The sequence below is a fragment of the Theobroma cacao genome, chromosome 9 (genome assembly GCF_053813885.1).
Source record: "Theobroma cacao isolate CCN51 chromosome 9, ASM5381388v1, whole genome shotgun sequence".
Taxonomy (NCBI): Eukaryota; Viridiplantae; Streptophyta; class Magnoliopsida; order Malvales; family Malvaceae; genus Theobroma; species Theobroma cacao.
In genome coordinates this window covers 13367359-13439447 of record NC_142647.1, presented here as the reverse complement: position 1 = coordinate 13439447, position 72089 = coordinate 13367359, and the positions used below count along the sequence as shown (strand labels likewise).

Genomic DNA, 72089 nt, shown 5'->3' with positions numbered 1-72089 from the left:
TTCTTCTTTACAAATAGGACTAGTGCTCCCCAAAGAGAAGTGCTAAGGCGAATAAAACCCTTATCTACCAAATCTTGCAATTAGACTTTCAGTTCCTTTAACTCCATTAGAGCCATTCGATACGGAGGAATGGAAATAGATGCAGTACCCAGGAGTAGATTAATAAGGAACTCGAGCTCTCAGTTAGGAGGTAGTCTAGATAACTAATCAGGAAATACATCAAAAAATCTCACTTACTATTGGGACATCCTCTAACTTAGGTTCTCCCTTTCAAGTATCGATCACGTGTGCTAAATATGTTGGATACCCTTTCTGTACCAGTTTCAGAGCTTTGATGGTCGAGATTATACAGGACGATAATATTGGATGTTCCCTTGCAAATACAATCTCTGCTCCTTTAGAATTCTGAAGTACAACTTTTTTTCGAAAACAATCCACGTTCGCCCGATGTGTAGTTAACCAGTCCATACCTAATATTAAATCGAAATCTCAGATCTCTAGAGGAATTAAATCACCCCTAAATTCTTCCTCACCAACCATTACCCCACAGTCTCTATAACAAGTATTTCTAACTAGCTTCTCTCCTAAATGGTGTGAACTACAATTTCTTCCTCTAATGGTGACAGGTTTCTATAAGAAAATGATGCAAATGTCGTACTCACATAAGACCTATCAGAGCTAGAATCTATTAAGACATATGCATCTTTATCAAATAAAAACATAGTACCTATCACTGCACTAGGTCGAACCCATGCTTCATCCTCCATCACAGCAAAAACTCTTGTCGAAAAACGAGTCTGTGGTTTAAAGGGTGGATGTGCCGGGGCGTTACTCTCCACATCGGACCATATGGCTACTCCCTATCTCAATGGTAACCTAAAAGAATCTCTCTTCTGCATATCCGTGCGAGCTGGTGGAGATGGAGCAACTACAGTAGCTCGTCCGAACTGTGGGCAAGTACTCCTAATATGACCCAGCTGACCACAATGAAAACATCCTACGAGCTCCCTACACAGCCCAACATGATATTTCTCATAATTTTTGCATTTATTAGAACCTCCGAAACTCTTATCAAGAATAGTCATTGCAGATTTGCTGAATCTCGGAGGCCTCTGCTGCGATTGTGGAAATAGGGGTCGGAAAGATGCTACGGAAGCAGAGGTAGTACTCCCTGAAGCAGATGAGTCTTTGCCCCTTTTTGCTGGCTAACTAGAAGATATACTAGAATTCCTCCTTTTTGCAAACTCAGCCCGCATTCTCCTATTTTCATTCGTGAGCTTCTTAGCCCTTAAAGCCATCTGTACCACCTCTTTATGCGGCTCCCTACCTGTCATTCCGGAGCCCTTTCTCAAAATAACTGGTCTGATCCTGCTCAATTTTTACCAGATCCAGCACATATAACATCAGTTCGTTAAAACAAGCTTTGTACTCCTCTACTGTTAAGTTTCCCTATTTCAAACTCAAAAATTCTCTTTTCTTTTCCTTTTGATAAAAATGAGTATAATACTAACCGTCGAACTCTCGAAGAAAATTTGACTAGGTCGGAGGAGTAGTAAAACAAGACTTCACTAAGTTCCACCAAGTATGGGCCATCTTCTCAACCAATCTAGTGGCCACCATCAATTTCATATCATCCTCTAGTCTCATATCATTAAGTGTCTCCGATACCTGAATGATCCAATCCTTAGCTGCGGTTGCGTCCAGATCACCCTTAAAAGAAATGCAGCCAAGCTGTCTAGCTTCCTTAAGTTTCTTAAAAATGGATACATCAGGTGCTTGTGGTGGAACAGGAGGTGGTGGTGGTGGCACTGAAGGTGCGACTAGAGGAACTATAGGAGAAGCTTGACCAGCTTGAGCCCGGCCAACAATAGCAGCAAAAAAGGCTGCAAATGCCTGAGCTGCCTCGGAAGACATGGCAGGAATACCAGTAGGTGGTGGAGGATGTGAAGGAGTCTCAGTCTATTCGGCAGCAGGTGCTGCTCGAAAGGTAAATGCAGCTGATTCCCCTTCTACAGGATCTGGCTGACTATGTCTAGAATGGCCTCTTCCCCTCCCAATTGATCTAGAGAGAGGTGGGCGTCCACGTCGAGGAGGCATAATGATCTATAAGAAGAGACAAAACGAATTTAGACAACTTTAGGTTTTATATGCAATACATGCATTCAACTCAACCTAACCTAACTTAACTTGGGGTCACATTGACACTGTAATTTTTTAAAACAACTTTAAAACCAAAAGCTCTGATACCAATCGAAATGTCACATCCCGGTACTCTCCTCGAGCCCGTGACAACCGTCGCGATGTCTCGATAGACATTCATTACCCTGAATGCCAACCAAAACCTCGCAAGGCTTAATATCAGTTTTCGCACCTCCCCTGTGAGTAATAATTACTAAATATCATATTTTAAAAGATTATAAGCTATTTCCAAATCAAAACAATAATAAAAAAAATATTTTCGGTCTCACAAGGGTATTTTGGTCATTTTTTTCAAAAATTTTGAAACTTGTTGAAAATATAATATATAGGGGAAAATACACATTTCATAACTAAAAACAAGTTTTTATGTCTAAAACATTCATTTAGGGTGAAATTGTATCTAATAGAATAAAATAAAAATATTAAATGAAATATTCTATTTTCTTATAAAACAATATTTATCGAACTCTGCGTAAATAATTTTTGTAGCGTAAAAGCAAAATAAATCCATACATACAGTAACACAGATAACCAGAGTATGTAATTTAATTTACAATGACGTGAGGGCCCCCGAATGACCAAAGGTAACAAAGGCTGTGGACCTTCAATTTCTGAGGAGGCGAGTCCAATAATAACCCTCGACTTAATCAACTATTTACGGACTGTCCTAATCTTGGAATGAGTGGAAAGGAGGGTGGTGAGTTTATATAAACTCAGTGAGTAAACAAACATCATCTAAAATATCTAAAGTCGAGTAAATTGAGACAACTTAAAATAGTTCATCGTACTATGATTCATAACGTTTCAAACTCATTTCAACTAAATAAAATAATTTCATTTCACTCAAATAATCAACATGGCTTATGAATTTCTTAAAAATTTGGCTCGTACCAAAACTCATTCTCGGGGATACCTTGGCTGGGGCATCCAACCGAGTCCGTCAAGGTTGTTAAAGAAAAGTTCATATACGCATAAAACACATTTTTATGTTTAAAAGCATAGACGTTCCTTGGCGTTGGCTAAGTTCACCCTCACGTGGTGGTTTAGCGTGTAGTGAACTCTAAAGCTTTACCTTAAGAAATACCCTCCGCGCCTCTCGTACCGAGGTAAAATATAATCGAGTTTACCGTGCCTCTCTCTAATAGGCTGGTCCATAGAAACCAGCCACTGTAGTGACTAATCAATATCCCACCAAATCAATAAAAGTTTCAACAGCATGACATGGCAATTATATTACTACCCAGCTTGTTAAGGCAAAACAAACAGTTCATACAATTTCAACACAATTTCCAATTCAGCCATTCATGCCAATATCACCATAAGCCATTCAATTCAAACCATAAATTTACAACACAATCAAATAGTCTCCAATTACTCAATTTCTAAAATCATCATTCAATTTCAAAATGATTTATAAACTCATTTCATTTAATCACATTTTACTTATAAAACATAAGGATTTACCATTTAAACTCAAATTTCTATAAAATCACAAAAACTAATAAAAACTACTTTAGATAATTAAGACGATAATAAGGTTACTCACAATATCGAGAGTCGAAGTACTCCTAGTCTCGATCTTCGAGTACAATCTCCTTACCCTTATCGAAAGTTTCACCACCTAAACATAATGCACAACAAGCAATTTACTATATTTGTACTAAACCGTTATAAAACTAATTTAGGCTCTATATGAAAGCATGAAATGGGATGCAAAATGTTCAGATTATTATCTAAATATTGTGTTCTACGTAGGTTCAATTATGTATCGAAATAAAATGGTATTGGCCTAATTCGATCTATACACCGGTTATTTGACCAATACATCTAATTCAACTCCAATTAACTTGATTCCACTTCCAACACTCCAAGTCATCAATTACAAGTTAAATAATATGTAATATCACAAAAATCCATCATCAATATCTTCCTTGTAAAATTCGGCTATTGAAGGTTTAGTGTAGAACATGAAATTTTCATGCTTGATTTTTACACCTTACATCATAAAACAACTAAAAACACCTAAATAGCATGAAATTCATCAAAGTCCATTATCCAATTTCTCTCTTGAAAATTTCAGCCAAGGAGTGTGGGTGAAGGGCATGAAATTTCTTGCTTGTTTTTCATGCTAAACATCACCAAACAACTAAAAACACTAAGATACCTTGAAATCTAACCAAATAAATCATCAAATCTTCTCTCCCTAAATTCGGTCAGCAATGAATCCTTCATGAGATCTTGAATTTTAACCATGGTAATTGAAAAAGAATGCATAGGAAAGGTAAATCACAAGCTAGAATTAAGAAATTTTATCTTTACTTGCTTAATTCCTTGAAATCCAAAGAATTTTCTCTTGATTTTCTTCTCTAGGGTTTGTTCTATGCTTTTTCCCTTTAGTTCTTGCCTTGGCCGGCCAAGAGAAATGAGATGGGAGAGTTTTAGTTGTGTTTATAAAGGAAAATATAATAACATTAAAGCTTTACACTTGTCACCATGTGATTGGTCCATACATAAAACTTAATAATTAAGCATTTCTTCTCCACCACATAAAATCCCTCAATTATCCAAAGTATAAAATGAATTTCATGGGTTTGACAAGTGTCAAGGTGCTGTAAATCTCTAAAAATTCTAATTACGTCGTTGTGGACACGTGAAATGACCTTTTTGCCCTTATGTTCGAAAAATTATCGGAATTAAAATTTTTCACTTCTCAAGCTCAAATTATGTTCCAAATAGTCAAACTTGATCAAAATTTCATCCAGCATCCCAAATTTGCCCTCGAGTGGAAAAATGACCATTTTACCCCTACGTTATGAAAATTCTAATTTAACTCCAAATCAATCCCTGAACTCCAAATCATCATATTAAGTCATTCCAAGATTCAATAACTCTCAATTGCATCTTTAAATCTTTATTTGAACTAGTTCGAGGCTTAAATCAACTTAGTTGTACCACTAGATACACTACCGACTTTTGACGATTTTTTTGAGGTATTCAAGTATGCAAGCATGTTGTCAAATACATGAATGACATGGCAAGTATATTATAGAGTAGGGCTTGACATATATAAAGTATATATATTAAATGACATTACAAGTTAATTAATAATTATTGTTTCAAGAATTAATTTAATTAATAATATGGGTTCATCATTAATTACATGAAATTAAAAAAAAATAGCTAGGTTCCAAAACTATTATAATCTCACAACTGCTCTTTAGGTATATATATTATAAGTTTATATAAACAAAGATATATATTATAATTAATAATTTTATAAGTTATAATTTTTGTAATGTTTTAAGACAAAATAGAAAGTAAATATGTTTATATTTAAAGTATATATATATATGTAATTTTATTCCTTATAAATTAACACAATATAGAAAGTATATATATTAAAAGGCATTACAAGTTAATTAACAATCATAGTTTCATGAATTAATTTAATTAACAATATGGGTTTGTATTTAATTACATGAAATTAAAAAATATATAATCAGGTTCGGGTAATGGGTACCCAAGGGGTGGTACACGAACCCTACTTGAACCCTACACGAGTAGTGAAATTACTACCCGAACTCATTCCAAATCCAATTATAGAGTACCCTAAGCCTATATAATGCGGTTGGGTACATACGAGTACCCTATAACAAGGTACCCATTGCCATCCCTAATGAACATGCATTCTATTCCTCTTCACCTAGTGTTTTTCTTTTGGGTTCTGAAACTTTAACTACAGCTCTACATCCCCAAATCTTCAAATAACTAAGTTTTGATCTCATTTTCATCCATTGCTCATATGGGGTTATCTCAGTTTCCTTTTTAGGAACTCTATTTAATATGTGACAAGTTGTTAATAAAACTTATCCCTAAAAACCTTTTCCAAGACTTGAATATGATAATATAGCAATTACCATTTTAGTTAATACCCTATTTTTCCTTTTTACCACACCCTTATGTTGTGGTATGTAAGGTGTTGAAATTTGATGGACTATCCCAATTGAGATAAAATATCTTGGAATATAATATTCTCCACCTCTGTCTAATCTTCAGCACTTGATAAATGACTCATAATGTAATTCAACTTCTAATTTATAAATCTTAAATTTATCAAGCACTTCATCTTTAGAATGCAACAAATACACATAGCAATATCTAGAGAAATCATCATAGATGTGACTAAATATTTCTTTCTAGCTAATATAAGTGTACTATGCATATCACAAACATCATTATGTATTAGTTCAAGTAATTTACTATATCTTTTAACTTTAGGAAAAGGATTTCTTGTTATTTTTGTTAGCATGCATGTATTGCATTTATCAATATTTTGATTAAATTCTGGAATTAAGTCCATTTTATACATATCATCCTATTTTTTATAATTTGAATGGCCTAATCTATAATGTCATAAATAAGAAGATTCAATCATATAAGCAAAAACAACAGTCTTATTCTTATTAATATTAATAATATTTAGTTTGAACATTACTTCACACACGTAACCTTTCCCAACAAATATTCCCCCCTTAGATAGAATGAATTTATCTGCCTTAAATATAAGCTTGAAACCAAAATTATTTAATTGACTTCCACACACTTAATGTTTCCTAACTTCTGGAACATGGTATACATCTTTTAAAGTTAAAGATGTTAGAATGTTAACTCAAATGGAATAACTTTAAAAGGGGGTTGAATTGAAGGTTTAAAAACTTTTGTGAGTTTAATAGTCAAAAACCTTGCTTTAATGAAGAGTCTTTTTCTTTAAAAGCTTTTGCAAGAAGGAAAAATATTTTTCAAAGAATTTGCTTTACAAAAATAAATATAGATGAAGAGAGAATAGCTCAAAACACTTGGTTTATAAAGGTTCGACCTCATTGTCTATGTCCTTTCCTTTAGATCACTAAGGTGTTTAGAATCCACTATTTAAAATACTTTTTCAAGAATAAAGTATAACCCTCACAATAGTATTTTTAAGGGTTAGACTTAATCCCTCGATCTTTTCACTTGATTAAGGTATAACCATTCATAAATAATTCCTTTTGAGGGTTAAGGAAGAACCTTTGCAACTCAATACAAAGATGATGAAACGAAAGCTCAAATGCCTTTAGAAGGCTGATAACAATGGTGAGTACAAAGTAAGTACACTGAATATCAAAAGAAATAATGAAAGTCAAAGCACTAAGTGTGATACAATGATAGGCTACAAAGGTGAAAGAGAGAATTTGAGGATTTCAAGGTTGATTCTTTGTTCTTTTGTCAAAGAATGTTTTTTTATGCCTTCTTTTCTATTGAATCAAGTTGAAAACTTGTATTTATACTTAGGGAACCTTGGAAGCTATTTTATCTCTTTTGTAATCAAAATAGCTCTTATTTGTGTTTTTTTACACTTGTATGGCATGAGGTATCGATACTTCTCTCTAAGGTTTTAATACTTTCGGTACATAATGCTCTCTGTTTGAAATGTATCGATATTTTTTGTCTAGGTATTGATACTTCTGAAGTTGACTTTTGAACTTTGACATTTTTCCAACAAAGGTATCAGAACCTATGGGTTAGTATCGATACTTTGATGCATGTCATGAATGAGGTATCGATACTTTACCTTTAAGTATCGATACTGTGAAATCCTACCCTAAGAAGAGGATACGTTAAGAAACTCTTAGGTGAGCATATAGATTTCATATTTTGAGCATCAAACTTAGTTTTAACCTTCAAAAACAATTAATTGTCACCTTGTTTGGTTGTCACTGTTGAAGTAGAAATTTTTCTAAATTTGGAATGTGTCAAAATATGTGATTTTTATAAAACAATCTTTTGAAAATAAAAAATGACGAATAATAATTCCCTTGATATTTAGATAATCAAAAATGATTTTTTCATAATTTTTGGAGTACATTTGTTATGGTAAACGGGAGCCACAAATTAATTTTAGTTGAACTTTTTCGATTTTGTTCTTGAAATCAAAATTTTAATTTTAATTTTTTTAGAGTTTTATTTTTTTATATTTTTATTGATTCCAAATGGGAGTGTTTGCTTATTTACATTAAATATCTCAAGTAAATGGAGAGTAAAAAGGAATGAAGTAAAAATGAGAATGTAAATAAGTTTAGTAGTATTTTATAGACAATCTGTCTCAGAAACTACATTTTGTCTCAAATGTATCAATACATGTTTATATTGTATCGATACATTTAGCCCAAAAAGGGTTTTTGATGAACATGTATCGATATATGTTCATAATGTATTGATTACAATTTTTCTAGAACCAAAAGTATTGTTAGAAAGATAAGGTTAAAATAAAACTACCAAGAGAGGGAAGTGAATTGGTTGTTAAATAAAAGTTCTCCCTTTTTTAAAAAATCAGTTAAAATATGAAAAAATGAAATAGCAAAATAAAGTATTAGCTGAATGAGTATAGAGTAGAAAAATAAAAAGTACTCAGTAAGATTTTTATAGAGGTTCGGCCTACCAATGCCTACGTTGTCTCCTTTGATAGCACTAGGAGTTTGAATTCACTATCAGCTTGTCTTTTCAATAGGGTCATGCGTACCCTTTACAACATGCCTTTTCCAAGATTAAGTGTAACCTCTACAGCATGTCTTTTGCAAGATCAAGCGTAACCTCTACCAAGGCACTACTTTTTTCAAGTTCAAGCACAACCTTTACACAAGATGAAGCCTTTTAAAGGATTTGGCAAAACCCTTCTATCTTTTACATGGAGGTATGACCGATTCAACAGTGGATTTTAGTGAATCACCAACTTAAAACCTCTAGCAAAGTTGATAGAGAAGTTTAAGATCAGCAAGGTAAGAGCTTTTACAAATATATGGATGATCAAAGAAGGTTTCAGCTCAAGAAAGATTAGCTGAAGAATAAAAATGTGATCTTTAGACTTTTTTCTTGCTTAAAAGAGGGAACTTTCAACTCATAGCTTTTTCTGTTGTTTTTTCACTCTTTTTTTCTTCAATGATGATTTAAAATCTTTCATAATCCTTTTATTTTTTTTCTTTAATGTCCTCAAGATGAATAATTATAGTCTTTGTGATTTTCTGCCCATTGGAGTGAAATTTGAATAATTTTTTATACGTTCTAGCTAGCTTGCAAAATTCGATCACATCTATAGAATCAATTCTTTGTTGTTGAGTTGTTGGTTCTTTACAAAGTCTATAACTTTCTGTCTTTGGAGAATAGATTTTTCTATTTGACGGAATCGGCTTTTTTACAACTAAGTTCAAAGGTAAAAAAATCAATTCTTTTAGCTCAAGCTGTCAATTCTTCATGTGGTTTAACACCAAAATTTGAATTTAAGTTTGATTTTTGTCTCTCCACTTTTTTCCAATTGTGCCATGTCTTTCTTGGTCACCAAGTTTCAAGTTGTACTTTTGGTGCTTCAAGAATCAATATTTTCTCCATGTAGAATTGATCATTTCTTCTTCACTTTTCTTTTTCTGCATTCTATTTCTCCATAATCGATTCTTTGTCTCTGAGGTGTCAGATTTTCACAAATTTTGAAGCTTCTTCCTTTCAAGAACTGACTTCTTCTTTTCTCAGAATCAATATTTCACTATTGATCTTTGCTTGAAAATTGACTTCTTCTTTTCCAAAATTGATTCTTCCTATAATCAAAGAAATAGATTTTGATTTCTTTTCATTTAAGAATCAAGTCATTTCTTTTGAGATCTTGATTCTTAGGCTGTCACATTGAGTTTTGAAGACAAGAAATCTTTGAGAAAATAAATAATATTTCTTTAGGTTCAAAAGCATGATCCTTGATATTGAAAACATGTTCAAATAATCAAAGCATTTTAATATATCTTTCTTTTACATTTAGCTTTAACACTCCTTTGAGGATTTTCTTCATATTAAAAATATCTTTCATTCATTTTCAAAGCTCATTAAGTTTAATCAATTTTGTCATGTCAAAACAAGAATAAAGCTAACAATCTCCCATTTTTTGATATGACAAAATTAAGAGCTAAATTTGCTCATTGAAGAAAACTTCCTCTGAAAATATGCTCAAGATTTCAAAATGTTTTTCTTAAGTAAACCTCCCCTTGAATTTGTGCTTTTTCAAAAGATTTACAATTAAGTTTGAAAGCACTTTTGAAATCAATTTTAAAAATCCAACCATCATGAATGAAAAGTTAAACGCAAATTTACTCATAATATTTCTCCTCATTTTTGTTATATCAAAAAGGAATAGAAAATAGAGAGTGGGAACAATGGAAAGAAAAACTTATAGAGAAATAGAGTATTAGTAGCATAAGTTAAGTATAATTAGCAAATAACATTTAAGGATAAAACATGGAGACATTCACAACAAGTACATTTAATCAACCATCAACCAACACAGAGGAATATTAACACAGAGTAATATAATCAAAGGAGATATTTCATTAATTAAAAGAAGTACAAAAGACTATTTGCAATACAATCATATTAGCATAAAATAGAATTTATGCAAATGTTGTGCAATGCAACAAGTTAAAGCTTAAGTCAAGATTATGACCTTTTGAGTTGGTCGTATAGAATTTTTTGATTTTGGGACAATTTCTACTGATTTCTAGAGAGTGAAACCATTTTGTTTTAAAGCTTAATTAAATGTTTGCCAAGTTCAATGAAGGAAGTAGTACAATGATCAACCAACTGTTCGAATTTTTTAATGTAGTTCTCTTTTACTGCATCAACTTTTTGTTGATTTTGAGAAAAGGGGTGTTGATTCTTTTGTGCAGAGAATCGATTTTACTCTTAGATAACTTTTACTTGTAAATGGGCTAATTGGAACTTAAATAAATTTGAAATCAAAAAGCTTTCGGAGAAAGTTTTAGTCTTTTGATTCTTAAAAATATGCTTTTGGAAAGAGAAAGTTTCTTTAAAGAGAAACAAGATTGTGAAATTTCAACTTTTGAAGAGCTTTAAGATTGATAAATGAGAGTTTAAGCCTTAAATAATTTTTTGACTAAAGGTGCAAAAGTCGGTTCTGAGATGATAAGAATCAATTCTTTGTGCCCTAGTTTTTCAAGACTTTTGTGGTTCTTTTTGGGAATCGATTCTTGAAATTTAAAATGTCGATTCTTTGAATTACTAAAGCATTCTAGAAAACATTTTGTGTTTGAAGGATCGATTTTTTTAAAAATCAGAAGTCGATTCTTAAACCTTGTAAACTTGAAAAACAGAGATTCTTTTTTATCTAAATCAAATACAAGAAATTTTCTAAGTGGAATCAAGGTCAGTGCACATAGCTGTTGGTTTTGAATGATGCATGTCTATGAAAGGATGTGCAAATTTTATTACAGTAACTATTATGCAAACAAGATCATTTAAACATCACTCATTCAAATTATGAAATCAAGAAACTAATATTTATTTCAACATTAATCAACCAATCAAAAGGCAATCAAACAATCAATAAATCATTTTCTATATGCAAGTTATTCAGGGAATAGACATCCTCTGATTTTGCAGTAAGCTCAATCCATGCATTCTTGCCTTGATTTTTCCTACAAAACAGAGCCAAATTTTTATCTTGGTACTTAAGCTTTCTTACGTCCATGAGAGTTATTACATCCAAGTTTGTTTTTGCTAGGAACCTAAAAAATTTCCACAATTCTTCCTCATGTAGGTTTGGTTCCGTTTGGAACCCACACCTTTTTGAAAGTCTTTTCCTTAGGGGGTGTTTTTCTAAAAGGACAAAAATATATAGAATGTCCCTTCGTATGACAACAAACACAGACTTTGATGCACCATGCTTTTCATTTTCTTTTTCAAAGAAAGTTTTTATCTTTGTCTTGTCATATCCTAAGCCATTTTTATCAAAGCATGCTTTTTAAGTCTTAAGCATCTCATTAAGTTTCTGTGAGCTCATGTTCCATTTAGAATATGATTCAATTAATTGCTCATTTTTCTTTTTTAAGGCATTCACTTCTTTTTCTAAAATGTTTACTTTGTTTTCTAACTCAGACTTAATGTTAATCATGCAATCATTTTCTACCTTAAGCTTAGAGATTACCCTTTTGTATTTCAAATTCATATGTTTAAATTAAAATGCCAAGTCATCATATGCATATGCATCATCATTATAATCATAACAATAGGAAGCAATGTTTGAAGAACATAGCTTAGAGTCTTCAACTCCCACGAAGCACAAGTTTTGCAATTTCATCTTCTTGCTTATCTTGGGATTCATCATTATTGCTCCACGCAACTACCATAGCTTTTCTTTTAAAGTTTCTTTGATGATTTTTTTTTCAGTTATGGACATCATATTTATTGTGACCAGGCTTCTTACATTCATAACAATTAATATGATCATTTCCATAATCAACCTTTGGAATATCTCTTCTTAGATTTCTTCTATATTCTTCTTTTCTGAAAAGGTTTTTACTTCTTTGTTTTCTCCTCAAAAATCTATTGAACCTTATAGTCAATAGTGCTATCTCGTCATCATCCTTCTTTTCATTATCTCTCTACTTTACAACCTTGAGAGCAATGTCTTTTCGTTTTGATTCTCCTCTGATTATTTCATCTCTTTCTTTCTCATGCCTAAGAGTCATTTCATAAGTAAGAAAAGATCTTAGTAGCTCATCAAGCTTAAGTACATTTAGGTCTTTTTCTTCTTCAGTGGCAGTGACCTTAGGTTTCCATAACTTGGGTAAGCAGTGAATGATTTTTTATACCAGTTAAGCATTAGGAAATTCTCTTCATAGAGCCTTTAATCCTCCAATAATTTTGGCGAATCTTTCAAACATTTCTTTAATAGACTCTTTATCTTTCATTTTGAACACCTCCTAGCCAAGTATCAACATACTAATCTTTGACTCTTTTACTTGACTGGTGCCCTTACAAAAATTTTCTAAAGTATCCCAAATTTCTTTCGCTGTAGAGCACAAAGTTACCTTATTAAATTCATATTCACTAAGAGCACACAAAATAGCTATTACAGCTTTGTGATTTAGCTGCATCAACTTTTTGTCCTTATCATCCCATTCTGCTCATATTTTAAGATGTTTCACACTATCAACAGTTTTGGCAGGAATTTGAGGTCCATCAACAATAACATCCCAATGATCTAAATAAAAAAATTGTATGAAGTTCTCAAATCTCATTCTCCAGAATCGGTAATTCTTCCCTTTGAACAAAGTAGGCCGTATCATAGATTGTCTTTCACCAATGAAGCTTAAGGATGCCATGGCTGTTACTTTAAACTTTTTATTCAAGATCTCTTAAAGGTGGTTAAACTTGCAAAGACTTGAGAACTTGCTCTGATACCAATTGTTAGAAAGATAAACTCAAAGTAAAACTACCAAGAAGTGGGGTGAATTAGTTGTTAAATAAAAATTCTCCATTTTTTTGAAAATCAACTAAAATATGAAAGAATGAAATAGCAAAATAGAGTATATAAGCTAAATAAGTAAAGAACAAAAAAATAAAAACTACGCACCAAGATTTTTATAGAGGTTCAACCTTCCAATGCCTACGTCTCTCTCTTGATAGCATAAGGAGTTTGAATCCACTATCAACTTGCCTTTTCAACAGGGTCAGGCGCAACCTTTACGACATGCCTTTTGTAAGATCAAGCGTAACCTTTACAACATGCCTTTTATAAGATTAGGCATAACTTCTACCAAGACACTGCCTTTTTCATGTTCAAGTATAACCTTTACACAAGATAAAGCCTTTTAAAGGATCAAGCAAAACCCTTATGCCTTTTGTTTAGAGGTATAGCCAATACAGTAGTGGATTGTAGTGAATCACTAACTCAAAACCTCTAGAAAGGTAGATAAAGAAGTTTAAGATCAAAAAGGAGAGAGCTTTTACAATGATGTGGATGATCAAAGAAGGTTTAAGCTTGAGAAGGATAACTTGAAGAATCAAAATGTGATCTTTAGGTTCTTTGCTTGCTTAAATGTGGGAACTTTTTACTCATAGCTTTTTCTTTTTTTTTTTTTCACTTCTTTTTTCATCAAGGATGATTCAAAATCTTTCAAAATCCTCTTCTCTTTTTCCTTTAAAGTCCTTAAGATTGATATTTATAGCCTTTGTGATTTTTTACTCGTTGGAGTGAAATTTGAATCATTTCTTGTATGTTCTAGCTAACTTGCAAAATTCTATCACATCTATAGAATCGATTCTTTATTGTTGAGTTGTTGGTTCTTCACAAAGTCTGTAGCTTTTTGTCTCTATAGAATCGATTCTTCTATTTTGAGGAGTTAGTTATTCTACAATTAGGTTTAAAGGTGACACCTTCGTAATCTTGGAGAATTGATTCTTTTGCCTCAAGGTGTAGGTTTTTCATTGTAGCATAGTGCCAGAATTTAAATTTAAGCATAATTTTTGCCACTCCACTTTTGTCTAGTTATGCCATGTTTTTGTTGGTCATCAAGTTTCTAAGTTGTACTTTTGGTGTTACAAGAATCAACATCTTCTCCGTGTAGAATTGGTTCTTTCTTCTTTTCTTTACTTTTTCTGCATTCTGTCTCTCTAGAATTGAATTTTGGTCTTTGAGGTGTGGGCTCTTCACAAATCCTGAAGCTACTATGTTACAAGAACCTACTTCTTTTTTTCTCAGAATCAATTCTTGAGCTTTTATCTTTGCTTGAGAATTGACTTCTTCTTTTCTAGAATCGATTCTTCCTATAATTAAAAAAATAGATTTTGCTTTCTTTTCATTTAAAAAATCAAGTAATTTCTTTTGAGAACTTAATTTTTAGGTTGGCATACTGAATTTTGAAAACAAGAGATTTTTGAGAAAATAAAGAGATATTTTTTTAAGTCTAAGAGAATGAGCATTCATATTGAAAACATGTTCAAACAGTCAAAGCATTTCAATATATCTTTCTTTTTTTAAGTTCATCTTTAACAATTTTTTGAGGATTTCTTCATATTAAAAATATCTTTCATTCATTTCAAAGCTCATTAAATTCAATCAATTTTATCATGTCAATACAAGAATAAAGCTCACAAGTATTGATACCTTGCCAAATATATCGATACATAGCATTGATTTCTGAAAAATAAAAAAAAAAGGCAAAAGGGTATTTTCACACTTCAAAGTATAAATATAATCCATTCAACAAGGGTTTTTTATTCCCAACCATTTTCCGTCAGTTTTCTCTCAACTCTAAGCTCTCTCAACACATTTTTCCTCCTAAATCCTCATTTTGGAAGATAAAAGCTTGGATTTTAATTTTAGAAGCAAAGGTGTTGTTTTTTATACTTTTTGAATCTTTAAATCATGGATTTCTAGCTCTGGCAATGTCCTTTATTGTTCCAAATTTATTGGTTACATCAAACTAAAGGATTTAATGGGTTTTCCTCATTGATTAGAGCTCACCTAAGGTAAGAATGATGAGTTTATGGATTGCTAGTACATGGGTATTTGTAGAACAATGAACTAAAGCTAGAAAATTAGATTGAGTTGAATTCGAATAGATTCAAAAGAGCTTAGAATGCTTTGTACTTGATTCCTAGACTGATTATCGATCACAAAGATTATTGAATGTCTAGGAATGATCGAAACTCCAAGGAATTTGCCAGAGTATAGTTGTGCATGTTGATAGAGGTCGACTATTCAAGGTGAATGGATACACCATTTTCGAAACTATTTTAGTTTGTAAAGTGAAAGCATGTTTTGAATGATTTGGTGATGAATTTGTTCCTCCAAATCTATTTTAGCAATGTAAATAAGTTATGATTGAACCCAAGTTTTTGAAAGGCTTTTCAATGTATTATGTATATGTAAATATCCTATTATGTAATAGTTTTCAAAAATAAGGGACAAGTCCTTTCAAGTGTTTTATACCAATCCACCATTTCTATGAGATGTGAATGAAATGTTTGGAGCATGCTATGATTGCTATGATTATGTGATGATGAATTCCACATATTAGATGAGTTATGAATGGCTACATGTTGTATGTATCTTGATTTGTATGTGATGTCAATGCCACATACCACTTGAATAAGAATAGGCTTATAATGTAAATTATGTTAGCAAAATTCTTTCCACCTGCTAAAACTACAAAGATGTGTAATGACACCACCTCTTTTGTGCAATTTGATTTTGAATCATTGTATGAGGCTTAGGAGAGGTACAAGGATTTGTTAAGAACGTCTCCTCACCATGGGTTACCTAAGTGGGTGCAAGTTCAAACTTTTTATAATGGTTTGCTAGGACCAATTAGAACCACAATTGATGCTGCAGTTGGAGGTGCACTTATGAGTAAATCCATTGATGAGGCCTATAATTTGCTAAAAGAGATGACTTTAAGCAATTACCAATGCCTATTTGAAATATTGGGGGCAAGAAAAATCGCTAATATCCATGAGATTGATGCAATTAATGCTTTGACAGCACAATTGGCGTCTCTCACCAAGAAAATTGATAGTTTAAGTTTTAATGCAATTCAGAGCCTTTTTGTGACTTGTGATTTATGTGGGGAAAGACATTCCAGTGGCCATTGTCCTATTTACACTAAAACAGTGCATTATGTTTGAAATAGGTAGGCACAAAATAATCCTTTTTCCAACACATATAATGTGGGGTGGAGAAATCATCCTAATTCATCTAGGAACAACAACTAAGTATCTTCATCAGCTCTTAAGCCAAAATTTCCTCTGAGATTTCCACAACAACCTCAAGCTCCTAAGTTAGAGAAAAAGCCAACAATGGAAGAGATGTTAATGCAATACATGGTAAAGATTGATTCTCTCATTTAAAGTTATGCGGCATCACTCTAAAATCTTGAGACTTAAGTGGGTTAACTTGCCAGTGCCATCAATAACAAGCCTCGAAGAGCTTTACCGAGTGATACTGAACCTAATCCCAAAAAAGAAGGACAAGAGCATTGCAATGTACTCACACTCAAAAGTGGAAAAAAGCTAAGTGGTACAAATTTAAATTCTAAAAATTTGGTTAAACTTGCTGAAAAAGATATTAAAAAAATTGAGAAAGATGCTGAAAATATGTTGTGGTTGAAAATTTTAATGAAAAATTAAGTGTAGAAAATTTAAAATTTAAGCCTTCACAACCACCCCCACCAACTTTTTTAGAAACAAAAGCTTGGCAAACAATTCTAAAGATTTCTTGAGGTATTTAAAAAGCTGCACACTAATATTCCCTTTGCTAAAGTTTTAGAACAAACGCCAAATTATGTTAAATTTTTGAAAGACATTCTGATAAAAAAGAAGAAATTGGAACACTTTAAGACAGTTTCTTTTACTGAAGAGTGCAATGCTATAATCTGAAATAAGCTTCCACCAAAGCTTAAGGATCTAAGGAGTTTTTCTATTCCTTGCACTATTGGTAGGTTTAAAATTTCTAAAGCTTTATGTGATTTAGGTGTTAGTGTTTCAATAATGCCTTTGTCTATTGCTAGGAACCTTGGACTTAATAAGATACAACCTACTACAGCTTCTTTGCAATTAGCAAACAGAACAATCAGGTACCTTGTTGGGATTATAGAAGATGCCTTGGTTAAAGTTAGGAAGTTGTATATTCCAGTAGACTTCATTGTGCTTGAAACTGAAGATGATATTCAAATTCCTCTTATTTTAGGAAGACCATTCTTAGCTACAACTAGAGCAAGTATTGATGTGAAGAATGGCAAAATAACTTTCAAAGTTGGAGAGGAGAAAGTAGCATTTAATTTGTTCAATGCAACTAACTATCCCTATATAGATAGTTGTTATAAAGTGGATTTAGTTAATGAAGGTAAAAGTAAGTCTATTCCACCACCTTCAATAAAGCAAGTGCCTATTCTTAAGACAAAACCACCATCACCTTCTAGTTATCTTTATTTTGTGGTTGGACAGCAAGTAGTATTTTTTGATTCACAACTCCATCTTTTGCCATGAAATCTTAAACCACATTGGTGGAAAACCTTCAAGGTGGTAAAAGTTCATCCTTATGATGTTGTTGAGATTTATAGTGGGTTTACCCAAGCAATCAAGGTCAATAAAGAATGTCTTAAGCCTTGTAAAGTAGTGCAGAAATGGTTGCCATAGTCAAGCTAGTGACTCTAAAGAAGTGCTTTAAAGTGGCAACTCAAGCTTTCGAAACTCTTATTTTTTATTTTCAGTTATTTTTATTTTATTTATATTTTTACATTAATCTCTATATATTTATTTATTTATTTCAAAAAAAATCCTTCCACAAATGACAATGAGGAAGATGACGATAAGGAAGAGGAGGAAGACTGAAGCTTCTCTAGATTCATCCAATTACCAGGAGAGTATTATTTATCTTTATTTTTTTCTAACATTGAGGACAATATTTAGTTTAAGTTTTAGGGGGGCGGCCTTAATTTATTTTTCTGAAGATGGATATTCTATGGGAACTTAGGATTTTATTTCATTTGCATGCTTATTTAGACTTAGGATTTTATTTTATTTGCATGCTTATTCAGATTTTAAGTAATTAGGATTAGTTGATCATTTAATTTTTATGTTTGCTTGAATTTTTAGGAATCTAAAGTAGAATTATGCCATATTTTTTGATTATTTCCTTATCCAATGATAAGACCTTAATTGTCTTGTATCTTTAGCTCTTGCTAAATATGGATATTGTTTGGTTCATGCTAAATTCTTTTATTTAGCATCATTGTTAGGATGTGATTTTCACAATTTTGAGCATTTTATCTTTTGCTTTGAATTATTGTGAATATTTAGAAAAAGTTTATATTGGTATAAAATTTAGATTATGTCATGAATTTTAAAATTTGCTTGATTCTTTCTTAAGGCGAAATCTTAGGCAATACTTAGTTAGGAACATGATTTAGGCCATTTTTGAACCATTTGAGCCTTTCAAGATAATTGTGTTAAGTTTTATCCCTAGTATACCCCTTTGAGCCTAATTTCCCTTTTCTTTGTTTAACCACATAATAATAAGCCTAGCCTTAAAATAAAATTTCTAATTTTGCAACCTTCACTCCTAAGCATGTATTTTATTTTAGTATATACGTATTGAGCTAAATGCATATGATAGAAAAATGATGTTGATGTAAAAAAGTTCAAACTATTAAAAATCACCCTACTACTTATAATATAAAGAAATAAGTTTGAGGGTGTGAAATTGTGAAAAAAAAAGGAAAAAAAAAAGAAGAAAAAAAGTAGAATAAAGAGTTTAAGAAAATTTCAAAGAGAAGGAAAAAGAGTTAGAGAAAGAAAATAGAATGAATATATATGTCTTAGAATGATTATGTGCTTAGGGTGAATTGAGCCAATTTATTATCCTTTACTCTACCTTGACCCTAGCCATATATTGCAAGTTTAATAAAGACCTATTGATCCTTGACTTAGTATTAGTCTACATTAGTGGAGAGAGAGATGAAGGGTAAACTTATGGAGTTCTAATACTAATTTGAAATTTTGCATTGGCATAAACTTATTTGCATGGCATGATATCCTTGGTAAAAGATTCCACACACACACACGAAAATTCATTCGAGAATGTGCTTGCATTGGATTGAAACTTGAATGATGCCTATATTTTTCCTTAAGTTAGAGATTGATAGACATACTTTCGAGAAAATTATGGGAGATCATTGAAGTTGGTGCACTTTATCTCTAGTAGTTGCTTTATTTATTTTGTTTTCACCATTAAAATTGTTTTACTTAAGTTAGTTTCTTTTTTATGTTTTGCTTGAGGACTAGTAAAATCTTAAGTTTGGGGATGTGGTAACTCTATGATATAAAGTTATTTGGCCTTAATTTTGATAGTAAATTGACTTAGTTCTTGTAGTAATGCATAGAAATTAAGTAGGTTTTATTTAATTATTTTAAGTTAGTTAATTAGGTAAGTCAATCTAATCTTAGTTAATCTTGTATTTAAATTGATGGTTATGTGCCTAAGATAAGTTGTTATTGATTTATTTGTGCCTTTGCAGGTGTCTATTGAAGAAGGTCTTTTAATGGAAAAAAGAGAGAAATTTTAAGACGCAGATCTTCACTACATATGTCTCAGTATTTTGACCATAACTTTCTCTACAAAGCTCTAAATGAGATGATTCTTAGACCATTGGAAAGCTAAGCGAAAAATCTACAACTTTCATGTTTATTTGCCAGTTCGGCCTTTAAAGTGGTCAAAAACCTTGTCAAAGTTGAAGTATTGTAGCAGTCATTGAGAGAAAAATTAAATCATGATTTTTGTAAATTCAATGGTCGAGGCCGCAGCTCACGTAGTCTGGTGAGAAAATCCTTGTTAGAATTGACGTCTTTCTTCACTCAACTTGGCCCAACTTCAAAACCTTATTAAAACTACTTTTTAAAGGACTTTTGGAGGGACGAAAAACACAAGATTTAGAGCTAAGATTTAGCCACAAAATCATTGAAGAAAAGTCTCATTGGAGCTAAGAAGAAATTGAAGGATTCAAGAAGACTTGGAGATCAAAATTTCAACTTTTGGAGTTTCTTTATTCTTTATTTTCTTGGTTTGGTTTCAATTTTTAAACTTTATTTGATGATGATTCTTGACATTATGAAAAACTAATTTAGTTATCTAACATTATGATTGAACTAAATATTTAGTTTAAATTATTTATCTCTCTTTTGCTTATATTTTAATGGTTTTAAGTTGTTTATTTTATTCTGTTCTTAATGCTTTTAATTGCTTGATCACCAATTAGATTGAATTTGAAACCTAAGTTAAATCATGACGAAGGAAATTTAAGTTAGACCTTGAATAAAATAAAGTATGATCGAATGCACTTAATTGATTAAGTGGTTTGATTTGCATAAAGGGTAGACTTACACCTATAAGCCATACATAGCCAAGATTAAAGTATGAACTTAATGAATCTTTTTTCAATTTAATTTGCATAGACATATAGTAAGTTAATTGGGAGAGATATTTTTTTGAGAAACCCGATAGAGATTTGTAAATAAATTAGGATTTTAAGTTAGCTACTTAATCCATTGAAGTAAGTTAAAAGAAAGATACAATATTCAGATGAAGTATTAAAAGATATCATAATCTTAAGTCTAATAGTTGATTGAGTTTTTAAAACAAATTTGCTGATTAATTTTAGATTAGTTTTAGTTTTAGTTTGTTAGATTTAATTTTACTTTTTAATAATTTAAATTTGGTTGTTTGAATAAGATTAAGGTGTGTTAATTTTAGTAGTTAATAGTAAAATTAATTCAATTCTCTATGGGATTGACACTTTACTTTTCACTATATTTCTTATTTAACGATAAGTGCACTTGCATGGATAATTCGACAATGAAAATCAACTCAAAAAGGCCATCGTAAATTTCTCCAAAGTCAATGGGTTAGTGCCAGCTTATCTACCTCTACGTAAAGACTAATACCACTGATAAGCCATAACCTTAAGCTTAAAAGCAGCTAACTTCACTTAACGCACACTAGAACATCCCAAAGCAATGCAGAAGATTTTCTTTATCTCATCCAAGAAAATTTGAAGGTCCTCTATTATATCAGAACTAGAAAATGAGGGTGGTTTCATCTTAAGAAAATTTGGTAATGAAACCTCAATAGGCCCTCTAGTAGATTCAGGCTATTGTCAATCATCTAGACCCTGAGAGTTGTGCATAGCATGCGATGGCTATCGACCCTCGACTTGTCGCTGAAGGTCATCCAAACGAGTGGCCATCATTTTCATGACCCTATTAACCCCCTTACAAATTAGCTACCACATTTGTTAAGGTTGGCTCCCCAATGGGCACCTCATCTCTCACATTCTAATACTAAGCATCAATGGGCTTTTCCATGGGTGTCTCATCATTAACAGCCATAGGCAGCTCATCGCTAACAAATCTAGTGGTCATGACATGCCTAGCACGCCTTTTAATAGTGAAAGTTTGTGGTTTCGTAGACACATCAATAGGAGCACCCCACTCTACTGTGCCCCTAGTCGTAGCTCGTGTCGTAGATGGCATATTAACCTGGACAAGAGTAAACAATGAACTCAATAGGGTGAACAAAGAAGTAGATTATAAACAAATAAGGGAATCCATGTAGTCTCCCGTTTGCTGGTTGTGCTGTAGTTCACAAACAGAAAACAAGACACAACACAAAAACTCAACTCCGCTGACTCAAAACAAAATGCCTAGGGCTTAGACAAACTTATGGGCCTGATACCAACTTTGTCACAACCCAAATCCGAGGACCATGAATGGCTCAAGGGTATCGATGGGAGTAACCTTCTTAACCCATGCAAGCCTAAGATGAACAAATAAATCAAATACTCGGAATTACCTCATGCGACTCATCACCATAGAACCGTATATCAAACGTGCATGAACATATTATATCACATTGGAATATGTCATATTAGTCTGCACATGCTCAAAATGCAAAAACAATACATATCTAAACAACAAGTATGGGCTATTTTATGGCAAATATAATTGTAGCCATTCCATGGCATATCTCAAATACATGTCATTAATACAAGACATAAACATAGTCTTATCCATAATAGTCAAACATAGATGACCAAACCAAATAGGACCAGTGGAGTACAACTTAGAAACGAAAAGGCTAACACCTATTGAATGTCATATGCTCACTTACTTAAGACTAACTAAAGTATTGGCTCTTCTTAAGGAACAATGAGCTAAGCTACTACTGATCTGTAAAAACAAATGCATCTTAAATGTGTGAGTTATAAATAACAGCGTATATAAATACAAGGAAAGGGAACAAGCGAAACGAGAGAGTGTTTATCAAAGATACTTTTAAAAATTATACAAGTAATCCATTTCAAGCAATATCAGCGTTTGCCTTTCAACCATAACAAATATCCAAAGAGTTTGCGAATTGAATCTCGAGCAAAATCAAACATCTCGAGGTGCGAGTTATATGTGTCAAGTATGATCAATTATCCAAGAGATCTCAAATCATCATCTCGATAGATACAAACTCATTTAAAATGATTTTGTAAGGTTTTGTTGAAAACCCATTCATAAGACTTTGAAATGAGAATAATAGTTTGTAAAACATTCAAGTATCTCTAGGAAAACAATTTATACATATTGAGTTTAAAAGCTTTTGTAGGAGATTTTGAGGAAAACAAAGGTTTAGTTTCAACATTGAAATAATGTCAATACTTTTAGAAAACCCTTAAAGAGAACTATTGAATTTCAAAAATAACATAGTTCGTGCTAAATTGAATAAATCAAGTTTAAACACCAAAGTCAAGACAAATATCCAATCTAAAGATCAAGGTCAAGATGAATACCAAATCCAAATGCTAGAGTCAAAACAAATAGCAAACTCGAGCACCAATGTCGAAACAATTGCCAAATCCAAAGACTAGAGTCTAAACAAATACCGAATCCAAAGTTCAAAGTCAAAACAATATCAATTTCAAAGTATAAAATCGAAACAAAAATTGAATCCCAATTCCATAGTGTTAAATACCATTTCAAATAGACCGTGGAGCACTAGATAGCATGGACAATCAAATCAAAGTGTGCCATAGCTCCAAAGTGGTCAAATACATGGTAGTCATCTACCGTATATCAAAAGAGGTAGGATTGTATCAACCACCAAATGAAACCAAATCAAAGGGGTAAGATACCGTTAGTTACACAATCAAAGTTAAGCATTGTGCACAATGGTTAGTGGCTATTATCACTAGCTATAGGTCCATAACTCAAGTACACTCCACTAAAACATTTTTGTATTATGCTTCCAAATAAAAAGGTGAATTCATTCACCATCCAAAGATCAAAAGGTTTGAAACAAAATGAAGTCAAGTATCCAAAGTCCATTTCTAACCAATCATTAATCAAAGGAGTTTGAGACAAAACCAAAGATCAAAACAAAAACTCAATCAAGTCATCAATCATTGAAATAACCATAGACAAATATCAATTTTTAAGACATCAAACATTTGAAAGGCTTATTCCCATGCTCAAAACTAAATACATAATAACATATTTACATAGTATACATATATTTCATAAAATAAACTCGAAACCATTATCCACATCATAAAGTTCATCAAAATACATTTTACTGTTAGGGTTTAGAATAGGCATGCTTTATTATGTCAAAATAAATAAAAATGCCCTATCGACCCACTTCTCGAAACGTGGCTTTTCCTCTTAGCACCATTCGTCGAAAGCTCGACTTTTTCAACAACTCAAACTACTTCAATAACACCTAAAAATGATGTTAAATCATCAATATTCTCAAAAACCTATAACAATTTTGGAATATATTGAATATCCATTTTTAACTCTATTTAATCTTCACTTATTTCCAATAACTTCCATTAATCTTTCATCCAAACCTCTTACCCATTAAGTAAACAACTCACTTTACTTATATTTCCTCCTTGGTGAGCTTCTACTGAAGAGATCTAGCCAGATCTTGAAAACTTCGAAAAAGTTTCTAGTTTTTAAAGAAAGATATAAAATCAAAAAAACTAAATTTTAGGAGTAAAAATCCTTACCCTTAATACTTAGAATCCAAGGGTTGATAATGACATTTAGTGGGTCTTGAAGGGTGTGAAGTTTGAGAGAAAATAGGTGGAAGAACAAAAAGAAATGAAATAAAAGAGTGAGTCTCGAGTTTTAAGGCTTTTAAGCCTATTTAAGCTGTTCGGGCTCTAGGTCGACTACAAAGGGTCTAGGGTAGACCCTAAACCAAAATGCTTTCACTTCACCTATTTTTACTTTTCAGGGTTGACCCTTTATGATCTATGGTTGACTTTTTAGGTCTAAACTTGTAAAAATTATCCCTTTTAAGCCTGATTCCACCCCAATTCCTTTTGACAACCTCCATGATCTATAATTATGAATTCTCAAGGATGAAATCAAGGTTCTTTGGCTCGTCTTTACATTTCCTAAGCTCATCAAGTTAATTGTCCAATTTATCCAAGTAACAAAAACTACGAGAATCACAAACCCTGGCATTTTTGGATGGTATAGACAAGATCTATGTTGCTACAAGATGTCCTAGTACTAGAGTTGTGGAATTAGCTAGATTTTGATTGGAAGATGCATTTTTACGTAGGAGTAGACTAAGGGGTGCTGCTCCACTTACTTTGGATGAGTTCAGTATTGCATTTCTAAATCAATTTTTTCCCCTAGTGTACGACATGTTGAAGCCCAAGAGTTTGAGTCTTTGGTGTAGACTTTGAGGATGACAATGGCGGAGTATAATGTTAAGTTTACTTAGCTGGCTCGATATGCACCATATCTTGTCTCCATAGAAGTGATAAAGATTAGAAGATTTATGGATGGATTAGTGGAGCTTTTGTTTAAGGGAGTCGCTTCTTGAGAGTTTGACTCTAATGCCTTAACTGTGGACTATGCTCAAAGGATAAAGATGAAGACTGCTAAGACTAGAGAAACTTGAGATAAGTCTAAGAACGCCAAGATTGAGAGTTATAAAGATTCTAAGGGTAGTGGGGGATCCTCTTCCACAAGATAACTTTGAGATACTCAGTTTTTTCGTCAGGGAATAGTTCTGGTAGTGGTGATGATAAACATGACAAGAAGGATGGTAGGCCACCCAGATAGTATAGTTTAAGGCAGAATCGTCAATCCCCTTCATTGTGCTCTACTTGTAATAAGAGGCACTTAGGTCAATGTCGAAAAGGTACCATATCTTGTTATGGTTATGGTTTGCTTAGACATGTGATAAAAAACTGTTTTGAGGGTCGACAATTAGATAGACTTACTTAGCCAACTATAGCGCCTACTTTTATTGTCGCACAACCGATTAGAGAGGCTAGAAGAGCTAGGGGTAGGGTTGTTGTTAACACCACTCAAGGTAAAGCATCTGGATCTAAAGCTCAGGGTATAGCTAGTTGAAGGTAGGTCAGAGTTTATACATTGACCCCACAGGATGCATAGGCATCCAATTCAGTTGTCTCAAGTATTCTACCTATATATTCTATTAATACACGTGTGTTGTATGATCCTGGTGCCATGCATTCATTGGTTACCCCATACTTTGCATGTAAGTTGGGTATAAAGCACTCCAAGAAGGAGCAAGATTTAATAGTTTCCACACCCTTGAGAGAGGTGCTTGTGGTGAGGTATGAATATAGAGCTTGTGTGGTTCGAGTTAAGAAGGACACTCAAGTTAATTTAGTATTGATGGATATGCTAGAGTTTGGTGTGATTCTTGGGATAGATTGGTTACGGACCAATTATGCTAATGTGGATTGTCACCATAAAAGGGTAAAGTTTGAGTATCTTGGAGGAACGTCATTCTATATTCAGGGAAATTGTAGTATGGTGTCTGTCATGACCGCTAGTAGATTCATGAGACACAGATGCCTAGGGTTTTTCGCAATAGTTTTGGACACCCAGACGGATGTGGGTAACATGACAGATGTGCCAATTGTAAGAGAGTATGTTGATGTGTTTTTGTAAGAGTTACTTGGATTACCTCCAAAAGAGGAAATAGAGTTTTGTATTGACTTGGTGCAGGACACTAATCCAATATCTATCCCAACATACCGAATGGCACCAATAGAACTTTAAGAGCTTAAAGACCAATTAGAGGATTTGTTGGACAAGGGTTTCATATGCCTTAGTGTCTCACCATGGGGTGCACCAGTATTATTTGTGAACAAGAAAATGGATCAATGAGACTTTGTATCGACTATAGGTAGTTGAACAAAGCGACCATCAAGAACAACTACCCTCTCTCACATATTGATGACTTGTTCTATCAGTTACAAGGGACCAAGTGTTTTTCTCAAATTGATCTGCAATTAGGGTAACACCAGTTGAGGATTAGAAATGTCAACATACCCAAGACTACTTTTCGCATAAGGTATGGTCATTATGAGTTTTTAGTTATGTCATATGGTTTGACTAATGCCTCTTCAGCTTTTATATATATGATGAATAGAGTGTTGAAACCATACTTGGATAAGTTTGTGGTCATATTCATTAATGATATCTTAGTATACTCAAAGAGTCAAGAGGAACACGAGCAACACTTGAGGATTGTGCTACAGACTTTTAGGGAGCATCAATTGTATGCCAATTTCTCCAAATGTGAATTTTGATTGAAAAGTGTTGGCTTCTTAGGTCACATAGTATCTAAGGATGCTGTGATGGTAAACCCAAAAAAGATTGAGTCCGTGGAGAAATGGCCAAGGCCTACTTCAGTCATTGAGATATGGAGTTTCTTGAGGTTGGCTGAATATTATAGGAGGTTTGTTAAGAATTTTTCCAAGATCGTTGCTCCTATGACTAGGTTAACACAAAAAGATGTTAAGATCATATAGTTCAATGCATGTGAAGATTGCTTTGAGAAGCTCAAGTTTTGTCTTACCACAGCCCTGATGTTAAGTTTACCTTGCAATACAAGGGGTTACACAATTTATTGCGACGCATCATGAGTAAAACTTGGGTGTGTTTTGATGCAACATGGTAATGTGATTGCATATGCATCTAGACAGCTTAAGAAGCATGAGCAAAATTACCCTACACATGATTTGAAAATGGCAGCTATAGTTTTTGCCCAGAATATTTGGAGGCACTATCTGTATGGTGAGACTTGTGAGATTTATACGGATCATAAAAGTTTCAAGTACATCATTGAGCAAAAAGATCTCAACGTTAGGCAATGTTGATGGATGGAGTTGCTTAAGGATTATGACTGCACGATATTGTATCATCTTGGCAAAGCCAATGTGGTGGAGAATGCCTTAAGTCGAAATTCTATGGAGAGTTTAGCCCACATCTCAACTGAGAGAAGATCATTAGTGCAAAGTATGCATGAGTTAAGCGATATGGGCATTTGATTTGAGGTTGATGATACTGAGCCTTTGTTAGCCCATGTTAAAGTGAGATCAATGTTGATAGATCATATCAAGGAAGCCCAAGGCAATGATGATTTTGTGGCAAAAGCTTTAGAGAATCCTCATGGGATGAAGGGTTAGGTGTTCACCAAATGCACTGATGAATTACTTAGATATGGATCTAAAGTGTATGTCCCGGATATTGATGATTTGAGACAAGAGATTCTACAAGTGGCCCACGTGGTAGCTTATGTTGTTCATCAAAGCACCACCAAAATGTACCATGACTTAAGGGAGATGTACTAGTGGGAAAGTTTTAACAAAGCTGTGGTCGAGTATGTGGCCAAGTTTTTAGTGTGCCAAAAGGTTAAGGCAGAGCATCAAAGGCTTACCGGATTATTACAGCCTTTACATGTTCTAGAGTGGAAGTGGGAACATATCTATATGGATTTTGTGATTGTACTATCCCGAACGAGTAAAAGGTGTGACTTTATTCGGGTGATTGTAGATAGGTTTGACTAAGTCCACACATTTTCTATTAGTAAAGACCATTTATAGGACAACACAATATACTAGGCTATACATTGATGAGATAGTGTGATTGTATAAAGTCCTAGTTACTGTAATGTCAGATTGGGACACAAAATTTACAAGTGGATTTTGGGGGAAAGTTCAAGAGGTTTTAGGAACAAAGTTGAATTTCAGCACTACTTTCCACCCACAAGCAGATGGATAGTTTGGGAAGACTATTTAGACACTAGAGGATATGTTGAAAGCTTGTATCGTAGACTTTAGGGTTGTTTGGGACCAACACTTGCCATTAGTTGAGTTTGCTTATAATAACAGTTTTCAATCTAGTATTCAAATGGTGCCTTATTATGCTTTGTACGAGTGGAGATGTAGATAACCCGTATATTGGTTTGAGGTTGGTGAAAGGGAACTACTAGGATCAGAAATAGTTCAAGAGACCATCGATAAGAAACAGTTGATTAGAGAGAGAATATTATCGGCATAAAGTCATCAAAAGTCTTATGTCAACCATAGACGTCAAGAATTAGAGTTCGAGATTAGTGATCATGTATTCTTGAGGGTTTCGCCAACCAAGGATGTTATAAGGTTTGGCAAGAAAGGCAAGATGAGCCCAAGGTATATTGGGCCATTTAAGATTCTTAAAAGGGTTAGCGTGGTGGCTTATCGATTAGCACTTCCATTAGATCTTGCTAGTGTCCACTCGATATTTCATGTTTCGATACTACGAAAGTATCAACCAAATCCCTCCCACGTGATTCAGCATGAGTCTTTGTAGTTGAAAAATTATTTGAGCTATGAAAAGATACCAGTAGTTATTTTGGATAAGCAAATGAGGAAGTTATGCTCCAAGGAGGTAGCTTTGGTTAAGGTGCAATGGTGCAACCATTTAAGCAAGGAGGTAACTTGGGAAGCCAAGAATGACATGCACATGAAATACCCACATCTATTTAGCAAAAGTTAGTATGCTATTTAAATTCAAGGACTAATTTTCATAAAATGGTAGAATGTGAAATCCCACCTTTTATGTATGATGATAAGCTAGGAAATCCTTAGCTGAGCATATAGAATACATGTTTTGAATATCAAACTTAGTTTTAACCTTTAAAAAGAATTCATTGACACTTTGGTTACCTATTACTTTAGAAGTAAAAATTTTTTTAAGTCTGGAAAAGGTTAAAATACGTTATTTTTGTAAAATAATATTTTAAAAATAAAATATTGTGGTAATGATTCCCTTGGCATTTAAATGACCAAAAATGATTTTTTTCATAATTTTTATTATAATTTTTGGAGTACGTTTGCTATGGTAAATGAGAGCTACAAATTTAATTTCAATCAAATTTTTTCAATTTTGTTCTTGAAACCACAATTTAGATTTTGATTCTTTTAGATTTTGATTTTTTTTTATATTTTTATTGAATCCAAATGGGTGGTTGTTTACTTATTTACATTAAATATCTTAAATATATGGGAGTAAAAAGGAAAAAAGTAAAAATGAGAACATTTATTTAAATGTATTTAATGTAAAAAAATTGGATAAGTTTTATAGGTAATCTATCTCAGAAACTGCATTCTGTTTTAAATGTATCGATACATGTTCATAATGTATCGATGCATATAGTCATGTATGGATACATGTTCATAATGTATCAATACAATTTTTCCATATACAATGGCCAAATATATTAATACATTTCGTCCATTTCAGAAAAATAAAAGGGGTAAAAATATATTTTGACACCCTAGCTTATAAAATAAACCACATTTTTCAAGGGTTGGTAGCTCGTAGCTGCATTTGCAAGGTAAAACCTTAACTTTTAATCTCTTTCAACTCAATTTTGGCCCAAATCACCTTTTTTTATGATTTTGAGCTTGGTTTTAGGTTTTTTTGAGAAAAATGGTATTTTCAAACTTTGAAAACATTAAATCTTGGATTTCCATAACTAAAAATGTTGTTTTTGTGCCCAAATTTTTCTGTTGATTGCTAAGATCCAATGTTTTATAATTTTTCCTAAGCATCAAAATTCACCTAAGGTAAGGATGATGGGTTTATAAATTTTCTGCACATGGATATTTGTAGAATAGTGAACTTAAATTGGAAAATTAGTTTTAAAAAATCCAAATAGATTCAAAAGAGCTTAGAATGTTTAGAACTCAATTCTTAGACTGATTATTGATTATAAGAAATTTTTTTAATGTTAAGGAACGATCAAAACTCCAAAGGAAGGAATTGTTGGAATAGATTTGTGATTGGTTATAGTGGCCGACTTTTCGAGGTAAGTGGGTACACCACTTTCAAAACTATTTTAGTATGTAAAGTTGAAAGCGTGGTTGAATGATTTTATGGATTATTAATGAGCATGTTCTCCATAAATAAAAATGGGTTGTAGATGAGAAGATGTTTTGGAAATGGTTTTCGAAACTATTAGCTATAAGTAAATATCCTACTATGTAGTAGTTTTCAACAAAAGGGGACAAGTCCTTTCAATGTTTTGAACAATTCCCTCGATTACTCTAGCCTTTGGACTAGTGTGGGTACGAGATATTAGTTGAGATAATGATTTTGGTTGACTTTAAAAAATGCTCTTGCATGTGAGTATTGTGAAAGTGGATTGAGAATGTCTCAATTTTCCCATGATTTATGAAATTTACACTATATATGATAAAAAACCACACTTTACGTTGAGAAGTTCTATAAAAAAGTGGCCTTGATGAATTATTGCATATTTTGATTATGGATGAATTTATATTTTGTGAATGCGATGGATGACTAACCCATGCATTTGTCAATTTAGGTTTGCTTGGGTCTAGTGGGCCATACTCACGTGAGTCCATGTGCTAATCATGATCCCTCCCAGAATGAGATGTAACACTCTCTCGAGGTGATGAAGGTATCGAAGGCCCCCATGTCAAGTATAGCTTTAATCCTTTTATCATTCAACAACACATCCACATACAAGAAACCTCGTTAAGGCTCTTTCTTCATCTTTTCAAGTTATGCTTGTAAGGCATTAAGGAATCGAATTGAACCCATTTGTGCCGGCTCTTCCTCGAATTCTTCAACTGAAGTTCAATAGCCACCATCGCTGTAGTCACACCCTGCACCTTTTGTCGCTACATTTCTGTCCTCACCCATGATTTTAGACCCTCGAGAAAATAGAATAACTTATCTTTCTTGTTCATGTCCCTAATATCTAGTATTATCCCTAATATCTAGTATTAAAGTAGAGAAATTTATCATAAATTCTCATACTGACCTGGTTTGAGTCAAATCTCGCAACTCTTGCCGAGCTATGTACTCTACATTCTCAAGGAAAAACTAATTCCTTAATTCTCACTTAAGTTCTGTCCAAGTGTTGATGTGGCACTCGATATAGACAAATTTGAAACACTACCATAACTTTCCTGACAAGATATATTGCGGCCATTACCACCTTGTCTTCCTCCAACTTTGTGCGCACAGCTGGAATGTACTGTTCAATGTCAAAAAAAAAGTTCTCCAACTTCTTTGCATCCCTAACCCTTTTGTATCGCTTGGGCTTTGACATTTGAATCATTTTCCCTCAATCTCCTAAGTTTACAATAGTATTACTTGCAGCAATAATCAAGAGATTTACCTGAACTTTAAATTCTCCAAACTCGACTTGGAGAATGTTTAACGCATCGCTAATCTCATCACTCAAAGTATTTATCATATTGAACAGTTCCCATTAGACTGTTTAAATTCTATCTATCCGCTCACACGAGACCATTTGAGTTTTTATTGCGACTACTGTGACCTCTAACTCAACAATTCCCTGATAGTCCTCTAGTGCACTTTGCGTGGTCACCGTGTTTGCTCTTTCACTTAGCACATCTCGCCCGTGTTATAATACCAACTATCACAAACTACGCTCCTTCGCTTAAATAGGCAATAACTTGTGTAGCACCTAGATGGATGTTTCCATACAAGACAGTCAATAACTTGATTATAACTGAGCAAACATTAATAATAGCCACAAATTAGTTTTAAGAAAATGCAACGTTAAAATCATAAAACATAACGAATGCCATATACGCAACTACTAGAACCACATAAAGAAAATGTTTTATTAATATCAAGATAAGTACAAAGAGATCAAGATACGTCAACATCGAGTCATAGAGACAATCTTAAATGATTAGCTACAAACATACCTTTACCAGTGAAACAACTCAACAATCTGCCTATTGCTCACCCCCTATAAAGAGTTAATAAGATTTTTCAAGTATGTCACTAATAACCATTATAAGACGTGGGATGGGGGCGTACCTTCCTCAAAGTGTTTTCCCTTAAAAGCTTAACAAGAATTTCTAAATACGTCACCAAATATTGTTATAATGTTTAAAAGAGAACATTTCCTTTAAGAGTACAAAAAACATCATCTCCTAAACAGTTCCACCCTATCATGATCGTATACAAAATTGACTCATGACACTTAACATGACGTCTCTCTTGGTCATTTCTTGGTTGTGCTGCATGTGGAGGGTGTCATGACAATGATTTCTTGGTTTGAGGGTGTCATGACAATGATTTCATAACTTGGCTCACCGGACGTTTGAAAATTTTCAGAAAAAGTTGGTGAATTGATACATATAACACCACCAAATATATTTCAGTAAATCAGAAGCAATGACGACTGAAGCAAGCTTTTCAATATTAATTAATTCCAAGTAAATGTAAGGGCAACGCATCCTTTACAAAGGGCAGGGTAAGCCCCTCACAATGCTACAATTGACAACCCTTCTTAGTGTCATAATTTTCAACTATATTGAGCTTAGCTCACATGGGAATGGACTGTCTGTGCTAACAAATATTCTTGCAAGCATATATATATATATATATATATAGAGAGAGAGAGAGAGAGTATCAATGCATTTACAGCTTGTGTGGCAAGGAAATCCAGAATGACACCCAACTTTTCGTCCAACCTAGCTCTGACATTGGAAGAGGAAGTTTCACCCGCTCCAAGATCTTGAAAACAACCGGGAAGAGATTCAGAATCACAGCCTTCACCCGATAGGGGATTCCCAAGCCTGAGGAAATAGCTCCAGCACCTGAAGAAAGAAAAAAAAACAAATTAAAAATTAACCAGGCCTTTGAACTAGAAACCTCACCCCTGCCACACCCAACAAAAAGTTCCCCAACCTCAAACGTGATGCCTAAAAGGGTGAAATTGAAAATTTATTTTGTGTTTGATTGATACTTTTCTTCCAGCTCCGAGTGGTATGTTGCACTGTTAGTTATTCACAGATAAAAGCTGTTCTGAATTGTGGCACATGGCTTATGTCCAGTATCTATGACTACACTGCACCTAAAGAAAAATGAGTTGCTACACACTATGATAAAAAATAAGTAGCCGTATTCTGAGGCATTACCTCGTCTTGACCAACATCACTTAGCAGCCACTTGCTGTCAACTTGAATAAAGAACAAAAGGCACTGCAGTGCATTATTAAAAGAAAAAAAAAGAAAAGGAACATAAGAAAGATTCATTCAGTAGCACAAAATCATCAATTAATGTCACCTTTTATCTCATTAGGACAATTGACAAATTTAAAATGCTCCTATGAAATTTACAATGAGTATTGGTGACACTTTCAAGGCATATAAACTACTCTTGATCCTAAACATAGTCCAAAAGATATTATTGATCATTAAAAAAATTATCTGGATTAAAATGCCAGATTACAAATAGAAGCCAAACACAAGATATAGAATCAATCATATTAAGTAATTTCCAATCCCTGCAGCTTGATGATATTGATACTATAATGGACAAAAATAACATCCAAAAAATTCAACTTGACTTTATCCATAACATATATAAACTATACCAAGTAGTTTGTTGTTTAAAATGCAAATTTGTCTGCAAATATTAGTAAACTAGAACCTCAGAGTTTGTGAGTGTGCTAAAAGCATGAAACGCTAAATACTTGCATCTTAAGAGAGTGCTCTGAGTTATTAGTTCATACTTGCGTAAAATGACAAGTTAACAACCAAGATCAACAAAACAGATATCCAATTGATCAACCTAAGGTTTCTTACATGTAGAAGGGCCAAATTGAAAGGAAAGAAGCTTTAAATGCCCATTAAGAAAAGGAAAAAGAAATGCATGGCTGCCATAGAAGATATGTTCTCTTCATAAAATTTTAATGGGTGTTCTTGCATTTGTTTTTTTTTTTAAAAAAAAAAAAAAAACAAAGATAGCATCTGTCAGTAAAACCCCAGAGTGATTTAGAGGTAAACATTTACTTTATAAGCAAACAAAATCATGCTATTTCAACTAGTGCAAATTTCTTGATTACTTAGAAATTAAAGCCCCAAATTCAAATAGAGAAAGGGCTCACCAATTAGAAAAATAGCAATCATTAGAGCAAGTGTAAGTTGCAGTGAACAACTAAACTGCAAGTGCACTGGACTATGCAATTGTCTCTGTAACCCACCAACGCAGCCAAAAAGCTGCAATACATTAACTTTATTAGATTCCCTGAGAACTTAACTAACATTTGTGCTCAAGATGTTGATTATATAAGTATGTAAATAATGCCCCTCCCCTGATTCTTACCTGATTGAATAAACTCAATGCACCCTTGGCCTGAGGAAGTTCCCCACACCTTTGCTTACGGAAGAGAGGCTTGGATCCTTTTTCTTTAGGTGTGGCCTCAATGCCTGACCTGATTTGGCTTCTATCTTCATATTTATCAGCAATTACAATTTTCAATGCACCAAAATTTGGTGAACTCCATGTTCTCCTTGTACCAGTTGTTCTATCCTGTCCACAACTTACCTCGTCTGTCCTTCCAGAACTTTCCTCGTCTTCTACATCAATGACACACTCAGCATCCTTACCAGAATCTTTAAAAATATTCACTTCACACATATTTCCATTGCAAGTAGAATTAAAATTAGGATTTGAATCCATTCCCCCATGACAATTTTCCAAAAGAGTGTTTTTCGCTGATGGTTGCAAGCTTGGAGAGGTTCCAGAAAGGAACATGGCTAAATCATCACGTTCTTCTTCATCCAGATTTACCCACCTAAGGGGTTGCTTTCCCTCCTCAATAAATGCTTCCTTTAATGCATCTTCTACACGGCAAATCTGAATCTCAATGGCAGCAATAAATTGTCTGTGCCTAGTCGCTGTAATATCATCACGACGATGTCCATGGCTCAGCCTTATAGCTCTCTCAAACTCTTCCAACTGAATTTACATGAACAATTTAACAGAGTAACTATTAGCATGAGCAATTGGTTGAGTAAAGAGACAGAATGGTAAAAAAAATGTGATTTCTCTGTCCTACATTTGAGAAGAATACATGTAAAGGTGAGGGAAAGAATTAGAGAATGCTTAATGTCAGTTTCAATATTTGTTAAGACCTTGGAAATCATAAAGTCTACTCTATGAGCCTGTAAAACACTAGATTTGAATTGAACAAACTGGAGCAAGTTAAAGATACTAAGTTAAAACTGAAATAAAATTACTTTTCTTCAAGCTTCCTAGAAATGGATAAAAAGTAATGGTATCTAGCAAATGCCAATGTCCTAACTGTGATAAGTGCGAGTAAAGAGCAAACAATAAAAACTAAGTATTCAAAATTCAGTTTCACCAAAAGAAAAAAAAAAAAAAAGGAAAGAAAAAAGTAGCATACCTGCCATTTAGCAGTACCTAAAGCAGTTTGCAGTTCTCTACAGAGTTCAGCAGATTCTGCTGTTTGTAGCCCTTCTCTCCTCTCTTTGATCCACATTCTGTAAGCTGATTCCATTCTGGAAAACAGAAACCATGAACATACCTTATAATCTAAAAAAAACCCCAGATTTAACTTGTAAAAGATCTTTATCTAATATTTATTCTCAAGAATGTTTGAAGCTGAAATTCTTATATACACTTATTACGTGGTTGATTAATAATGTTAAGCATTACAAAAGCTTGGAAAATTTGCTTCTTTCCTTCTTTCAGAAGATGACTTCCATAGGCCAGCATTTCATCAAAGTTGCAGAGTACATCCATATAATCTTCCTAATTCCTATTTACTAAAACTTAAAATAAAACAGAAAAGATGGAACCATTAATCAGTTTTATTTTCGGTTTCACCAATAAAAAAACATTGTCTTCTTTCTTTTATACTTCATCAGGATTAAAAGAGGCTAAAAAAAAAGGGGGTTAAGAAAGTCACTAATAAGAAAAATAACAAATTCTAGAGTAACTGATCAGAAAAAATGTCCCCAAAACATAGAAAGTAAATAAGCATATTCAGCATTTATATCAAAACATGCCCACAGGCCACATCCAAAAACTGTAAAAATTTAGGAGGTACAGCACTTAACTAGAAATCTAACCCAAAAATAACTCCAAAAAGCCTTAAAAAACCAAGAATCAAACATACAATCTGATGAAGATTCTAGTATTAAACCAATCATTTAAAAAGCACAACCACTTCAAACAAAAAAATTCCCATATCACCAACCAACCCACCATTAATGAAGACAATCATTTAAAAAAAACAGCCAAAACCCAGGACTGAAATCTGAATCCAAAAGGTGAAACCCATGAAAGGGAAAATAAAAATAAAAACATACATATCAGCAGATTCTTGAACCTCTTCTGCTGCAGAAAAGAAGGCATCTTTTTGCCATAAATCAAAACTGTTTGCAACCATCATCTTCTCCACCCTTCAAAAGCTTAGAAACAAAAAAAAATTATAAATTATAAATGGGATTGAGAGATTTGCAATATGAATGGGTTTTCTTTCTTTTTCACTTCCCTTCTCTTCTTTGCTAAGAAGAAGCAAAGAAGGAAGAGAGAGAAAGAAAACAGAGAGCCAAAAGAATGAGAGAAAGAGAGAAGAGACGTAGAAGGGATTTTTATGATTCTCTTCTCTTCTCCTTTGCCTCCTTCCTCTTTCACCCTTTTTGCAGTCTTCACCTTCCTTATTTCTTTTCCCTTTCTTCTTTGTTTTTCGATTTTGTTTCTCAATTTTCTCTAATCTCGTGTTTGGTTCCAAAACCAAGAGGTTCTATCTGCTGTTGTTATTACCCAACTTGTATTCCTTAGTTATCCAATGAAAGTTCTCCACGTCGAATTCACTAAACATTGCAGCTGACGTGTTTTAGTTGTAATGGTTGATCTAATATTATTTTAGAAGGGATGATAGTTCTAAATAAAAAAGAAAGAAAAAAGAAAAATGAAGGAGGACATCGGTAGTTGGGTTAGAGGGAAAAAGACAGAGGGACAAAAGCGGTGAGGTGGGCTGCCCCATTCGCTACAGCCAGTGCATTTTGTGTGATAGGCCAGATTTAAGTGGGTGCTTTCAAGCACTTCATTAATTTACTATTTTTTTTATCAATTATTAATTAATTAGGGTCCACATATATTAATTAAAGTTTTATTAATAATGCTTCTATACTTTCTTTTCTTTTTCTTTTTCATATTTCTTCTCATGAAAAATAATGCATTCAACACGGAAAATTCAGGTTAAAATACTAAAAAAATCTTTTATACTAAAATAAGAGCTCTTTAGACGCTTTTCTGGCAACTTAGCATGAATTTTCATATTTTACTACGTAAATGCTTATGTGGCACAGATAACGTGGTAAAAATAATAAATGTTAAGAACTTTTCATCAAAAATAAAAATTTAACTAAATCAAAATAATGTTCAAAGATTTAATTGAATATAATAAAAAATAATAATTTATTTAAAAAATTTTAAAAATATATAAAATTCTAATATTTTAATCTAAATATTTATAAAGAAAGAAGTAAATATATTAAATAAAACATTATTTTACACTTTTATGGTTAAATAAAATATATTCCATCCAAATTGAATCTAAACAATCAAAATGTAAATCGACATAAATCTTAATTCGATACTGGTATAATATAATTATGAAGTGATCCAAATTTAAAAATACTTTGAAATTTCATGGTTTAATTTAGAAGGAACTAATCCAAACTTGACTCCAAGTGTCAATTGCCACCTCTTGTATATAGAATAATAATGTATAATCTCTTTGGTTTAAAAATAATGCAAATGGCTTTACACATGCCTAAACAAAGCTTATCCGATATATAACATAGTGCTAATATAAGTAAGTGTAAATGATAAGTTAATTATATTGGGTGCGGAATATTAGGAAAAGGTGAAGGGGATTGTTGGGCGGAAAGCTTACATTAATAAATGAATGCGGAAGGAAATAAGTAAACATCATCATAATCACTCCTCGCATAGCCACCACTTTAACTACCCATTGCCATTGCTACCTCTCCTTTTTTTTTTTTTTTTTGCTTCTCTCTTCTTAATTTAATTAGCATCATATTTTACTCAAGTACACTCATTTGCATTAAATAATTCACACCAAATTTGGTAGCTATAGAATATTAGTCAATTAATTGCTGAAAAGATTAATAAAGATTAGATACGTTGAATTAGTGGTGTGGTTGGTAGAATGAATGAGAAAAGAGAGAGACAGACATGGAGGAGGGATGAATTAATTTCTCTTGTTTGGTGAAAGAAAGAAAGAAAGAAATAAATATGAGATATGGTGGAGGAGTTGAGGTTACAATATCTAAATTTTAACTTGGAACCATAAACGCAAGTCTTAAATTGATGTGCTTCCCTTTGGGACAGCCCCTGCATTTATAATTTTTACATGCAAACGAAGATTTATAATTACCCTACACTCTCCTACTGCCAAAAACAACAAGTAATGTTACTTAATTCCTTAGCATTCACGGGCCATAATAAGTAACCCCTCCTCCTTGCACTTTCAGATTTTCCACGTTGAAGTTGTATCAGATTCGTGCTCCATTACTGATACTGTTGGGATCTTGATAGCCAACAGGCGTTTATAGGCACCGATGACTTGAAGATATGATATTGCTTTAGTATATGGTGCCTAAGAAAATGAAAGGAGAAAAAACAAAAGGAATCAAACTTGGAGTAATGATTCATTGTAGGCTAAAAAGCAAAATTATAGTGTCCATTACTCTTACTATTTTGGAGTAGAATAAAGCCAACAATGCCACAAGTAAAATTTTGGCATCCACAAATCTTGTCCCACTATAAACCCTTCCTTCATCCCACTTTAGCAAGTGGTTAAAACAGTAATTGACCAAACAAGCAAAAGCAATGTGCACCATGCTTTTCTCAAGGCTATTATGCCTTTATTCTCTTGTTCCATCCCAACAATCAGCTTATATATATCATCCAGGACAATCAACATATTTTTATGATAATATAAAAACTCTCGTAATACCATTGATAATAAAATTATACCCATTATTTATGTCAGAGTCCATGGTTTCATGCTGCTTATACTATCAAAATTCAATGACAGTGTCAGATGCTGACAGGTCATTGACCTTGTGAGTGCGGCTATCAACAAGATTTTGTAAAAATAAAAAATAAAAAAATGTCATGCTGATGACCATGCGCCACAAAAGCAACAGTCAACAATCAGCATCATGGTAGCCTTTATGATGAATACATTGTAGAGATCAGCTATGGGCATTGAAGCAACGGCTAGCTCATCTGGCCATACCTTGTCCTTACTCCTCAGCCTTGCATTTAGACAGTTCATATTCCACCAGCTTAACACCTGTTGAACATGAAGTTATAATCGAGGAGAAAATCCTCCTCTGTATCTCTTTAAATTCCAATGCCAACTTCACATCCCAACTGGCATTTTTTCTGCATGAATAAGACAGAAAACCCCCAATATTATAACTTGTAATTTTCTTACAAAGAAAACTATATTCAGCTGCAAAGCATTCATAAATGCTTGCTTGAGATATCTTTACCTATCAACCAAATCTGTGTCGCCTAAATTTTCCAGCATGTCATTGAATGTGGACTGTAGATCTTCAAGAACTTGTTTATCAACTTCGAGGTTTGCTTGAATCTGTGGAGAGGGACAAGTAAAGAAAAGAATACAAAGAACTGAAATATGTCAATATTTTGTGATTAATGGATAAGTCAAAAACATTAAACTGGTTATCAAAGTTTAGATAATCACATAAGACAATAAAACTTTAGTATAACAAACACTCAGGCAAAGGGGTACACAAAACACAGAAGTATGGGAAGGAAATTACAAGGGTCTTAGTTGATGGCATAGGGCTACGAGCTCTTCGTAGAAAGTCTAATAATGGAGATGGTAAGCCATAATAGAAGATACTGTGATTGTTTGACAGCCAAGTTCCCCGGACCATGTGGGTGGTCCAGTTCGACAAGGGGCAATCATCAATGGAGTCAACATCAAAATCTGCACCAAAATAAGGCTTAATACATTATTCAGGGAATACGGTAGATGCTTACAAAATAATAAATACTTGGGGCTGTAAGTTTGCACAGGTGTGAAAGAGAGTGTACAAAAATTTGAAATCCATTAAAGAACATATATTAACCTAACTGAAAATAGAGCCTCAAATGTACCCAACTTATGTAGGGGCTGTAAAGAGCTAGAGGCAAGAAAATTACCCAATGGAATCACATCATAAAGGTTGTCTCCTTGTGGTAAGAAGCCATAAAAGGTAACTAGATGTGAACCAGAGAACCTTCCATAACTAAGACAGCATTGTTCTCCAACACTGCAAGGGCTTGATAGAGAAAATTTCAAGGAATTTGTTGCAGAATCTACTTTGCCATAGTGAACTATGTGTGGATGTAACTGAAAAGAACAACACCAGAATATCAACTAGAATTAAAACTCAGAAAAGGCAGCAAATTGGATGAGAATAAGTCTTAGTATATATGCATAAGACATAGGAATTGTGATGGACTAGGCTGAAGAAAAAACCTTGTGATAGGCCTCAAAATAGGCCTACATATCCACCTTAAAAATTGGTTGGACCCATTTGAAATATTTGTAAAGACAATTCTACGAGAACATATAAAAGTAAACTAAATAATAAAGGAATAACCAAGGTTGTCAATACTAGTACATATTGGCTGATACAACTGGTATAGGTGCAGTACTAGCAACCCTAGGACAAACAATAACACAAATGTAAACATAGTCTAAGACAAATATTAGCACTTACTATGTTAATGGTTGATAAACTGCTACCAACCAGTAGTTCCTTAGATTTATGAAGTTAAATAGCATATGAAACTATCTCTGACAGCCTTAAATTTGTACCTTAGTCATCTAAAATCAAATGAGAAAAACAGATTGCAGATGTTGGATAACAAGAGAAAGTGAGTTACCGAATGATTGAGAAAGCCTGCAACAGGTATCAAGCAAGTCCTCAGTTTTCCATCAGCAAACATTATTTTCATACTGTTAGCATACCAGAGTTCGCAAGCCCATAAAAATTGCTCCCATGTGTAGTGCTTTGGTGGAAATATATCAGGATGATCTTTGGATAGTGCAGGAAATACCTCATCATATTGAACACGTAAATGCTGAAAAACAAAGAAAGACCAAAAAAGAAGAAAGGTTATACATTATATTTAGAAAATGTTCTCATCTTTCCACTTAAAGGATTTATCATATAGATAACAAAGAATAGTTGCAGTTTTCTTGAATTACCCCAATTAATATAACAAGACGATTGAGCTTTGGTAAACATATTATAATTCCCAAATCAACCTTGTCTATACCTGCTGCCTACTAGAAGTCACTTCCTTGGAAACAGCTCAAGTCATAATTTTTAAGCATTCAAGGTTTAAAACCAATTGGTTAAAGATGCATAAACCCAACCAAGATAAAATACCAAAAGATGGAAATAACAACACTTAACGCTCTTCCTCATGTGTAGGCTTGATAGAACAACTAGGAAAACAAGGTTATCATCTGGAATACACAAATTAGGTAAGAAAAGACCCAAGCTCTAATAACGTGTTAATCATTCAACCTCAAACTAGTTGGCTACAGGAAGAGTAACCTGAGTTTACTATAAAGTCACAAAAAACCCAAATCCTAGCTGGTACGGCATATAACATAAGACTAGTTAACAATCATCAAAAACCTAAAGATGCACAACTCTTTAACATCTAGATCCCTTACACAAGTCCATCATCCTATCAGAAAAGAAAGTCATAACTGTCAGGTAGACTCGATAAAGGAGGGTATCGGACAGCTTGATAACCTCTTTTGCTTGCATTATCTCTTCAAAGAGCAAAGTTCCATCCAAAGCCATGATTGCTTCAACTCCGAAGCTCAATCCTATAGCAATTCAAGTAAATATATAAGACAACAAAAATGGTGGAAATTTAATCTCAAGAAATTAAAATAGATATATTTTAATTTACAAAAATGCAAAAAGATGGTAACATTATATAATACTGGTATTGCACCTAAAAAAATTATATTAGCCTTGCTATTTCTCACTTTATCATTTTATTAGGTTAAATTTATTAATTTATTCACATCAAGACACAGGAAAAAGGAAAAGGTGGTGTCTTTTCCTTTGTGTTGCATTTTCTATCATATAAAACCTTCAAAATAACTAGCACCAAACCAGAGCAATTCCACCACTCTAGCTGTCTAATCCAAGAACAAATACTTTTTCCTTATCCTTACTTAAATTTATCATTAATAATATTGAAATGATATTGTGCAAAGGTATTGTACTAGAGAGCATAGAAGACCTAATGTCAAAGGCATGAAAATTAGGTTATCACAGAAAAATAAAAAGGCTAAATACCACTGATTTCTCATGCAAGTATTTTAGATTTTTTCTTGCATTGATTGCTACAAACTTGATTTACAAAAACTTTAGTTCCAGATTATTCTGTTAGTTCTGCCTTGAATAAAAAACAAGACAGAAAGAAAGAAAGAAAAAAAAAAGATCAGAATGAGAGAACGAAGAAAGAGAAAAAAAAAAGCATCCAGGCAATCTGTTGCTCAATGATCTGAATTTCAAATTATCCCTCTAGACTCCCTGTAGTTGTAGCAGAAATATGTTGAAATCTGCAATAATGGAGACTATCCTCTTGGCTAATGGTGCTGTTGATGCAGGCCATCACAAAGTATTTGAGCAAATTCTTGTTGAGAGGGTTTAACCCAAGGTTCTGCAGCATGGAGAGTACAGAGAGGAAGCAGGTTTAGAGGTAGTGCAAAAGAGAATTTTTGTGGGTTACGAAGATTGAAGAGAGAGGAAGAGGAGGAGAAGGAAATAGTTTAACTTAGAAGTTCTTTTTTTTTTCTTCACATTTGAATTAAAACAAATAAGAAAATAGGACACGCAATATGACAGATACAGTGCCTACCGCATTAACTTTAGTCTGATGTTCTGAAAAAATCACTCACCAGCATTGACAAATTTTCATGAGTAAGATTATCAATAATAAAATTCAAGAACAAAATAATCCTCAAAGATACATTTCTAGTTTTGAAATGGCATTGAACTCATTCACTTTTTCTTATTGGAGCAAAGCTGGTTGCTATTTGAAAGAAACAAAAGCAAGTTGCGACAAACTGGATGTCATCAACAACGTGCATCACAGCAAAAGGTCAAACCTGTGTTAAAATTTTCTGGTAGTGTATCAAAGTAAATCTTGAATTGTGAATTACAATTGTGCTTCTCCTTCATGGTCCACAACAACAACATAGTCTCAGATGACATTCCATCAATCTTCTCTAATGTTTGATACTGCAATCAGATAAAATAACAAACAATAATGTCCTTAACCAGTATTAAAATATCTATGCTATATTGTATGCCATATTCTGTGAACTTATGCCACCTTCCAGTAGCACAAGTTCCATATAAGCATATCAGGTAAAAGTGATCATGAACCAAATATATGCCAGGAAATGTGATCAAAACAGATCAACAAATACATAGAGATAAGTAATGGATAAAGAATTAAGGCAAATTATCTGTCGCTTTTAATTGCATTGTAAACATACCAAGTAAGCTATGTTCTATTGCAACTGAATTTATAGACAAAACATTCAGACACCTAAAACGTCTTTTCATTATTTATGTTCTTTTAGCAAGTTAACTCCACATAAATGTACTGGGGATAACACTGCCAGAAGATTACTGAAAAAGCCGCAATCATAAAATGGTATTAATTTGGAATAACCAAATAACATCCAGAAATCTATTAAGTCTAATATGCTTCTTTTTTCAAGTTTATGTGCATTTAGACAGATGTTAAATCTAACTCGGGTAAGAGTTATAATAAGCTAGAGATATATATTTTGTGGAATGATGAAATGTACCATGTCAGATTTATGTACAAGATCTTCAGAGATTATAATAGATGCAGGAATCTCCATAGCAATGTCTCCAACTTCAAGATCTTCCATTGCAATGGCTCCTCTACCAGCTCCTTCAATATCTGTATAATGGCCCATGCAAGAAAAGGGTAATATTAAAAAACTAGACTTCCTTTTCTTTTTCTGTCAAAAACATCTTTTCATTTTTTTTTTTCGAATTTTCTTGTACGAAGACATCTTTTAAATTTTAAAGAGCTATTATGAGGTCCAAATAGTGATGAAGTTGTCCAGAAGAAAAAGGAAAACCAAAACAAGAACATGAGAACAAATGAAAACATTCTCCAGGAGCTAATCGATAAGAAAACACTACAAATAGCAATTCTAATCTTGAACTTACAAGCTATCTGCAGTCTTGTTTTTACACCATTATTTTCAGCCCACTCTACTAAACACTTCTCTTTATCACACTTGTAGCTTTTATCAATTTTATTCTCCACTTTATACTTGGCTCCAAACTCATGGATCCTATTAACAATTGCATCTTGTAGATCGTGCAAGGCATGTGTTTGCATGTGTACTTGACAGGAAAATGAGGTGTTGATAAGTGAAAGCATCGAATTTAGAGCCTCCATCTCATTCCTGGGGCTGTAAAATCCCATTCCATCAATTTGACCAAAATAAAGTTCTACCTGCATCTCAGAAGCCCATTACATAATTGTTAATTATTCAAAGTTCAAGCAATGTAATTAAGGGACAATGGGAATACGTGTTTTGGCACCTCATATGCCCAGTGTGGCATCATCAGTTATTCACCAGCATATTGAAGGGACTCTATTTTTTTTTCTTTTTCTGGCCAAAAGCATATAGAAGGGACCTTGGGACAATCTGTTTGGTGCCTTTTTTTTCTTTATTACACTACATAAGCAGGATAACAAAAGGGACCTTGGGACAAGCTGCATATAGCTTCAAGAAGCAAATGAAAAATAATTGAGGAAGATACAGTTCCCCAAATTATGAGGCCCTCATCCTACTATAAGAAAAATAAATATAAGTTAAAAAACTCAACCCCGCATTGATTCTTTTTACCTGCTTCCCACCGTGATTTGCAGTAAAATCAATAGTTATATAGAGGTAATTTGCAGCATACCTCATCTAAATGTATAATTCTAGCTATCTGCAGCATTTGATTCAAAATAGTACTTAGTGAGGCAGAATCCAAAGAGCTCTTAATATGTACAATTTCCTTGACACCAAATCCCTGGTCATTAAGTAATCTCTGCCAGACATGGAAAAGAGAAGCTAGTTAAGTGGAAAATCTGTAGCATCAACTAATGCAGTAACCTTATTAATATATCTAGTTTCAACTTCTCTATTTCAAACTACTGTATTTGATAAACAAAAATCAGACACACCTTACACTTGCTTAAAATAGGAGGCATATATTCCTGTTACATACTTCCTCAGATTACATCTTATTCACCTTTACAAATGTCAAAGGTACTGATAACTACTATTAAGACTTTGGAAGGAAACTCATAAATCAACATATCTTGATAAAGAAAATGAAAGAGACTAGAACATGTTTTCTGCTTTAACTAACCTTCTTTTTGTCAAAGAAAGGCTCATCGTCAGAAAGCTCAAGAAGCATTGAACAGCCATCACCCATATCTGATGTATTATCACATAAAACATGCTGCAGCAAAACAGTAAAAGAAAAGAAAAAAAAAAGATCAATAATATTTTAAGAAAGAAATTTTAAACATAATAAACTAGTCAAAATTGCTAACTGTAACAATATTGTATAGCAATTAATTTGTTTTTTTACTAAACTCAAACACAACATGACACCCAAACCCCTATCACCACCATTCAATGTGAAAATGGTTGTTACCAAAAGCAGACACGCACTACGCTCATATGCATGTACATGTGTGTGCATACACAAACACAAAGAGAATCTTCAATATAAAATAATGGAGGTGAGAGAACCTATGTGGCGACAGCCCAACCTCTCCATGATGGTTAACCAATCCAGCCACAGCGGTTATTGAACATGAAATATCATTTCATGTTCCTATTTTTAACAGACAAGTTTGGAATTGATTTACACATGAAAAAAGCAGAATAATTAACAGAAAGAAACAAGTTTTTGAGATTTAAAAAAACAGTATGTTTTGAGATTTAAAAAATCAGTATGCGAAGAAGTAAACCGAAATGTCATAACTCTTAACTGAAGTAGCATGATTACTTCATATTCCTGTTCAGCCTCCTGAAGAAGGCAACATGCTAGCTATGCATGCAAGATGAACAGATAGCTTAAGATCTCAATAATCCCATTTCTAAATGACCTGGCAACAACCAAAATAGTTTCTCCACAAAAAGAAATGAACCAAACAATATTATACCCATTAAAGCACTCACTCTCTTTTGCAGATTCCAATTGAAATGTGAATAGACAAGAGGCTGAGGTTAGCTCAAACATTCGAGAGATAGCAAAAACCATTATACGTTTCCAATTTTCAATATAAGAAATAAAACCCACATTCAGAAACTAACCGGAAAAAAAAGATTAAGCAGATAGTAATACAGCATAAATGAACACAAATATATGTAAAACATAAACCCTCAAAGAAGGTAAACTTTGACATAAATGGGCAATACAATATTAGAATTAAAGCTCATAAATATCATATAAACACAATATTTCACATCAATTGAAAATAATTGAAGTGGCAGAAAATAAAAGCATTGATTATTAAAAATAAAAAAAGAAAATGAAAGCATTATTATTTAGTCTATTTGGTCAGTGACAAACAACAGCCATAGAAAAAGAAAAAGAAAAGCAAATTAAAACATGCAAAGGTAGAGGCGCTTGTTTGAAGTGTAAAATTTTCTGCACCCGATGTCTAGTTCAGTTTTTCTGATAATTCCTTGGGATTTTGTAAGCAATCCCAATAGAGCACGAAAGAGAGGCACATGGTAAACAAAATCAAACTTCAAGAAAGATGAAGAAAAGAATATGGAAAGGAAGAAGCAAAGCAGTAAAGAGGTTGCATTTTACCTTATCTTCCTCCATTGAGACAACTTCGAACTGAAGAGAGCCAGAGAGAGAGAGTTAAGACTTTGAGAGCCGTGTAGTTTGGGCGATAACTGAACTGAAAAAGCCGACAAGGTAACAGCAGGAAGCATGGTTCAGTTAGTCCGGTTCTGCCCAACACCAACCATAGAACTCTAGACTTTGGCCCAATTTCACTTGCAAATGAACGCTCGCAATCCTTAAGAGTAGGTGGTCAGCAGCTTAAATAGACCAGCAGCCCAAGTGCGTTAACAGGCCTATTACTCAGACAGGGTAGCAGTCCAGGCAAACCAACTGCCTAAGCACAGACTAATTGATTGGCCCAACTCATCTACATACCAAGAGGTAGAAGCCCCTTGAAAAAGTGTAGACAGGTTGATGTAATTTGAACTATAGATATGATTAGCATTCAAATTTAAATGTAGTTTAGATGAACATTCAAATTTAAATGTCTTAGTTTTAACCTTAACCATTTTATTTTAAATTTAAATTATTGATAAGTTAGATAAGGGGGTTAACATACTTATAAATGCCCTTTTTGTTCATTTATAAAGTACACCAAGTTTAAAAATAAAATTTCATTTTTCTCAAACTTTTCTCTCTTCTTTTTCTCTTATTCCACAGCCTATTGTATTGCTTTAAGAACGTTGAGTTTTTGATAGTTTTGTGAAGGTTTTCTTAGGCTTATTTTGACAAGAAGGGCTTAAAAGTGCATGATGTGTGCTTAAGTTGCTTGACTCATGATAATTGGTATTAAAGCAAGTTGATCTGCAGAAGAGAGAAATGACTTTAATAACTAACTAGTCCACACTTGCCCAAGTGTGTATGCTGTGTGTATCAACATTATTGCCATGCATTTAGTGGACACTGTTTTAGTGTGGTGGAGGCATTGATGCGATGACATGCTTAAGGGAGTGATCATCGGCATTTAGGGAGCATTCTAAAGAGAACTTTAACAATAATTTTGCCCCCATATATGCCAAGTACGAGGTCAGGGGAAAGTTACGAAGGGTGGTTTAGATGGACAAAATGCGAGAATACATGAATACGTTTTTCAATTTGGTATTACAAGTAGGGGACTTGAGTGAGAAAGAAGTCCTACTTGCATTTATGGATGGGTTAAAGCCATAGGCGAAGCAAGAGCTTGACCTTACATTAGACGATAGTGGTTGAGAGCCTAATTGACTAAATTCTAAAGTCTATACAATGTTTAACAAAAGATCTTTAGTTATAGAAGAGTCTATTCATGTTATTTTTTATGAGACTAATATCGCACCAAAAAAGGTAGTGATTGATAATGATAATGTAAATGAAATTGAGAAAAGAATAAAAAGAATGAGCTTGAAGAGCAAAAAAGATAATGAAAACAACTCCATGGAAAGAAATGAAGAAGAATCGCCATTAGAGGACTTGCAAAAAATTGAAAATTAGCACAATTATCTTCTCAGAAGCTAGAAATTTGTAAAAAATCATCATCGAGAACAAATCATTGGAGATCCCTGAGAAGGTGTCAAAATTAGAAAAAGACTAAGGGAAGCTTGTTAATATATGGCATTCATTTCACAAGTAGAACCCAAGAACTTTGAGGAAGCTGAAAATGAGAAAGTTAGATGACAGCATTGCAAGAAGACTTTGTCACTTTGAAAGGAACAAGATTTGGAGCTTAGTTCCAAAGCCAACCAACAATCCAATCATTGATACTAAGTGGGTATTCAGGAAAAAATTAGATAAGTTGGGTAATGTGGTAAAGAACAAAGCAATGTGGTAAGGAACAAAGCAAAGTTAGTTGCTTAAAGCTATAATCAAGAGGAAGGTATTGATTATGATGAAACATTTGCTATTGTAGCTAGATTAGAAGCAATTAGACTCTTGCTTGCATATGCATGTTATATGAATTTCAAATTGTTTCAAATGGATGTTAAAAATGCATTTCTAAATGGTTTTATTCAAGAAGAAGTATATGTGAAACAAACCCTAGTTTTGAAGATTTTTAAAAGAATGATCATGTTTATAAAATTACACAAAGTATTATATGGATTGAAACAAGCTCCTAGAGCTTGGTATGAAAGGCTTTCAAAATTTTTTATTGAAAAAGAATTTTCTAGGGGAAATGTAAATACTACGTTGTTTATTAAGAAAAGTAAAAATGATTTACTAGTTCTTCAAATACATGTTGATGATATAGTTTTCAATGTTCCTAATGAAAAATTAAGTGAGAATTTTCTAAGGAAATGCAAGGTGAGTTTGAAATGAGCATGATGGGAAAATTGAGTTTCTTCCTTGATCACAAACCAAGTAATGTGAGGATGGTATCTTCATCAACCAAGCTAAATATAATAAGGAGATATTCAAAATGTTTGGTATGATGAATGTGAAGTCAATTGAAACACCAATGGGCTCCTTAACAAAGCTTGCTTAAGATAAGAAAGGAAAAGATGTTGACCAAAAGCTCTATAGAGGTATGATTGGTTCACTTCTTTATTTAATAATAACTAGGCCTGATATATTGTTTAATGGAATGACTTTGGCATGTCCATGCATAACATTCCTATCTTTTGTAACAACGAAAATGCCATTAAAATCTTAAAGAATCATATTCAACATTCTAGAACTAAGTACATTAAGATTAAACATCATTTTATTAAAGATAGTGTGCTTAAGGGAGATGTTAAAATTGAATTTGTAGATACCTAGCATCAATTAGTTGATATTTTTACAAAACCATTAAGTGAAGACCAATTTTGTAGAATTCGAAGAGAACAAAGAATGGTTGACGTGCATGAGCTTATATTCAGCTGAATTGAATATGTTTTTGATGATACATTATGTGAAATTTGGCTTTATCTTTTGCTTTAATTGGTTAAGATTATGTTTTGATCAATTAGAGAAGGTTTAGAAATAAGATAGAACTTGTTTTGATTAGTTAAGACTTCCTTTAACCTATTATGATGATTCTGTGTACAAAATATAAGTCCAAACTAGTAAGATTTTAATTAGTTAAAAATCCTTTTAACCGATTAAAATAGTTCTATTCTGTAAAACTAGAAGACAACCTTTTAAGCCATTAGCACTTTAATTGATTAAAGCTTGCTTTAAACAATTAAAGCACAAAAGATAGGAGAAACATTGGCACCCATATTGTTAATTAAGCACAAAATATGGGTGCCAATTTTTCTCTTATCTCTTAGAGCACAATGGTTAGTCGACTAAGAAGGAAGTTAGTCGACTAAGAGCTCACTGCCAAAAACTAAGATTAGAAAACAGAGACAACTTAGTCGACTAAGAGCATAGTTAGTCGACAAGATCATTATGTTAGAAAATTTGAATTGAGCACTAGAAGACAGATTAACAACCATAATTGCTACCAAACAGTTTCCAACGATCAAAAACTGTCTAACACCTATCAAAGCTGATTTTTCAAGTATTTAAAAGGCTCTCAATGACTAGAAAATGTAATTAAGGCTTCCAAGTCCAAAAAGAGCTCAAAAAATTGAAAAAACCTTCAGCATACTTTCTGCACTTCACTCCTATCCTTGTAAAAGATTCAAGCACTTTACTTTGTACCACTTAGATCAAGTCAGTGCTCATAGGTACTTCTTTATTTCTCTTCTCCTTGTATACTTAGAGTGTGCGAGACACTTTAGGGGAATTTATGCAAGCTTGGATTGCTTGATTGGGTGTATAGGTTCTAACTTAGCTTAGAAAAGTTAGTTTGAGTTTTGGTTGATCCCGGTAAAAACCATTGTTAAAGGTTTTAGCTGAGCTTGGTAAAAGCCATTGTAAAAGCTTGGTGAAAGCTTGTGAATTTCACCGTTCATAGTGGATTTATTTGAAAAATCCTTGGTTGAACAATCAAGGTAGTAGATGTAGGTCTTGGACCGAACCACTATAAATTCTAGTGTGATTGTCTACTTTGTTTTTGTTTTTATTTTCATTCCTTCTTAAATTATTCCCTTATCTTGCATAGAACCAATCTTTATTGATCTTAAACTTGTCTTCAACCTAGAGCCGATTTTTGTAAGAGCTAAAAAGTGCTATTCACCCCTCCTCTAACACATTTACTTGGTACCAACAAGTGGTATCAGATCCTAACCTCTGTTATTAAGGTCTAACACCCTTGGGAAGATCCAAATGGCTCTTCAAAAATTTATAGTGGCTGAGGGACAGTACACAAACATACCACCTCTGTTTGATGGCTCAAATTACCCATATTGGAGTATTAGGATATTAATATACATTAAGGCAATAGATTATGAAATGTGGGATGTTACTGATTGTCCTTGTATTCCTTCAACCTTAAATGTTGTAACCAACGAGATGATTCCTAAGCCAAGGTGTGAATGGATCGAAGCTGAAACCAAAAGAGTCCAAATAAATTTCAAGGCAATCAATACACTACATTATGCTTTAACTCCCATCGAATTCAACAAAGTGTCAAACTGTACCATAGCTAAACAAGTGTGGGATAAACTTAGTATTGTTCATGAAGGGACTTCACAAGTGAAGAAGTCTAAGATAGCTTTCTTAACCCATAATTATGGGATGTTTAAGATGGAACCTAGTGAAGATATCACCAGCATGCTAGATAGATTCACAAACATCACAAATAAATTAAGTCAGCTAGGTAAACCAATTCCCGAACATGAAATTATTAAAAGACTTCATAGAAGCCTATCAAAAAATTGAAAACCAAAGATGACTACCATCCGTGAAGCTAAGGACTTAAATGTTATAACTTTGGATGAAATTTGTAGTTCTCTCCTTACTCACATGTTAGAACTTAAGGAAGATGAAGAGGAAGACAAAAGAGAAGCAAAGGAAAAGAAGAAAAGTATTGCCTTAAAATCAAACATCCCAAAAGAAGAATTGGATAGTTTATCCTGTGATGATGATGAAGAACTAGCTATGGTTGCAAGAAAGTTCAAAAAGCTTATGGGCCAAAGAAATTAGAGATTGGCTAAGAGAGATTATAGAAGAAATCAAGGCTCTTCATGGAAAACCAAAAATAAAAATGAGTCCAATAAGAAGGAAGAGCTTATATGCTTTGAATGCAAGAAGTTGGGACATTTCAAGTCATAATGCCCCTTGTTGAATGAGGAACCTTTCAAGAAAAACAAAAAATCGAAGAAAGCAATGGTGGCTGCAACCTGGTTAGATAGTGATACCTCAAGTTTTGATGATGAAGAAGAAAAGGTGGAAGAAAGAGCTAATCTATGTCTGATGGCAAAGGATGATGAATTCGAGGTATCTTCATCCCCTTGTGATATTTCAATTGATGAATTACAAGAGGAGTATGAATGTCTTTATGATGAGTTTGAGAAACTTGCATCAAAATATAAAACTTTGAAAAGAAAAACTGCATCTCCTAAGACTGATTTGCAAAAGATAAAACATGACTTCAATTCTATTTTTGAGCAAAGAAATTTTTTATAAATTAAATTAGAGCATTCAAAAACAGATTTTGAAACTCTAAAATTGGAGTTGGAAAATAGAACAGGAGCTTTACAAAAGGCAGTTGAAGAAAATGCTAATCTTAAAAGTTTGAGGAAAGAAACATCAAGGAGGAACACATATTTTAAGAAAAATTTTGATAATGCTTCATTTAGATGTTATAATTGAGGAAAACTTGGACATTTACCTTATGGCTGTTATAATAGTAAAAGCATGCAGAAAACTAAAAAAATTTGGGTTCCAAAAGGATCCTATGTTACAACTAACCTTCAAGGACCCATCAAAGTATGGGTACCTATTAAGAAAAACTGAAAATTTGTTTTGGAGGTTGAGCTGAACCTAAAAGACACATGTTCAAGAGCTCAACTAAGAGAGAAGTAGCTTTGGTACATGGACAGTGGCTACTTAAGGCACATGACTGGAAATGAAATGCTGTTTGCTTAGTTGGATAAGAAAAAGGGAGGTACCGTTTCCTTTGGTGATGACTCAAAAGGTAGAATTTATGGTATAGGAACCATTAGTAAGAACTCTCAAGCTTGAATTAGTCATGTGTTGCTGGTTAAAGGTTTGAAACACAATTTATTAAATATAAGCCAATTGTGTGATAAAGGATTTAAGGTATGTTTTGACTCAAATAAATGTGAAGTGATAGACATAAGTACCAACAAAGTTTCATTTATAGGTAAAATAATTAAGAATATGTATGTTATATTTCTTGAAGATCTTGAGGTGAATTGTGAAACATGTCTTATGACAAATGTTGAAAATGATGGCCGGTTATGGCATAGGAGACTTGGGCATGTAAGCATGCTTACCATTTCAAAATTTATAAGAAAAAATCTGGTTATAGGATTGCTTGAAGTTAAATTTGAATATAATCAAATTTGTGATGCATGTCAACTAGGAAAACAAGTTAGAACATCCTTTAAAAGTAAAAAGAACGTGTCAACCTTTAGACCACTTGAATTGCTACACATTGATCTATTTGGGCCAATTAGCACAATTAGTCTAGGAGGAAAATCATATAGTTTTGTGATAGTTGATGACTACTCTAGGTATACTTGGGTCTACTTCCTTGTTCATAAGAATGATGCACTACCAACATTTATAAATCATTGTAGGAAGGTTGAAAATGAAAAAAGACATGTCATAGTTAGTGTTAGAAATGATCATGGAGGTGAGTTTGAAAACTTTTTTAATGAAAATAGGTTGGATCATAATTTTTCTGCACCTAAAACACCTCAGCAAAATGGAGTTGTAGAAAGGAAAAATCAAACCTTGAAAGAGATGGCTCAAACTATGCTTTGTGAAAACAATTTACCAAAGTACTTTTGGGCAGAAGCTGTAAACACAATAGCTTATATCTTTAATAGAGTGTCAATAAGAGCCATGATATTAAAGACTCCATACGAACTATGCAAAGGTTGAAAACCAAATATCTCTCACCTTAGAAGCTTTGGCTATAAATGCTTTGTGTTGAACAATGGAAAACATCCTCTAGGAAAGTTTGATGCTCAAAGTGATAAGACTATATTTCTAGGATATGCATTGAACTCAAAAGCATATAGAGTCTTTAACAAAAGATCTTTAACCGTTGAGAAGTCTATCCATATAGTTTTTGATAAATCCAATGCCTTGCAAAAGGAAATTCTTGCTGATAAAGATGATACGGATGATCTTGAAAGACAAATGGAAGAAATGAACTTAGATGACAAGAAAAACAGTGAAGAAAATTCCCTAGAAAGAGAAACAGAACCTCTACTTTTAGAATCCTTGCAAAGAACTAAAAATCAACATAATGATCTTTCAAAGAGCTGGAGGTATATCAAGGATCATCCACAAGAGCAAATCATAGGTGATATTTCTCAAAGAGTCAAGACTAGGAGAGGAACTAGAGAAACTTGTGAGTTCACAGCTTTCATCTCTCAAATTGAGCCTAAAAGCTTTGACGAGGCAAAAAAAAAAAAGAAAGTTGGATATTGGCCATGCAATAGGAGCTTGATCTATTTAAGAGAAACTGAGTATGGACTCTAGTTTCTAAGCCATTAAATCATCCCATTGTAGGCACAAAATGGGTCTTTAGAAATAAGGTAGATGAGCAAGAAAATGTTACTAGGAACAAAGCTAGGTTAGTGGCTCAAAGGTATAACCAAGAGGAAGGAATTGACTACGATGAAACCTTTGCTTCTATTGCTAGGATTGAAGCCATTAGATTATTGCTTGCATTTGCATGTTTTATGAACTTCAAATTATTCCAAATGGATGTAAAAAGTGCATTTTTAAATGGTTTCATTCAAGAAAAAGTATATGTTGAACAACCCCTTGGATTTAAGGACTATGAAAAACCAGATTATGTGTTCAAACTTCATAAGGCGTTGTATGGACTAAAACAAGGTCCAAGAGCTTGGTATGAAAGACTCTTTAGGTTTTTAGTTGAGAAAGGATATAGTAGAGGAAGCATTGATGCAACACTATTTGTCAAAAAAATGCTTGAATGATTTAATTATTGTTCAAATCTATGTGGATGATATTGTGTTTTGTCACGACCCGGTACTCCCCTCGAGCCCGTGACAACAGCCGCGATGTCCGAGTAGACACTTATTACCCGGAATGTCAACCCGAAACCCCGCAAGGCTTTACTATCAGTTTCTCTGTTCCCTTGTGAGCAACCATTGTCAAATATCATGTTCTAAAAGATTTTAAGCTGTTTCCAACTTTAAACAAATAAAATATTAATTTTTCGTCTCACAGGGGTATTTTGGTCATTTTTCTCAAAAATTTCGAAACTGGCTAAAACGTAATATACAAGTACAAAACACATAATTCATATTCAAAATGAGTTTAAAAGTCTAAAATCTTCATTTAAAACGAAATTATGGTTATTTGAATATAATAAGAAAATAAAAGAAATATTAAGTAAAATATTCTATTTTCTTATAAAACAATATTTATAGAGTTATACGTGAATAATTTTTATAGAGTAAAAGCTAAATAAATTTATACATACTTAAATACAGTAAGCCAAAATATTTAATTTAATTTACAATAACAAGAGGGCCCCCGAATAAACAAAAGTAAAGAGGACTGTGAACCTACGGTTTAGAAAATGCAGATCCCACTGTAGTCCTCGATGAGATCAGCTATCTACAGTCTATACTGAACCTGAAATGGGTGGAAAGGAGGGTGGTGAGATTATAAAATCCCAATGAGTAAACAGACATCATCATAAACATATAAAGTTGAGTACATGGAGACAATAAAGTAAATCATCATAAACTGGGTTATACAATTAGAACACATCTCGTTCAAAATACGTAAAAAGGCTTATGAATCTCATAAACATTTAGGCTTGTGCCATAAATCCATTCTCGGGGACACCTTGGCCGAGGCATCCTACCGAGACCGCCAAGGCTATTAAAATTCACATTTCACATAAATCATGTTTTTGTTTTGAAAACATAGCCGTTCCCTAGCGTTAGCTGAGTTCCCTCTCACGTGGTGGTTTAGCATGAAGTGAACCCTAAACTTTACCCCAGGAGATACCTTACGCGCCTCTCCGTTCGAGGTAAGAATATAATGGGGTTTACCGTGCCCCTCTAAAAGGCTGGTCTACAGAAACTCCCTACTGCAGTGATTAATTAATATATAATCCACCATATAATAAAACTCAATAACATGATATGGCAATTTTGTAATTCGCAGTTTTTCAAGGCAACCAAACAATTCGTATTTCAATACAATTGCCAACTAGCCAATCATGCTCGATTTATCATAAGCCAGTCAATTTAAACAATCAAATTGCCACAATTAACAGTCTCCGTGTACTCTATTTTTCAAAATCATTATTAATTCCAAAACAATTTATAAATTAATTTCATTGAAACTCATTTATTCATAAAATATGAAAATTTACCTTTTTAAATTCCTTTTTCCATAGAATTCATGAAGCATCTAAAAACCACCCTAGATAATTAAAATGACAGTAAGTTTACTCACAATGTCTAGAATGCAGACTTTCGAAGCACTCTGTCTACTGGTCCTCGAATGCAATTTCCTTGCCTTTATCGGAGGACTCACCACCTTGACATAGTACAAAATCGAGAATTTCACCAAGTTGGTACTAAATCAAAATTAAGCTAATTTAGACTACCAATGCATGATATGGAATGCAAAAATGCACTGGTAACTATCTAAACTAAGTATTGGCTTAATTCGTCTTATCACCCGATTAAATTCCTAACGCGTCCGTTTAAACTCCAATTTAATTCTTTTCAGTTTCTATACCTCAATTGCACCCAAATTAACTTAATGTCCCTTAGTGTGGTGCAAATTATCAGTCCCGATAGTAAATTACGAAAATACCCCTAGTGGGTAAAAATTCGTATTTTTGCTCCGAAAATTCCCATTATTTTTCTAGGCTCATAATTCATTATTCCTTAACCAATTCTCCTAGAATAAAATCAAACTCATCCTCACTCACTACATGGTAAATTCAGCCATTAATGGTTGGGGGAGAAAATAAATTCTTTTCTTGTTGTTTTGTTTCTAAATATACTAAACTAACTAAAAACATTAACATAAATTAAAATCAAATAAATCCAACAACTTTCTCTCTCCTAACCCATTTTTTCAGAATTGAATTCATCATGAAAACATGTAATTTAATCATGGAAAATAAAGAGAAATGCTTGGGAATAAGAAAACTCAAGCTTACTAGAAAAATCTCACATTTTTCACTTAATTTCCTTGAAAATTCACACTTTTTCTTTGATTTTCTCTCTCTAGGGTTTTGTTTTTGTTTTCTCTCTCTTCTTGCTGGTTTGGCCGGCCATGGGGTGGAAGATGAGCTGATTTTTGTGCCTTTTAAAAAGAAAAATAATAAATTAATAAAGGCATGACACGTGGCATCATGTCATTGGTCCGTTTTTAAAATTTTAAAAATTTAAACATTTTATCTCCACCACATGATTATTCAAGGGTCAAAGATGAAGATAAAGGAAGACCATGTGCTGGAAAAATATCCTGGTGGTGAAAAATTACAATTTTACCCCTGAGGTGGCAAAATTACCATTTTACCCTTTTACTCCAAATTATACCGAAATTAAAATTTTTCACTTCTAAACCTCAAATCATACTCCAATAAGTCAAATTATACTCCAATAAGTCAAATAGGGTCAAAAAATCTTTACTAAAATTCCCATTTTATCCTCAGGTGGCAAATGACCATTTTACCCCTAGTTAGTGAAAATTCCGATTTGACTCCAAATTGATCCTCAAACTCCAAATTACCATTTTAAGTCATCCATGAACTGTGAAACTCTTAATCTCACCTTAAAATTCCTATTTGATCTAGTTCGAGGATTAAATAAACTTTGTTGTACCTCTAGGTACAATACCGACTTTTGTAAATTTTTCGAGACTCTCCTAGCATGCAATCATGCTATCATCACATGTATGTCATGAATAGTATTTTATAAGGTTGGGCTTTACATGTTTGGTGTAACTAATGAGGCTTTGTGCAAGAACTTTGCTGAAGAGATGCAGGGTGAATTCGAAATGAGCATGATGGGTGAGCTGAAATTCTTTCTTGGCCTTTAAATCAAACAAAGTGAGGAAGGAATCTTCATCAGCCAGAAAGATACATTCAAGACATGCTGAAAAAGTTTGATATGCTAAAGCTAAAATCAATTAGCACACCAATGAGTACATCCACCAAACTTGATGTTGATAAAAAAGGGAAAAGTGTTGATTAAAAACTCTATAAAGATATGATTGGATCACTACTTTATTTGACTACTAGTAGGCCTAATATTCAATTTAGTGTGTGTTTGTATGCACAGTTTCAATCACAACCTAAAGTGTCACACTTGACTCAGTAAAAAGAATCTTTAGGTACCTTATAGACACACAAAATTTAGGATTGTGGTATCCTAGAGGAACATCCTTCAATCTTATTGGATATTCAGATGCAGACTTTACTGAAAGCAAAATAGATAGAAAGAGCACTAGTGGAACATGTCAGTTTTTAGAAGATAAGCATGTATCCTGGTCGAGTAAAAAACAAAACTCAGTTGCACTCTCCACAGCTGAAGCTGAATATATTTTTTTAGGTAGTTGCTAAGCTCAGATTTTGTGAATTAAACAACAATTAAAAGACTTTGGCTTAACCTTGCATAATGTACCAATATTTTGTGACAACACTAGTGCCATTAATATATCAAAGAATCCTGTATAGCACTCTAGGACCAAGCATATTGAGATTAAACAACACTTTATTAGAGATCATGTAATTAAAGGAGACGTTAAAATTGAGTTTGTTAGCACCATGAAACAATTAGCTGATATATTCACTAAGCCCCTAAATGAAGAAAGATTTTGTGAAATTAGGAGAAATTTAGGGATGGTTAATGTGCAGTAGTTGTAAGAAATTTTTTTTAGTTTTCCATTCACAAAACAGTAGGGACTTAGTCAGTTAAGAGAGTCACTTAGTCAACTAAGAGTGTTCTGTCTCTTTAAATAATAAGACTCAGTTAGTTAAAGAGAGAATGAATAAAATAGTAAAAAGGAACAGTCTACCGGGTGAAGAAAATGGGCAGCAAATACCACCTAACTGAAAAATAAAAAAAATGAGAGGCAAAGTTTTAAATTTTGAAAAGGAGAAAAACTGACAGCATTTAAGGGGGAGTTAGACGGTTTCTCATAACTCCTCATCCACATCCTCCAATTTCTCCTACCAGAAACCTCTACTCTGAAAAACTGAAACCCCATTTCTTCATAATCCTTAAACCCTAAGTCAGAAACATCTTAAAACCAAATGGCAAAATCCTCCCTGTCAAAAGAAATTCTGGAATAGAAAAAGGGCAAACGACCAATGGAGGAGAGTCCATAAGCAGAAATTCAGAATAAGAAGAAGAAGATTGTGTCCACCTCTGATGTTAAGAAAATTAAGAAAAACTAGAAAGAGAAGGAACACAGAGCAAAGAAAAAGAAAGAGAAAGAAAAATCCTCCAAGAAAGGTAAGGTTCTGTCCTCAAAGTTTAGAAATAAAACCCATGAGGATTGGTTCAAGAAAATTGATAATGCTCCGATTACATGTGAAAAATTTATTGATTGGAAGAGCTTCGATGAAAATCCTGAAATTCAAGTAGTTCTGTTAGATTACTTTGAGGAAATGAAACTAAAAAAATTTAGCACTTTCAAGAACCGAACCTACAATCCTAGCCTTGTAAAAGAATTTTATGCTAGCATAGCTTTAGATGAAAATGAATTGGAGGATCCTGAAGTTTTCATTAAGGATGGTCTAAATGTCTTCATAAATGAAATGAATTTTTTGTGACCACTGCAGACTTAGGAAGCTTGCTTAAAATTGAATGTGAAGAGGGAGATTTTGAAATGCTTGAGAATTACGATCCATCATCTCTACGGGAGATTATAACAGGAAAGAAAGAAAAATACTCATCCAAAAGTAATGCTGGTCTCATTACAAGCCCTCAAATCTTTTGCATTACTTTGTTGCTGCAAACATTCATGGAAGAAGTGGCAGCTTTAGCTATGTTAGTCTTTAGGGCTTATGGCTGATGGAGCATGCTTTCAATGGTGCTCCATCCAATCTAGGTCAATTCATGATAGAGAGAATGAGGGGTGCTTGTAGAGTTGACAAGGTAAATTTACCATATGAAAATGTGATCACCTCACTGGTTAGGAAGAAGGGGATATGGAGCTCTATATATGAAATGGATTTAGTGAAAAGCAAGGACCAGGCTATATATCTTGACAGTCTACCTAAGATGGGGTATAAAATGGATGGAGAAAAATTTGTTAAAACCCCCAAAGTCACTCCAAAAGAAGAATCTTTTCTCCTTGCTCAACTTGAGATAGCTCCCTCCCAATTCTCAAATGAAATGGTTCTGAATCTGCTCATGCGAATTGATGGAAAGCTTATTGACCAGACCGTGAGATTGCAAAAAATAGAAAACAAGTTGGAAGAACTTGAAAATATGATGAAAGGAAAAGGGAAATTGACTTCTGAACTTGTTGCTGCAGATTCCTCAACACCAGCAGACAAGCTACTAAAAGCCCTACCTTTTAGACAGAAACTTCAACTTTTCAGGCTGCAAGTCCTGTCATTCAAGCCAAGGGTTTTGAACTAGAAGTTGATCAACCAAGGAAATCTCAAACTCTTGAGCCTCAAAATAAAGATGAATCAGATCAAGGCACTAAAGTGCTTGGCTGGTTTGAAAAATCCCCATCTCATCATGAACAGTAGCAAGATTAGCCATCTCCCCCCAATTCAGAGGAAGTCTCAATAATGGATGTTTTCCACCAAATGTTCAGAGAAGAACAAGTTGAAAAGGAAGCAACTAAAGGGAAAGCACCAAAATTAGTATCTCCAAGAGAATCCCCTGAACCAGCTTATGCTACAAAGGAACAATTTGAGAAAGGAAAAGGAAAAGCTACTGCAGCTCCACAAGCCAAGCCTAAACCATCTAGTAAAGGCAAGAAGACAATGGCAACAAAGACCAAATTCCTCAAGAGAAGGAAATCCTCTAGAATAACAGAAAAAGCTAGACCATCAGCCATTTCTTCTCTTTAAGACCCCCTTGGAATTTCTGATAAGTCATCTCCTGAACCCTCACCACATAGATCACTACCAGAACCATCTCTTGAAACCTTTAATGTTTTCTATGGCACTAATGAATCTACCCCTTCAGCCTCTTCAAAAACTGATTGAACACCCCTCAGTTTGATGATGACAAAAAGGGAGAGAATTATAGAAAACTTAGGAGAGATAGAGGGTAGAAATTATCAAGGGGCAATTTAAGAACAAAACAATGACTAATGTTTTCTGCTATTTTTTGTTCTATTGAAAGTTGAACATTTGAACTTTGTTGTTTATGTTATTGTGTTGAATATGGGATACTGTTAAGCTGTTTATATTATTTAGTTGCTAATGGTTAAACATTTACATCTGTTCTTGATGTTTATAGTATTTTGTCCACTGTTGTTTAAAGATTTTGTGCTGATATTGGGCTGTTATTCTGGTAATTAATTTTTGTCATGATATTGTGAATGGAACTTGGTTGAAAATGTATATTGATGCTGATCATACTATATCTATTGGATGATCAATGGCATAAATAAAATCTGATAACAATATGCAAATGATAGACAATTAGTTAAAATATTGATGATATTTTGTCAACCAACCACCTATTGTTGATCATTCTATATGTCTGCATAAATATATTCTGAATATATAATGTCATTATCTGTATGACATAAATAAAAACTTGCTGAAATGAATAATAAAATATACACACACTAAGGGGGAACACACACTTGGGGGGAGGAAAACGTCCATTTTCTGTAGAACAAAAAAAAAAAAGAACCAATTTACACTATTTTGTTAATTAAGTAATGTTTTGTCATCATCAAAAAGGGGGAGATTGTTGGCTCCATTAGTTTTTGATGATAATAAAACATTCCCATTCATTTGTGTCTATTATTTCTACTTGAGTGTGCAAGACAAAAATTTGTATGCCAAGAATAAATAAATCATTCAAAGGCACATATCAAAAATCATATGAATAAGAAGTCACAACTAATCAACAAAACAGAAGCCTCTTAGTTGGATAATAAAGGGTATCAATAATCTAAAATTTAAATAAGAAGTTGGCGGGCTCAAGGGGCTTGAGAAATAGAGAAAACTTAGTCGACCAAGAAATAAGTCAGTTAACTAAAAGCCTACTGCCAGAAAGCTAGACTTCAAGACAGAAACAACTTAATCGACTAAGAAGAAAATTAGTCGACTAAGAGCTCACTACCAAAAACTGAGATCAGAAGAAAGAGATAACTTAGTCGACTAAGAACACAGTTAGTCGATATGTCATGACCCGAAACTCTCATCGAGCCCGTGACAACCGCCGCGATATCTCGATCGACATTCATTACCCGGAATGTCAACCGAAACCCTGCAAGGCTTTAATATCAGCCTCTCATTTCCCCTGTGGGTAATTGTTTCCAAATACCACATTCTAAAAGATTTTAAACTGTTTCCAACTTAAACAAATAAAATAATAATTTCCATCTCACAAGGGTATTTTAGTCATTTATCCCAAAAATCTCAAAATCATCTAAAAATATAGTATGTAAGTGGAAAACACATATTTCATAATCAAAAATAATTTGGATGTCTAAAACATTCGTTTAAAATGGAATTATGACTGTTATAATAAAATAAAAATATTAAATAAAATATTCAATTTTCACATAAAAATATATTTTAAGAACATTGCATAAATAATTTTTATAGCGTAAAAACAAAATAAATTCTTACATACCGTAATACAAATAACCAAAGTATAGAATTTAATTTATAGCGATACGTGGGCCTACGAATGACCAAAAGTATAAAAAAAAAATGAACCTACAGTCTTTGGATGTGGCAAGTTCAACTGTAATCCTCGCCGATATCAATTATCTACAATCTATTCTGAACCTGAAATGGGTGGAAATGAGGGTGGTGAGATTATAAAATCCCAGTGAGTAAACAAACATCACTCAAAATATCTAAAGTCGAGTAAAAGGAGACTATTAAAACATTTCATCAAACTGTAATTTATCATCTTTCAACTTATTTCAACCAAATGAAATCAATTTATTTAAAGTAAGTAATCAGTATGGCTTATGAATTTGTTAAAAAGCTTGGCTCATGCCAAAAATTATTATCATACTCAGTTATCTGGGATACCTTGGCCGAGGGCTATCCCAACTGAGTCCGCCAAGGCTATTAGAAAGTCGTGTTTTTATTTTGAAAACATAGCCATTCCTTGGCGTTGGCCGAGTTCCCCTTCACGTGGTGGTTTGGCGTGACGTGAACTCTAAAAGTTATACCTCGAGAGTTACCCTACTCGCCTCTCCAACCGAGGTAAAAATATAACAGGATTCCGTGCCCCTCTAATAGGCTAGTCCATAGAATCCAGCCCACTGCAGTAGGTCCAACCCACCATACAATAAAATTTTGACAGCATGACAGGGCTAATATATTACTACCCAGCCTGCAAGGGTAAAATAAAATAAAGCAATTCATACAATTCATAAAAAACACAGCCTAGCCAGTCATGCCAATATAATAACATAAGCCATTAATTCAATTTTAAATTTACAACATATCAGTGGTCTCCAATTACTCTATTTTCAAAATCGTTATTTCGTTTCAAAAAATTTATAAAATATTTTCATTTAAACTCATTTTGTTTACAAAACATAAAAATTTACCATTTGAACTCATTTTCATAAAATTCACCAAAACCGAATAAAAACATACTTTAGATAATTAAAATGATGGTAAGGTTACTCACCGTGTATAGAGTGGGGATTTTTGAAATACTCAGACTATTGGTCCTCAAGTGCAATTCTCTTGCCTTTATCGGAGGACTCACCACCTTGACATAGTACAAAATCGAGAAATTCACCACATTGGTACTAAATTGAAATTAAACTAATTTAGACTACTAATGCTTGATATGGAATGCAAAAATGTCTAAATTTTTGCCTAAATGCGGTGTTAGCCTATTTCGGTCTTTTACCCGATAAATTGATATACGCGTCCGTTTAAACTCCAAATTAATTTTTTTTAGTTTCTATACCTCAATTGCACCCAAATTGACTTAATGTCCCTCAGTGTGGTGCAAATTATCAGTCTCGATAGCAAATTACGAAAATACCCTTAGTGGGTAAAAATTTGTATTTTTACTCCGAAAATTTCCATTATTTTTCTAGGCTCATAATTCATCATTATTCATCATAATTTCTCAAATAAACATCAAGATCAGCAGCCAATATTCCCCTAGAAAATTCAGCATAATGGGTTTCAATGGGAGAAAATTATATCTCTAGCTTATTTTTGCTATATTTCAATATAACTTAACTAAAATCACTTAATTCAATTATAATCAACCAAAAATCAAGCTCAAAACTCATCCATGGAGGTTTGGCCAGCATGGGTGTCCATACCCACTTTCTAATTTTGCATGAAAATGAGAAAAAAATGCATGGGTAGTGAAAATCACAACGAAAATCAATGAAATTTACCTTTTCAATGCTTGATTTCTTGATTTCTCTTGATGATCCCAAATTTTCAGGTAGGGTTCTTATTTGTTTTTTTCCCCCTTTTCTCCCCTGGTTTGGACAGCTGAAGAAGATGAGAATTCTGGAATTTTTACCTTTTTAAAGGCTAAAATAATATAATATTATTTTATTCATTTTTTAATGTTTTATTAATTCCTTAAATTCTAGCCATCCATTTGTTTCCAAATTTTCACCATACACTTGTCCCACATATCCATAGCTTAGATAAAATTCTCAGACTTATCCAAAGTCTTGGTGGAGTAATTTTTGAAATTTACACTTTTACCCCCGTAAAAGTCAAAAATTACATTTTTGCCCCAAAAATTGAAAAATTGCCCATAGACATATTTTTCATCCCTTATACTCATACCATTCTCCAATTTGTCAAATTTGATCTAAATTCTCTCAAAATCTCAAATTTTGTCCGCGAGTGGTAAAATTACGATTTTGCCCATACACTCTAGAAATCACTGGAATTAAACTTTTTCACTACCAAACCCTCAAATTATACTCCAATACTCAAATCATACTCCAATAAGTCAAATGGGGCCAAAAAAAATTCTTTTCTCAAAATTTCCATTGTGTCCTTGGGTGGCAAATGACCATTTTGCCCTTAGACAGTAAAAATTTCGGTTTGACTCCAAATTGATCCTCGAACTCCAAATCACCATATTAAACCGTTCTGGGACTTTAATATTCTTAATTTCATTTTAAATTCTCTATTTGATCTAGTTCGAGACTTAAATTAACTTAATTGTACCATTTGGTACATTGTCGTCTTTTAACGATTTTTCTTTCGAGGCTTTCCAAGTATGCAAGCATATTGTCAATCATATGAATGACATGACAAGCATTTGATAAGGTCGGGCTTGACACGATAAAGATCATTCTGTTAGAAAATTTGAATTGAGCACTAGAAGATAGATTAATGGCCAGAATTGCTACCAAACTATTTCCAACGGTCAAAAACTATCGAACACCTATCAGAGCTGATTCTTCAAGTATTTAAAAGGCTCTCAACGGCTAGAAAATGTAATTAAGGCTTCATAGTCCAAAAAAAGCTAAAAAAAATTACAAAAACCTTCAACATACTTTTTGCACTTCACTCCTATCCATATAACAGATTCAAGCATTTCACTTTGTACCACTTAGATCAAGTCAGTGATCATAGGCACTTATTTATTTCTCTTCTCCTTGTATACTTAGAGTGTGCGAGACATTCTAGGGGAATTTATTTAAGCTTGAATTGCTTGATTGGATGTATAGGTTCTAACTTAACCTAGAAAAGTTAGTTTGGGTTTTGGTTGATCTCGGTAAAAACCATTGTGAAAGGTTTGTCTGAGCTTGGTAAAAGCCATTTTAAAAGCTTGTGAATTTCATCGTTCATAGTGGATTTGTTTGGAAAATCCTTGGTTGAACAATCAAGGTAGTAGATGTAGGTCTTGGACCGAACCATTATAAATTCTAATGTGATTGTCTACTCTGTTTTTGTTTTTATTTGTATTCCTTCTTAAATTATTCCCTCATCTTGCATAGAAACAATCTTTATTGATCTTAAACTTGTCCTTAACCTAGAGCCAAAAAGTGCTATTCACCCCCTCTAGCATATTTACTTGGGACCAACAGATTGAAGTCTAAAACTTGAGTTAAGTAATAGAATTACTTATTGTACTTAATTTCATAACTCAAGTCAAGTTTGATCATGACATAGAGTTTGTGTTGACATAGTTGAAATATCCTTTGAATGTGCATTTGAATATTGCTATGTCTTCATTAAGCCATCAATGTTCACATGATCTAAAAATTTGGTGTGCTTCCACTCTAGCTTATAAGTTATTGAAATAATCTAGATTGTCAAATGAAATATGACTTATAGCTTAAGTGAGTAGTGAATACATAATGTGCTTAGAATGAATACTCACTTCTTGAATCTCAGTATTTGATATTCATTGATACTTGGATGTTTACTTTTGACATATTCATGAGTTGAGTGCTTTATTTTCAATATTCCACACTCATGAATTATGAAGATTATTAATAAACAGCATCTACCTTGATTTCAATGCTTGCATATTTTTGATTGGTATATGTCTATTTAATTTTAAAAAATAAAATAAAAAATTGTATTCATGCTTGCATTTCAATAAACAAATTAAATTCATGATTAATGAAGATAGCCATTTTGTTTCTTGTAATCATGCTTGTGCTTACTTGATCATAATATTTGTGTACATGATTGCAATAAGTGCTAAATGCTTTGGTAATACTTCATTAATAATGATATTTTCTTGAAGTGAAAATTTTCCTTAAATTGATAGTTTCACATATGATTTGGAGAATATTTATTGGAAAGCTTGCTAAAGATGGCAACTAAGAATGCTTAATGATGATTTCTTTTTTTGAGTTTCCATCTTCATATAAATTGGAGAATTCTTAGAAAATGATTGATTGATATTGCTTGGTAATGCTTGCTTGATGATGATGATGATTGAGAATACGTAATGAATGCTTGATGATGCTCAATGATGGATAATGCTTGATGAAAATTGAAAATGCTAAATGATGCTTGATGATGTTTGAGAATGATGCTTGATGACATGCCTAGGAACTACTTTGCAAATATTTCTTGAAAATATGAGTATTAACACATATGTTGAACATTTATTGAAATTCTCATACTCATCTAGTTCCATGAATACTTAAGTGTTAGATAAACATATTGAATTTCTACTTAAATACTCATTTATTCTAGGCTCATGATTTCTTTCCTAATAAATGATCTTTTAACAATTGGTAACTTATTGGTTTTATGATTTTTCTAAGGGGGAGTAAAATTATACTTTAAGGGGGTTATTTTCCTTATCTCTTCTCCTTTTGTTTCTTGATTTCCTTTACTAACAATTGATAATGACTGTATGAATTCTTAAGGAGAAGTTAATCATTGACATATATGTTTGCATGAATTCTTTCAATCAAAATTGGTGTCATTAGCACTTAGTATCTTCAACAAGAAGTTGTGGTAAAAATACAACAATTGGTGTTCTTCATTATTGGTAATATCTTTTAAACACCGAATTGATAGTGTGCTTTACATTACTTCTAGTTATGCTTGAATGCTAAAATCAACAATTGATATCAAGTTTTTTAGTTTATTCCAAATATTGATATCAAGCTTTATGTTCATTCTATTCACATCTAGCTTTATATTAGTGTCAAGCCTTATATTGTGTCTTCTCACTTGAGGTTTAAAATTGATTAGATCTTTCTTAAATGTGTTGCAATTATCAAACTCATATGCTTAGTATGCTTAATGTCTTTTCAAAAGAGGGAGCCTTCACTAGTGTTTTGCCAATTGGTATAATGAACCTTCGAATGACTTTATCCTTCACCATTGATTTTGTGCTTATTTGTTGTTACAAAAGGGGAGCTTTTATTTATACCAATCAATTGGTTAATTGAGCCTAATATTGATTTCTAACATTTGGTAGGTTTCTGTTGTTGATTTCGCACACGTAAGTATATGTATCAAACAAGTAATATAGTGATGAAGTAGAGTATCGTTCCTACGAAGATTTATTCCTAAAGTTTCACTAATTACTAAAATTATAAAATAAATTAATCTTACTTAAATAATTCAAAAATTGAAGAAAAACTAATTAAAAACAATTAAAAATCAACATTAAATAAATTAACAACTAAATAAGTTAAGAAAAGCAATATATTAAAGACTTAGGATTATGGGTTCATTCAACATTTTATCTGATACTTGCTTTTCTTGTTATTTATTTTTCCTGGGTGGTTTTACTAACCTAGAATCCAAAGCCATGGACAAGTCTCTATCTAGTTGCTTGTACAAATACCTAACTTAATTAGTTTACTATATATCTATAGGAATCAATTAAATTAAGTTCATTAAGCAAGTGTCCTAATATGGCTATGTATGGTAATTGGTGTATGTTTACCCGAATCGCGAATCAAATCACCTAAGTGACATGAACATGCATTTTTTAAATCTTAGTCCAATCTAAAATCTCTCTGTCGAGTCTTAATTAGATTCACAAATCAATTAATTGTTGGCCAAGCAATCTAAAGCATTAAGAACAGATTTGAATAAGCAAAACTACACCCATTAATGTAAATAAAAGAGAAACCAATATTCAAACTACATGTTGAAATTCACCACAATCCTAGAAAGATAATTTAACTCATAATAACTAATAAAAACAACATCCAAAGAAATTTAACCATGAATCCAAGTCAATGAAAATAAAAGAAATACAAAAGTAGAGAAAGAAACTAAGTGTTAAAACTTTGCAATCTCAATTCTCTCTTAATTTCTCTTGTTTTCTTGATTTGTTCTTGGCTCCAAATCTCCAGAATAGTTGGTTGCTGCTTCCTCCTTAAAATCTCTGAAAAAAGTCCTTTAAATAGGCTCCAAGTAACCTAATTTCCAAAATCTTGTCAATTTTTTTATTTTTGGAAAATTGGCTAATGCCGTGGCCTTGATTTCTCGGGGCCACGGCACTAGTTTTTTTTGCTACAGTAGTGCTGCAGCGCTCCTTCTCTAGTGCTGTAACACTGTGCTCTCAAGAAAATTGTATGGTGAACTTCCTTTCACTAGCGCTGGAGCCTTGTTCTCCAATGTTGCGTTGGTCTATCAACTTAGAATGTGATTTTTACTCTGTTCTGATCCAAACTGGGAAAAGTGGAAATCAAAAAAGTTGTATCACTGTTTCTTGAATTTCCAATGGATTAAGAATCATATCAATTGGACTCCTGGATTGAAAGATATGCTCCAAATACTGCATCATATTCAATCCATGCATATTGCTGCAATCTTCTGACTTAGACAAATATTTTGACCATGATCCAATCTGAAATAGGTGAAGTGGTAAACATAAAAGATGTAGCCATTCCTATTAAAAGCCTATTGGTTAAAGAATCACTTCATTTGAAGTTCTGTAGATAGAGATATGGTCAAAATATCGTAATATATACGAATGAAGCCATTACCACACTTGCACAAAATTTCATCAAATGAGCCTTTTTCATTAAACTTCCTACAAAAGCAATAAGAGAAATTACCAATACTACTTTTAAAGTAATTTAAAACAAAATAACATAAAATTTAACTAAAATAACTTAAATTAACAACTCAGCATATAATCAAACTTAAACTAAAAAAACACCTAAAATGCTACGATTTGAACCTAAAATCTCAAAGATCTAACTACTTAAGCCACCAAAATATGTTAAAATAACTCTATATAATAGAGTTATCAGTTCCTTATTGTGCTTATTGTGGTTTGCAAATTGTTGTGCTTGTTGTGCATTTATCTTCTTTTTTGATATAACAAAAATAGGGAAAGATATTGAGAAAATTTGCATATTCAAAAAAGAATATTTGACCTTGTACCTTTAATCAAATTTTGAACCTTGCAACTATTGAGGGGGAGTTTTTCAAATTCTTAAATATTTTATCATATTTCATAATCTTTATAAAAGTGCTTCATGATTAAACTTAGGGGGAGTATTTTTACAAGAAAATTTTGCTTAAAGTTTTTGTCATATCTAAAAGGGGAAGATTGTTAGCTTTATTAGCTTTAAATCGATTATAGTTTTGAAATGACAAAAATGATCAAAATTGCTTGAATGAGTTTTGCACTTAATTTATTCATGTTAAAAACTGCCATGCATTTGCTTTTGAAATGTCTTAGTACTTAACCTAGTTTTAATGACATTTCACTCTTTAATTTAGGGGTGTTTAGTAATCATAAAAAAAGGGAGATTGTTGACTCCATATGTTTTTGATGATAACAAAACATTCCTCGTTATTTAAATCTAACTATGTTACTTAAGTGTCACGACCCAAATTCAGGGCTATGACCGGCGCAAGGGTCCAATGGACGTAATCCACTAAACCCAAGCAAGCCTATTATTTATCTTACTTATAATTCCATCTAATATCACTAAGTCATATTTCATAATTTTGAATCAAAATAGTGATATACATTGCCAACTCGTACTGGCATTACTCCTTAAAAATTTACATACAATGTCTACAACATGTATTCTAATAATTTACATTAAGTTCGTCTATACAAAACAAAATAACACTCAACTTCCAGCAGAGTGACTCGGATGAATATACAGCTATCGAATGCAGAGACACCTACCAAAAGATGGACACAGGTCTACAAGGACACCTCATCCTAGTTACCGGTTGCCTCGTGATCTGAAAATATGAATTTGAAAATGGTGAGTATAAACCCAGTGAGTGAACAAGGAAGGGAACAAGCAACAACAACAAGGGAGAATTTAAAATCATGATGCACTTGTTTCAAAGCAATGCAATTTAGTTCCATTCATATTAAAAACCCCTCATTTTAAACTTAACTCATTTTGTCCTAAATGTTGGAAGTCCATGCTCAGATATGGTAGCAAAGAAGTGACAAATAGGGTAGCAATTGGACAAGATAAGAGACAAAACAGAAAGTTTTTCGCTGCAGCGAGAATGAATTTCGCTGCAGCGAAAACAGAGCGACAAGAGAAACATTTTTCCTCACTCAACAAAAAGCCATCCTGCTAAACTAACAAAATCAACATAAAACTCATGAAAATTCTCAAAGTACAATGTGTCAAATTTCACATATATGTCAACCATATATCACATTCATGAGCTTTCATTTCATAAATCTAGATATGCATAATTACATAGACAAACATCAATATCATCATAATCACTCCTGGCTCATGTACATCCCT

The 72089-nt window shown here is 33.1% G+C and overlaps 3 protein-coding genes across 7 annotated transcripts; 1 reads left to right on the top strand and 2 right to left on the bottom strand.

Annotated features, from left to right (window-relative positions):
• Window positions 1-17562: 17562 nt before the first annotated feature.
• LOC108663240 (uncharacterized) lies at window positions 17563-18060 on the top strand. Its single transcript, XM_018126825.2, has one exon. It carries the CDS (start codon window positions 17563-17565, stop codon window positions 18058-18060), a length of 498 nt encoding a protein of 165 aa, XP_017982314.2.
• Window positions 18061-33124: 15064 nt separating this feature from the next.
• LOC18589312 (uncharacterized) lies at window positions 33125-37458 on the bottom strand. 3 transcript variants are annotated; one of them, XM_007014216.3, is made up of 6 exons: window positions 37071-37454; window positions 36143-36257; window positions 35059-35694; window positions 34841-34952; window positions 33870-33932; window positions 33125-33548 (listed from the first exon to the last, which is right to left on the bottom strand). In XM_007014216.3, exons 1-5 carry the CDS (start codon window positions 37151-37153, stop codon window positions 33907-33909), a joined length of 972 nt encoding a protein of 323 aa, XP_007014278.3. In that variant the 5' UTR covers window positions 37154-37454; the 3' UTR covers window positions 33125-33548; window positions 33870-33906. The 3 variants fall into 3 exon arrangements, with proteins under 3 accessions (XP_007014278.3, XP_017982457.2, XP_007014279.3); XM_018126968.2 differs by lacking the exon at window positions 34841-34952 and having other exon boundaries at window positions 37071-37458; XM_007014217.3 differs by lacking the exon at window positions 33870-33932 and having other exon boundaries at window positions 37071-37455.
• A 1588-nt stretch (window positions 37459-39046) lies between these two features.
• On the bottom strand, window positions 39047-47888 carry LOC18589313 (SET domain-containing protein). Of its 3 annotated transcripts, XM_018126963.2 has the most exons (13): window positions 47730-47888; window positions 46269-46361; window positions 45816-45944; window positions 45066-45357; window positions 44672-44790; window positions 43961-44093; window positions 42543-42664; window positions 41704-41901; window positions 40975-41164; window positions 40590-40759; window positions 40296-40396; window positions 40037-40185; window positions 39047-39391 (listed from the first exon to the last, which is right to left on the bottom strand). In XM_018126963.2, the coding sequence occupies exons 1-12, from the start codon at window positions 47742-47744 to the stop codon at window positions 40044-40046; spliced, it is 1704 nt and encodes a 567-aa protein (XP_017982452.2). In that variant the 5' UTR covers window positions 47745-47888; the 3' UTR covers window positions 39047-39391; window positions 40037-40043. The 3 variants fall into 3 exon arrangements, with proteins under 3 accessions (XP_017982452.2, XP_088666158.1, XP_017982453.2); XM_088810032.1 differs by lacking the exon at window positions 39047-39391 and having other exon boundaries at window positions 39754-40185; XM_018126964.2 differs by lacking the exon at window positions 39047-39391 and having other exon boundaries at window positions 39754-40185; window positions 42588-42664.
• Window positions 47889-72089: the final 24201 nt, after the last annotated feature.

Bases quoted from the DNA above. Each gene is read 5' to 3' on its own strand.
- LOC108663240 (XM_018126825.2), top strand. From the start codon at position 17,563: ATGCCTTTGTCTATTGCTAGGAACCTTGGACTTAATAAGATACAACCT.
- LOC18589312 (XM_007014217.3), bottom strand. From the start codon at position 37,153: ATGATGGTTGCAAACAGTTTTGATTTATGGCAAAAAGATGCCTTCTTT. The intron at 35,695-36,142 runs GTATGCTACTTT...ATGTAAATTCAG, and splicing joins TAGGTACTGCTAAATGGCAG to TTGGAAGAGTTTGAGAGAGC. The intron at 34,953-35,058 runs GTAAGAATCAGG...AATGTATTGCAG, and splicing joins CATTGAGTTTATTCAATCAG to CTTTTTGGCTGCGTTGGTGG.
- LOC18589313 (XM_018126963.2), bottom strand. The intron at 45,358-45,815 runs GTATGCTGCAAA...TCTGAGATGCAG, and splicing joins GAATTATACATTTAGATGAG to GTAGAACTTTATTTTGGTCA. The intron at 41,165-41,703 runs GTAACTCACTTT...TGTTCTTTTCAG, and splicing joins CAGGCTTTCTCAATCATTCG to TTACATCCACACATAGTTCA.